Source organism: Balaenoptera musculus, chromosome X, assembly GCF_009873245.2.
Source record: "Balaenoptera musculus isolate JJ_BM4_2016_0621 chromosome X, mBalMus1.pri.v3, whole genome shotgun sequence".
In the NCBI taxonomy this organism is placed as follows: Eukaryota; Metazoa; Chordata; class Mammalia; order Artiodactyla; family Balaenopteridae; genus Balaenoptera; species Balaenoptera musculus.
This window is the reverse complement of record NC_045806.1, coordinates 63,793,387-63,865,475: the sequence shown is the minus strand read 5'-3', so window position 1 is coordinate 63,865,475 and position 72,089 is coordinate 63,793,387. Positions and strand designations below refer to the sequence as shown.

At 35.7% G+C, this 72,089-nt stretch overlaps 1 protein-coding gene across 2 annotated transcripts; it reads left to right on the top strand.

The window, feature by feature from the left end:
• The first annotated feature begins 40,157 nt into the window (after nucleotides 1-40,157).
• ITM2A (integral membrane protein 2A) lies at nucleotides 40,158-46,164 on the top strand. 2 transcript variants are annotated; one of them, XM_036839925.1, is made up of 6 exons: nucleotides 40,158-40,413; nucleotides 43,876-44,007; nucleotides 44,283-44,480; nucleotides 44,718-44,828; nucleotides 45,074-45,224; nucleotides 45,374-46,164. In XM_036839925.1, the coding sequence occupies exons 1-6, from the start codon at nucleotides 40,303-40,305 to the stop codon at nucleotides 45,460-45,462; spliced, it is 792 nt and encodes a 263-aa protein (XP_036695820.1). In that variant the 5' UTR covers nucleotides 40,158-40,302; the 3' UTR covers nucleotides 45,463-46,164. The 2 variants fall into 2 exon arrangements, with proteins under 2 accessions (XP_036695820.1, XP_036695821.1); XM_036839926.1 differs by lacking the exon at nucleotides 44,718-44,828 and having other exon boundaries at nucleotides 45,374-45,599.
• The last annotated feature ends 25,925 nt before the right edge of the window (nucleotides 46,165-72,089 follow it).

Genomic DNA, 72,089 nt, shown 5'->3' with positions numbered 1-72,089 from the left:
GACAGGGTGTTGGTGCTCTGATTGGGTGTCAGGCCTTAGCCTCTGAGGTGGGAGAGCTGATTTCAGGACATTGGAACAACAGAGACCTCCCAGCCCCATGTAATATCAATTGGTGAGAGCTCATCCAGAGATCTCTCTCAATGCTAAGACCCAGCTCCACTCAATGACGAGCAGCTCCAGTGCTGGACACCCCATGCCAAACAACTAGCAAGACAGGAACACAACCCCACCCATTAGAGAGAGGCTGCTTAAAATCATAATAAGTTCACAGACACCCCAAAACACAGAACCAGCTGTGGTACTGCCCACCAGAAAGACAAGATCCAGCCTCATCCACCAGAACATAGGCACCAGTACCCTCCAACACGAAGCCTACACAACTCACTGAAACAACCTTACCCAGTGGGGAAAGACACCAAAAGCAATGGGAACTACAAACCTGCAACCTGCAAAAAGGAAACCCCAAACACAGTAAGTTAAGCAATATGACAAGACAGAGAAATACGCAGCAGATGAAGCAGCAAGGTAAAAACTCACAAGAACAAACAATTGGAGAGTAAATGGGCAGCCTACTGGGAAAAAAATTCAGAGTAATGCTAGTAAAGATGATCCAAAATTTGGAAATAGAATGGAGAAAATACAAGAAATGTTTAACAAGGAACTAGAAGAACTAAAGTGCAAGCAAACAATGATGAAAAACACAATAAATGAAATTTAAAATTCTCTACAAGGAAACAACAGCAGAATAACTGAGCAGAATAATGGATATGTGACCTGGAAGAAAAAATAGTGGAAAAAACTACCATAGAGCAAAATAAAAAAGAATGAAAATAATTGAGGACAGTCTCAGAGACCTCTGGGACAACATTAAATGCACCAATATTCGAATTGTAGGGATCCCAGAAGAAGAAGAGAAAAACAAAGGTACTGAGAAAATATTTGAAGACGTTATACTTGAAAACATCCCTGATATGGGAAAGGAAATACTCAATTAAGTCCAGGAGGCTCAGAGAGCCTCATACAGGGTAAATCAATGGAGAAACGTGTTAAAACACGTATTAATCAAACTATCAAAAATTAAATACAAAGAAAAAATATTAAAAGCAGCAAGGGAAAAGCAACAAAAAACGTACAAGAGAATCCCCAAAAGGTGAACAGGTGAACATTCAGCAGAAACCCTGCAAGCCAGAAGGGAGTGGTAGGACATATTTAAAGTGATGAAAGGGAAAAACCTACAACCAAGATTACTCTACCCAGCAATGATCTCATTCATATTTGACAGAGAAAATAAAAACATTAGAGACAGGCAAAAGCTAAGAGAATTGAGCACCACCAAACCAGCATTACAAAAAATGCTAAAGGAACTTCTCTAGGCAGGAAACACAAAAGAAGGAAAAGACCTACAATAACAAACCCAGAATAATTATGAAAATGCTAATAGGAACATATATATCAATAATTATCTTAAATGTAAATGAATTAAATGCTCCAACCAAAAAAAACATAGATTAGCTGGATAGATACAAAGCCAAGACCCATATACATGCTGTCTACAAGACACCCACTTCAGACCTAGGGACACATACAGACTGGAAGTGAGGGGATGGAAAAAGATATTCTATGCAAATGGAAATCAAAAGAAAGCTGGAGTAGCAATTCTCATATCAGACACAATAGACTTAAAATAAAGACTATTACAAGAGACAAAGAAGGACACTACCTAATGATCAAGGGATCAATCCATGAAGATGATATAACAATTGTAAATATTTATTCACCCAAATAAGAGCACCTCGAAACATAAGGCAAATGCTAACAGCCATAAAAGGGGAAAATGACAGTAACATGATCAGAGCAGGGGACTTTAACACCCCACTTTCACCAAAGGACAGATCATCCAAAATAAAAGTAAATAAGGAAACACAAACTTTAAATGATACATTGAACAAGATGGACTTAATTGGTATTTACAGGACCTTCCATCCAAAAACATCAAAATACACTTTCGTCTCAAGTGCTCATGGAACATTCTCCAGGATAGATCATATCTTGGGTCACAAATCAAGCCTTGGTAAATTTAAGAAAGTTGAAATTGTGTCACGTATCTTTTCCAACAACAATGCTATGAGACTAGATATCAATTACAGGAAAAAACTGTAAAAAATACAAACACATGGAGGCTAAACAATACAGTACTAAATAGCCAAGAGATCACCAAAGAAATCAAAGAGGAAATCAAAAAATACCTAGAAACAAATGACAATTAAAACATGACTATCCAAATCCTATGGGATGCAGCAAAAGCAATTCTAAGAGGGAATTTTATAGCAATATAATCTTACCTCAAGAAACAAGAAACAACTCAAATAAACAACCAAACATTACACCTAAAGCAATTAGAGAAAGAAGAAGAAGAACAACAAAAAATACAAAGTTAGCAGAAGGAAAGAAACCATAAAGATCAGATCAGAAAGAAATGAAGGAAACAATAGCAAAGATCAATAAAACTTAAAGCTGGTTCCTGGAGAAGGTAAACAAAATTGATAAACCATTAGCAAGACTCATCAAGAAAAAAAAATGGGAGAAGACTCAAATCAGTAGAATTAGAAATGAAAAAGGAGAAGTAACAACTGACACTGCAGAAATACAAAGGATCATGAGAGATTACTACAAGCAACTCTATGCCAATAAAATGGACAACCTGGAAACTCTATGCCAATAAGATGGACAACCTGGACAAATTCTTAGAAATGCACAACCTGCCGAGACTGAACCAGGAAGAAATGGAAAATATAAAGGAACCAATCACAAGCACTGAAATTGAGACTGTGATTAAAAGTCTTCCAACAATCAAAAGCCCAGGACCAGAGGGCTTCACAGGCAAATTCTATCAAACATTTAGAGAAGAGCTAACACCTATCCTTCTCAAACTCTTCCAAAATGTAGCAGAGGGAGGAACACTCCCAAAATCATTCCATGAGGCCACCATCACCCTGATAACAAAACCAGATGAAGATGTCACAAAGAAAGAAAACTACAGTCCAATATCACTGATGAACATAGATGCAAAAATCCTCAACAAAATACTAGCAAACATAATCCAACAGCACATTAAAAGGATCATACATCATGGTCAAGTTGGGTTTATCCCAGGAATGCAAGCATTCTTCAATATACACAAGTCAATCAATGTAATACACCATATTAACACACTGAAGGATAAAAACCATATGATCATCTCAATGGATGCAGGGAAAGCTTTTGACAAAATTCAACACCGATTTAAGATAAAAACGTCCAGAAAGTAGGCATAGAGGGAACTTACCTGAACATAATAAAGGCCATATATGACAAACCCATAGCCAACATCCTTCTCAATGGTGAAAAACTGAAAGCATTTCCTCCAAGATCAGGATCAAGACAAGGTTAGCCACTCTCACCACTATTATTCAACATAGTTTTGGAGGTTTTAACCACAGCAATCAGAGAAGAAAAAGAAATAAAAGGAAGCCAAATCAGTAAAGAAGAAGTAAAGCTGTCACTCTTTGCAGATGACATGATATTATACATAGAGAATCCTAAAGATGCTACCAGAAACCTGCTAGAGCTAATCAATGAATTTGGTAAAGTAGCAGGATACAAAATTAATGCACAGAAATCTCTTGCACTCCTCTACACTAACGACGAAATTTCTGAAAGAGAACTTAAGGAAACACTCCCATTTACCATTGCAACAAAAAGAATAAAATACCTAGAAATAAACCTACCTAAGGAGACAAAAACCTGTATGCAGAAAACTATAAGACACTGATGAAAGTAACTAAAGATGATACAAACAGATTGAGATATATACCATGTTCTTGGATTGGAAGAATCAACATTGTGAAAATCACTATAATACCCAAAGCAATCTACACATTCAATGCAATCCCTATCAAGCTACCAATGGTCCTTTTCAAAGAACTATAATGAAAAATTTCACAATTTGTATGGAAACACAAAAGACCCTGAATAGCCAATGCAATCCTGAGAAAGAAAAACAGAGCTGGAGGAATCAGCCTCCCTGACTTCAGACTATACTACAAAGCTATAGTCATCAAGACAGTAGGGTACTGGAACAAAAACAAAAATATAGAACAATGGGACAGGATAGAAAACCCAGAGATAAACCCATGCACATATGGTCACCTTATCTTTGATAAAGGAGGCAAGAATACACAATAGAGAAAAGACAGCCTCTTCATTCAGTGGTGCTGGGGAAACTGGACAGCTACATGTAATAGAATGAAATTAGAACACTCCCTAACACCATACACAAAAATAAACTCAACATGGATTAAAGACCTAAATGTAAGGTCAGACACTGTAAAGCTCTTAGAGGAAAACATAGGCAGAACACTCTATGACATAAATCACAGCAAGATCCTTTTTGAACCACCTCCTAGGGAAATGGAAATAAAAACAAAAATAAACAAATGGGACCTAATGAAACTTAAAAGCTTTTGCACAGCAAAGGAAACCATAAACAAGACCAAAAGACAACCCTCAGAATGAAAGAAAATACTTGCAAATGAAGCAGCTGACAAAGGATTAATCTCCAAAATATACAAGCAACTCATGCAGCTCAATATCAAAAAAATCAAACAACCCAATCCACAACTGAGCAGAAGACCTAAATAGACATTTCTCCTAAGAAGATATACAGATTGCCAACCAACACATGAAAGGATGCTCAACATCACTAATCATTAGAGAAATGTAAATCAAAGCTACAATGAGGTATCACCTCACACCGGTAAGAATGATCATCATCAAAAAATGTACAACCAATAAATGCTGGAGAGGGTGTGGAGAAAAGGGAACCCTCTTGCACTGTTGGTGGGAATGTATATTGATACAGCCACTATGGAGAACAGTATGGAAGTTCCTTTAAAACTAAAAACAGAACTACCATATGACCCAGTAATCTCACTACTGGGCATATACCCTGAGAAAACCATAATTCAAAAAGAGTCATGTACCATAATGTTCATTGCAGCACTATTTACAATAGCCAGGACATGGAAGCAACCTAAATGTCCATCGAGAGATGAATGGATAAAGAAGATGTGGCACATATATACAATGGAATATTACTCAGCCATAAAAGGAAATGAAATTGAGTTATTTGTAGTGAGGTGGATGGACCTAGAGTCTGTCATACAGAGTGAAGTAAGTCAGAAAGAGAGAAACAAATACCATATGCTAACACATATATATGGAATCTAAAAAAAAGAATGGTTCTGATGAAACTAGGGGCAGTACAGGAATAAAGACGCAGACGTAGAGAGTGGACTTGAGGACACGGAGAGGGGGAAGGGTAAGCTGGGATGAAGTGAAAGAGTGCAATTGACATATATACACTACCAAATGTAAAATAGATAGCTAGTGGGAAACAGCTGCATAGCACAGGGAGGTCAGTTCTGTGCTTTTTGATCACCTAGAGGGCTGAGATGGGGAGGGTGGAAGGGAGATGCACGAGGGAGGGGATATGGTGATATATGTATACGTATAGCTGATTCACTTTGTTATAACGCAGAAACTAACACACTATTGTAAATCAATTATACTCCAATAAAGATGTTAAAAAATAAACAAATAAATAAATACCACCTTCAAATCATCTTCAAACTATGATTTTTCTTTTTTTTGATTCTCATTTATTCATTCTATCATATGTATATATATTTGTTTGTTCATTTAAACGTCTAGTCAGTCAGTCAGTCAGTGAATCAGTTGTCTTCTTGTTCTAATTGACTGTTCATCCCAAATTCTCTCTTGGATCAAGTCTTTAAGTTCCTGCCAGAATCTGTTAAGCATTGGTTACAAATTCGAAGTGTCATGCCAGGGCAGCCAACCGCAACATAAAAAACTGGAGAATCCTAACCAATCTAGCATACCTGGTCATCTCACTTCATACTAAGAAAGAGAAATACATTTGATAATATATTGGATATTTTGCCCCAGACTTTCATGTAAGATTATGGTGATCAATACCATAATAATGGTTAATATTCTCAGTGCTCTCCCCATTCCCCACCTCCAGAAAGTTTTTAAAATATTTTCCAACTTAAGTAAGTAGCTAATCTAAGCAAGTTCAAATCAAAACTTTATTTCATTACACTGATGGAGGAGGAAGGAAATTGAACAGCCATTTAAAGTTTTAAAAGCAAGAGTTAGAATCTAAAATGAGCTAATGGAAACAGAAATATATGGATGTTCATCTCAGGAAACCCTATACGACTCTGTTCCCAGTTTGGATAAGAGTGAAAAAGATGAGTGATATGTGTGGAAAACAAGTTTAAATAATATGAAAAGCTGTATTGGAATTAATGTTTGGATACATGCCCTATCTTCAATTGTTCTTTTTGTGTAGAGAGGTATATGAAACATACTTGGCTCTTATTTTTAAAATTGCAATTAATTAAAACTATTATTTTGGATAAGGTTAAACTAACCACCAATTTGAATACTATTTTTCATTATTAGCCTTGGTCATGACTAATAAAGGACTTTATAAATATACATTTTTTAGAAGCTATCTTATTTTAAGACAGTATTTAAGGTGCTGAGTGAATTATGCTTTAAACGTGCACATTTTTGCTTGGTTTCTATAAATTCGTAATTATGCCACTATCTGAAGGTCCATTGCAACCTAATAATTAAGAGAGTCTCTAGAATACCTTTGTTATTAGCTCTCTATTCAGTCAAGATGAGAGCAAATTGTCTCATGTTCTCCACTACTACCAACTCCATCCATATACATACACAAACATTCCACTCTACTGACCTCTCCCATGTGCCTTTGCTCCTGTGTCATCACATTATATTTTTAAAAGATTGAGGAGAGGAAGAAAGTAAAGAGAATCACAAAACCTGGTGTTTCAGTAATTACTTATTTTCATGATTTCATTGGGGTAAGGGCTCTTGTTTAAAATGTCCCAGTAATTTAATTTTAGTATGTGCTAAAATTTGAGTATATAGTACTTTAATTTTAGTATGAATTCTAGAGAGTTCACTGTCACTAAATTGATCCTTTCTATCTTAGCCTCACTTCCATATAATTTGGAAAGAGAAGTGGAGAATTTTTAAAGATGTAGATTGCAAATATTTAGTTCAGAGTTAATGCTAACATTAAAGAGACTGGGTATGACTTGAAATGTAATCATTTGCTTAAAATAATATAATATCTAAGCCATAGTGAAGATGACTGGCATGAATATCTCACTAGTTACCTAAGACAAAAGAAACATGTAAATGTCTTAGTTTATAGATAATTATGTGATAGAGTAGATGGGTTTTAAATGATTTTTCTCTGGCTGAAATCTTCTTTTCTTTTTTACTTTTACATTGTTTCACCAAAGAGCTTTTTATGATATTGTGACATTGTACACATTCAGGAAACATTTAATCTAAGAATCATTATTTCTATAAGCGCAACTGGTAATTCTACATATGAATATATTAGGTAATAGAGTAGGATTAGAAATATATATAGAGAGAGGATGAGTGTGTACCAAACAGAAAATGCTCTACTGTTTGTTTTTATTGTTTCTAGAGCCCATAGTATAAGCACATGCGTGAGAATTGTGAGTACATGCTACCTTACAAAATGTGAAATTCAACATAAAAATTGGAGGAAAATACCGGAATGAAATTCTACCAAAGAGCATTAAAATAGCTTGTTTAATTGAAGTAAGAGAAGGGATGGGAGGGTAAACTTCAGTCTAATTTACTTATGTTAACGTTTATATAATTCATTTATTTGGAACAATCTGTAAGTAAGACGGAGCAAATGCCCTCTCTCCCCATCCTATTTGCATCCTGACTCAAAAACATGGCAATTCTCCAATAAAGATAGTACACATGAAGCTATAATCCCCTACTGAAATCTCCATTTTCCTTCTTTAGAATGTACTGACAAACCATATCAATTGATTGCTGCTTGGTTAATTTTAAATGATTAACCTACTCAAACTTTTGATATCTGAAATTTTCTAAAAGTAGATTGAATATTTATTTTAATAACACTGAATTCACTGAAATATGCATGCTCAGGAATTAGAAAACCAGATTACTAGTCTTTACAATCAAACCTAATGTCTTTTTAGAAGTAAATAAAGTTTGATGAAGTTACTCAGAATTTCACAGCTCTTTCTCAGATGCCTGTTTTCTTTGATTATACACAGTGTACTTGCCATCATTCTGTTATCTACCACTATCTCTGTGCAGTAGATTTTAAAACCAGACGACAGATTTAAAGATATATTTCAAGTAAAATTTACTGCACACCAAATTAGCAACAAGTTTTCTGAAGTTTCCTGGTGCCTGAGCCATGTAAGTCACTTCCTCTCATCACCTTCACTGAATGCTCTCACCTACTTCCTGCACTAAACACCACAACAGAAAAGAATACATATATAGCACAATAGTGTCTCTGTTTTGAAATTTAGATAACTTAGGTTATAAAATTCCCATCCTCAATTCAACAGGTTTTTGTGAAAAATAAGGTGAGTTCATATGTATTTCCAGATTCTTTGGTTTAGATCATTCCAAAATTTATGTCAAACATATGCTCATAATATATGTATACATAGATATATACATTTGCATACCAACTCACAACAATGATTAAACTCTTAAAGATACCTGGATAGTAAAATCCTTGAAACCTGGATATTTTACAAATCATCTAACAAATACTAAGTCATCAAACAGCCCAGAAATTGGACTATGTAATCTTTGAAGTGACTTTCAACTCAGCAAGCCTATCATTCTCTATCCTACTCCTGAGATAAGTGGCCACTTATAAGGCTGTTCTATGTTCACCTTATCTTAAATAGCTTCCTCACCATACCCCACTCTATTCCCCTACTATGCTTTATTTTTTATCATGTAACTTATCACAACTGACAGTATATTATGCAACTATTTGTCTGCTTATATTCCATGGCATGAGCCTGTACTGTATCTGTCACCTTTACCACTGAATATCTAGCACCAGAAATATGCCTGGAACACAGTAAGTACTTGAGAAGGATCTGTTGAATTAATAAATGTATGTGTAGTTGTCCCAGCTAAATCATAACTAATGCTAAAATCAGAAAAAATGTAAATTAGTCCTTTACATTCTCAAACTGAAAGGCATATGGTTAAGATAGTGGCACTCATAAAAACTAAAATGGGGTGGGGGGGATGAGGAGAGGCCAGTTTTAGAATAACAGAAATTAATGATATGGAAGAAATATAATTCCTAAATACAGTGAGTGGAATTTGGATCTTGAGCCAAACAGACAATAGTAAAAGGACATATTTAGACAATCAGGGATATGTAAATAAGGACTGGATATTAAATGATAACTATTGATATATTGTTATATTTTTAGTTATGATGATGGAATTTTAATGCAAATATCCTTATTTATCTTCTCTGGAAAACAAACTGAGGCATTTAGGGGAGAAATAACATTATGTCAGAAATCGTTTAAAAGTACTCCAACTTTTAAAAAGGAACACTTTTGAACTCATTCTATGAGGGCACCACCATCCTGATACCAAGAAAAAAGAAAATTACACGCCAATATCACTGATTAATATAGATGCAAAAATCCTCAACAAAATACTAGCAAACTTAATCCAACAAAATATTAAAAGGATTGTACAACATAATCAAGTGGGATTTATCCCAGGGATACAACAATTCTTCAGTATACATAAATCAGTCAATGTGATACCACATTAACAAACTGAAGAATAAAAACCATATGATCTTCTCAATAGATGCAGAAAAAGCTATCAATAAAATTCAACACCGATTTATGATAAAAACTATCCAGAAAGTGGGCATAGAGGGAATATACCTCAACATAATAAGGGCCATATATGACAAACACAGAGCAAACATCATTCTCAACAGTGAAAAACTGAAAGCATATCCTCTAAGATCAGGAACAAGGCAGAAATGTCCATTGTCACCACTTTTATTCAGCATAGTTCTAGAAGTGCTAGCCACAGGAATCAGAGAAGAGAAAGAAATAAAAGGAATCTAAATTGGAAATGAAGAAGTAAAATTGTCACTGTTTGCAGATGACATGACACTATACATAGAAAATCCTAAAGATGCTACCAAAAAACTACTAGAGCTCATCAATGAATTTGGTAAAGTTGTTAAGTTACAGTATTAATACACAGAAATCTTTTGCATTCCTATACAATAACAATGAAAGATCAGAAAGAGAAATTAAGGAAGCAATCCCATTTACCATTGCATCAAAAAGAATGAAATACCTAGGAATAAACCTACATAAAGAGGCAAAAGACCTGTACTCAGAAAACTTCTGGACACTGATGAAAGAAATAAAAGATGACACAAACAGATGGAGAGATATACCATGTTCTTGGATTAGAAGAATCAATAATGTGAAAAAGACTATACATCCCAAGTCAATCTATAGGTTCAATGCAATCCCTGTCAAACTAACAATAGCATTTTTCACAGAATTAGAACAAAAAATTTTACAATTTGTATGGAAACGCAAAAGACCCTGAATAGCCAAAACAAGCTTGAGAAAGAAAAACAGAGCTGGAGAAATCAGGCACCCTGACTTCAGACAGTACAACAAACTACAGTCATCAAAACAGTATGGTTCTGGCACAAAAACAGAAATATAGATCAATGGAACAGGTTAGAAAGCCCAGAGGTAAACCCACGCACCTATTGTCACCTAATCTATGACAAAGAAGGCAAGAATATACAATGGAGAAAAGACAGTCTCTTCAATAAGTGGTGCTGGGAAAACTGGACAGCTACATATAAAAGAATAAAGTTAGAACACTCCCTAACACCATACACAAAAATAAACTCAAAATGGATTAAAGACCTAACTGTAAGGTCAGACACTGTAAAACTCTTAGAGGAAAACATAGGCAGAACACTCTTTGAGATAAATTGCTGCAAGACCTTTATTCACCCACCTCCTAGAGTAATGAAAATAAAAACAAAAATAAACAAATGACCCCTAATTAAACTTCAAAGTTTTGCACAGCAAAGGAAACCATAAACAAAACAAAAAGACAACCCTCAAATGACCAAAACGCACATTATTAGAGAAATGCAAGTCAAAACTATAATGAGGTATCACCTCACACTGGTCAGAATGGTCATCATCAAAAATTCTACAAACAATAAATGCTGGAGATGGTGTGGAGAAAAGGGAACCTTCTTACACTATTGGTGGGAATGTAAATTGGTGCACCCACTATGGAGAAATGTATGGAGGTTCCTTAAAAAACTAAAAATAACTAAAATATTATCCAGCAATCCCACTCCTGGGCGTATATTCAAAGAAAACCATAATTCAGAAAGATACATGCACCCTTATGTTATGTTCACTGCAGCACTATTTACAATAGCCAGGACATGGAAGCAACCTAAATGTCCATCCATGGATGAATGGATAAAGAAGATATTGTACATATATACAATGGAACATTACTCAGCCAAAAATAAAATAAATGAAATAATGCCATTTGCAGCAACATCGATGGACCTAGATGTTGCCATACTGAGTGAAGTAAGTCAGACAAAGACAAATATCATATGATATCACTTATATGTGGAATCTAAAAAAAAATATTACAAATGAGCTTATTTACAAAACAGAAGTAGAGTCACAGATGTAGATAACGAACTTATGTTACCAATGGGGCAGGAAGGGGGAGGGATAAATTGAGAGACTGGGATTGACATATATACACTACTATATATAAAATAGATAACTAATAAAAACCTACTGTATAGCAAAGGGAACTCTACTCAGTACTCTGTAGTGACCTATATGGGAAAGGAATCTGAAAAAGTGGATATATGTATATGTATAACTGATTCATTTTGCTGTACAGCAGAAACTAACACAACATTGTAAATCAGCCATACTCCAATAAAAATTAATTTAAAAACTAAAATTATTCCGAAGTTAAAAAAAGTACTCCAACTTTTAAAAAGAGTTAAGGGAATAGATCAAACAAATATGGCAAAACATTGATGGTTTTTAAGTTGGATAATGGGTTCATGGAATCCTCTTGTACACCTGACCTGCAATTTTTCCTTCTTAAAAAGTTAATAGGAAAAATGTGATGGTGGCATAGAAGAAAATATATATTATCTGAATAAATTGAGTGTATTCTGGAGAAAGAAGTTCAGTTATTACTTCCTTGTCTTTTCCATTCTCTTTCAGTTGTTACTTTTGGAAAAAAATCAAGGAACAATATTTGAATTCCAATGCTCCTGTGGCTAAGTGTATCCAAAGGAATGTAGAGGATTGAGGAGTCTGTAGATAATTGGAACCAGTCTTGGTAAAGTAAGGCCACAAAACCTTCTTCTTCATTAACTGACTAATTTTTGTTTGCTCTTATCTGAAATTGTAGATAATTGACTTGATGAGTACTCAACATGCCTTGTAGTTACTGCCATGAAGAGCAAACTCTTCTGGTATAATTTTAACTGGGTCCTCTCTATATCAAGTGAGTAATATAAATTTCTTCCTTTTGAAAATTTTAGTTTATTAACTTTCAATGAATTGGGAAGTATACTTTACCAGTATTTTCTACTAAAGGAAAAAAGAGGAGATGGAAGATGACTTGGCTTTCTAAACATGAAGTCTCCACAGTCATGAGACAGTTTATACAGTCTATACATCCAAATGAATGTTTTGTCTTCTAAGTAGTTACCCTTGGAGACAATATAATATTTTTGGAGTTCACATTCTTTTGGAATTGCTCTCAGTGTCTAGGTAAAATATTTCTCATGATCAAGGGGTCACACGTTAATCATGATTTTGATTTCCGAAAATAAATAGAAGTTATTCAGTGTTACGCCCTGTGAATAAGATGGATGGACAAGCCTGCTAATTGAGATCTTGGTGAAAGACAAATGCTACCATAAATAAATGAGGCTCATTATATTCTGTGGCATGTAAATTGAGTCTGGGATTACACTCAGGACTAGGCTGTTAGCAAATGTGTAGCATCACTTAATAATTAAGGATGAGGTGAATTGAACAAAAAAATAGGAGGGAAAATAAATACATTTCCACATTCCTCTTGACCCCAATTCTACAATATCACCTCCTCATATCTGAATATCTATCTACTAGTGTGGATGAGTATGGCTGAGGAAGACAATTCAGAACAACAGTCATTTCTACACCCAGTACCACAGGAAAGGATGCTCCTTTGATTTATTGTTACTGCAGCAGTTCTGCCTTGTGGGTTGCAGGATCTGCTGTTGCACACAGGCTCTGTCGAAAAGAAGCCAAAAGAAGCCATATATATATATATATATATATATATATATATATATATATATACACACACACACACACACACACACACACACACATGAGTATATATATATTCATGTAACACAAGGATCCAAAACATATGGGACACAGCAAAAGCAGTTAAAAGAGGAAAGTTTATAGCAATACAAGTCAAACTCAGGAACCAAGAAAAATCTCAGATAAGTAACCTCACCTTACACCTAAAGGAACTAGAAAGAGAAGAACAAAAAAAACCAATATCAATGGAATAAAATTAAACATAAAGATCAGAGCAGAAATAAATGATACAGAGACTAAAAAAAAAACAATATATCAATGAGACTAAGAGCTAGTTCTTTGCAACGAAAAACAAAATTCATAAACCCTTAGCCAAAAGAGAGAGGGCCCAAATCAATAAAATCAGAAATGAAAAAGCAGAGATTACAAATGGCACGACAGAAAGACAAAGGATCAAAAGATATTGTAACAATGATACACTAATAAAATAGACCACCTAGAAGAAATGGAAAAATTCCTAGACATGTACAATCTCTCAAGACTAAATTAGTAAGAAATAGAAAATATGAACAGATAAATTACCAGTAATGAAATTGGATCAGTAATAAATAAAACACCCTCAACAAACAAAAGTCCAGGACCAGTTGGTTTCACAGGTGAATTCTACATAACATTTAGAGATGTTATCCTTCTCAAAGTGCAGAGAAAGGAATGCTTCTGAAGTCATTCTACAAGGCTAGCATCACCCTGATATCAGAACCAGACAAAATATCACAAAACAAAGGAAATTACAGGCCAACATCACTGATGGACATAGATGAGAAAATTCTCAAAAAATATTAGCAAACTGATTTCAGCAATACATTAAAATTATCATACACCATGATCAAGTGGGATTTGTCCCAGGGATGCAAGGGTGGCTCAGTATCCACAAATCAATCAATGTGATACACCACATTAACAAATTAAAGAATAAAAATCATATGATCATTTCAAAGATGCAGAAAAAGCTTTTGACAAAGTTCAACATCCATTTATCATAAAAACTCGCAACAAAGGGGGTATAGAGGGAGCACACATCAACAAAATAAAGACAATAATATGACAAGCTAACCTCATACTCAATGGTGAAAAGCTGAAAGGATTTTCTCTAAGATCAGGAACAAGACACTTAGGTCCACGCTAACTATTTTTATTCAACATAGTATTAGAAGTTCTAGCTACAAAACATTAGACAAGAAAAAGAAATAAAAGAAACCTAAATTGAAAAGGAAGAATTAAAACTGTCGCTGTTTGCAAATGATATGATTCTTTACATAGAAGATCCTAAAGACACACCAAAAAACGACTAGAAGTCATCTGTGAATTTGGTAAATTTGTAGGATACAAAATTAATATACAGAATTTTGTTGTCTTTCTATACACTAACAGTGAACTTTGGAAAGAGAAATTAAGAAAAAAAAATCCATCTACAATTGTGTCAAAAATAATAAAATAACCAAGAGCAAATATATCTAAGGAGGTAAAAATACCTGTATTCAGAAAATTGTAAGACATTGATGAAAGAAATTGAAGATGACATAAACAGATGGAACGATATACTGTGCTCATGGATTTGAAGAATAAATATTCTTGAAAATGACCATACCACTCAAGGAAATCTACAGTGTCAATGCAATCCCTATCAAAATACCAATGGCATTTTTCACAGAACTAGAACAAATAATTCTAAAATTTGTGTGGAAACACAAATGATCTTGAATAGCCAAAACAATCTTGAAAATGAAGAATAAAGCTGGAGATATCACACTCCCTGGTTTCAAATTATAATACAAAGTTAAAGTAATCAGAACAGTATTGTACTGGCACAAAAAAAAGACACATAGATCAATGGAACAGAACAGAGAGCCCAGAAAGGAACCCACACTTTATGAGCAATTAATCTATGACAAGGGAGGTGAGAATATACAATGGGGGAAAGACAGCCTCTTCAATAAATGTTTGGATAACAAGACATCTGCATGAAGAAGAATCAAACTGGACTATTTTTTCACTCCATGCACAAAAATAAATTCAAAATGGACTAAAGACGTACATGTAAGACCTGAAAGCTTAACACTTCTAGAAAGAAACATAGGTACTAAGCTCTTTCACATTGGTCTTAGCAATATTTTTTGATATGTCTCCTCAGGCAAGGGAAACAAAAGCAAAAATAAACAAATGGAACTACATCAAACTAAAAAGCATTTGCAAAAAGAAGGAAACTATCAACAAAATGAAAAGGCAGCCTACTGAGTGGAAGAAGATATTTGTAAATGATATATCAGATAAAGAGTTAATACCCAACATATACAAAGAATTCATACAACTCAGCATCATAAAAACAAACAATGTGATTAAAAAATGTGCAGAGGATCTGAATAGACATTTTCCAAAGAAGACATACAGATGGCCAACAGGCATGTGAAAAGATGCTTAACATCACTAATCTTCAGGAAAATGAAAATCAAAACTACAATAAGATATCACCTACCACCTGTTAGAATGGCTATTATCAAAAAGACAACAAATAACAAGGGTTGGCTAGGATCTGAAGAAAAGGGAACCCTCACGCACTGTTGGTGAGAATATAAATTGGTATAGCCAGTATGGAAAACCATATGGAGATTCCTCAAAAAAATAAATATAGAACACTATATGATCCAGCAATTTCACTCCTGGGTATTTATCCAATGAAAATAAAAACACTAATTCAAAGAGATATACACACCCCTATGTTCACTGCAGCATTAGTTATAATAGCCAGGATATGAACACAACCTAAGTACGTATCAATAGATGAATGGATAGAGAATATGTGGTATCTATGTATATAAAATGGGATATTACTCAGCCATCAAAAAGAATGAAATCTTGACATTTGCAACCCCCTGGTTGGACCTAGAGGGTACTACGCTAAGTGAAATAAGTCAGATACAGAAAGACAGAACTGTATGATTCCACTTATATGTGGAATCTAAAAAACAAAACAAATGAATAAACATAACAAAACAAAAACTGAGTTATAGATACACAGAACAAACAGGTGGTTGCCAGAGGGGAAAGGGGTTGGGAGGAGGAAAAATATAGGTGAGGGAGATTAAGAAGTACAAACTTCCAGTTGTAAAATAAATAAGTCATAGGTATTACACATACAGTGTGAGGAATATAGTGAATAACTATGTAATATCTTTGTATGGTGACATGTAGTTAGTAGACTTATCATGGTGATCATTTTGAAATGTATAGAAATATCAAATCACTATGTTGTGTAACAGGAAGTAACATAGTGTAGGTCAACTATAATTCAAAAACAAACAAACAAATAAACAAAGTCATAGAAAAAGTGATCAGATTTGTAGTTACCAGAGGTGGGGGTAGGAGAAGGGGAAATTAGTTGAAGTCAGTCAAAAGGTACAAACTCTCAGTTATAAAATAAGTAAGTACTAAGGATGTAATGTATGACATGATAAATATAATTAACACTGCTTCATGTCATATATGAAAGTTGTCAGAGTAAATCCTGAGTTCTCATGACAAGGAAAAGTATTTTTTTCTATTTGTTTAATATTTTATCCATATGAGATGATGAATGTTCACTAAACTTATTGTGATAATCATTTCATGATGTATGTAGGTCAAATCATTATGCTGTACACCTTAAACTTATACAGTGCTCTATGTCAATTATATCTCAATAAAACTGGAAGAACAAATACATATATATTTATATATAATTGACATACAATAAAGTTCACCATTTTAAAGGGTGTTAGTGTTCAGTGACATTCAGTGTTAGTTAGTAAATTTACAGAGTTATGCAACTATCATCATTATCTAATTCCAGAAGATTTCATCACCCCCTAAAGAAACTCCATGTAAATTAGCACTCAATCCTCTTTACTTCCTCACCCCTGACCCTGACAACCATTAATCTAAGTCTTGTCTCTATGGTTTTTCCTATTCTGGACATTTCATATACATTGTATTGTATAATGTGCAACAATTTGTTAAGTGACTACTTTCACTTAACATAAAATTTTCATTCATACTTTAGTATGCCTCAGTACTTCATTCATTTTTATTGTTGTTCCTTTATGTGGATATACCACATTTTGTTTATCCACTCATCAACTGATAGGCATTTGAGTTGGTTTCATTCTTTTATTTTTGGCTGTGCTGGGTCTTCGGTTCGTGCGAGGGCTTTCTCTAGTTGCGGCAAGTGGGGGCCACTCTTCGTCGCAGTGCGGGAACCGCTCTTCATCGCGGTGCGCGGGCCTTTCACTATCGCGGCCCCTCCCGTTGCGGGGCACAGGCTCCAGACGCGCAGGCTCAGTAGTTGTGGCTCACGGGCCCAGCCGCTCCGTGGCATGTGGGATCTTCCCAGACCAGGGCTCGAACCCGTGTCCCCTGCATTAGCAGGCAGATTCTCAACCACTGCGCCACCAGGGAAGCCCTGGTTTCATTCTTTAACTCTTATGAATAATACTGCTATAAACACCTGTATATAAGCTTTACTGAGGGGACACACATTTTCATTTATCTTGGGCATATAATTAGGAGTGGAATTTCTTGGTCATATGCTAACTCTATGCTTAACTTTCTGAAGAACTACCAAACTCTTTTCCAAAGTGCCTATTTTCCCATTTTACATTCCTACCAGTAGTGCAATAAGTTTCTGGTTTCTCCATTCTCATCAACATTTGTCAGTGCCTGCCTTTATGATTAGAGACATCCTAGTGGATATGTGGTTTTGATTTGCTTTTCTCTTATAACTAATGATGTTGAGCCTCTTTTCATGTGCTTATCGGTATATCCTCCTTAGAGAAAGCCTATCAAAACACTTTTTCCATGTCCATAAGTTTAATTGGTTTTTTATTGTTGAGTGTGAGAGTTCTTCATATACTCTGGATACAAGTTCCATGTCAGACATATGTTTTACAAATATTTTCTCCCACTTTGTAGATTGTCTTTTGACTTTCTTTGTGGGCCTTTACATCACAAAAGATTTCAATTTTGATGAAGCCCAATTTATTTTTTCTTTTATCACTTATGTTTTTTGTATCCTATCTAAGAAACCATTGCCTAACCTGAGGTCAAGAAGATTTATTCCTATGCTGTATTCTAAGAATTTTATAGTTTGTCTCTTATATGTAGGCCTTTATCCATTTTGAGTTAATTTTTGTGCTAATTTTTGTGCATGGTATGTGATATGGTAAATTTATACTTTTGCATATGGATATACAGTTATCTCAGCACCATTTGTTGAAATGATTATTCTTTCCCCTCATTGTATATCCTCAGCACATTTGACTTTATCAATTGATCATAAATGTAAGGATTTTTCTGGACTTTCAATTCTGTTCCATTAATCTATATGTCTATCCTTATGCCAGTACCACACATTCTTTATTATTATGGCTTTGCAGTAAATTTTGAAATTGAGAAATGTGAGTCCTCTGACTTTGTTCTTTTTCAAGATTACTTTTGGAATTTTTAGTCTCTTGCATTTCCATATTAATTTTAGGATCATCTTATCAATTACTGCACAAAAACCAGCTGGGATTTTGGTAGGGATTACAGTGAATCACTAGATCAATTTGAGCAGTATTGTCATATTAACAGTATTAAGTCTTCCAATCTATTAACATGGAATATCTTTATGTTTATTTAGATCTTTAATTTCCTTAAATGTTTTTGATAATGTATTATTGATAATATAATCCGTAAAGTGGATAGTGCTTTGCAGTTTACAGAGATCTATCACACACATTGTCTCAATGTTGACAGCAACCTGGTAGTAGGACAAAGAGAGGGGTGTAACTTGCCAAACCCTATATGGGAATTTCATAAAAGCACAAAACTTAGATCCCTTGACTAACTTCTCTGCTCTTACCCTACACCATACCACCAATCTCAAGAACTCTATCAGTCTCTAAGCACCCTTGTTCATTTAAATTTCCCCTTATCTCACCCTCCACCCCATCAATGGACACTAAAGTTGTGATCTTTTGAGAACTTTGCTTATTTAAAACTTGAGACCATAAAGTATTTAAAAGTGAATTTAGTTTTATTGTATAAAGTTGTAGTTGAATTTCATGGAGTGATAATACGATTGAGGCTGAGACTGAGTTCGAAGGGAAATACACTTGATGTCTTATGATGGTATTCACTTGATGTCTTATGATGGTATTCAAATGTCAAGCAATTGTATTGCTTTCTGTGCTTCCATGTAGCAGTGGTCCCAGAATTCAGTCACATTAAGGCTATCCATGTTCACAGTTGAAGTCTCCAGGGTCTAGGACAGCTATATTAATATGGGATGGCAATAACAAAGGATTTTTATTATATGATTACTTATATTAAATAAATATTATTATATTTATTATTACAAAAAGCGACTCTGGTCATGATTTTGAAATCTTTGACGTCTTACAATTCCTATTTCTTTTTCAGGTACCCTGCTAAAGCATTAAGTCCTGAAGAGTTTAGTTCAGTTTGATTATTCCAAATGATCCTTAAAAACTTCCATACAGATGTGTCTATATTAGCATCTCTTTTTATGGTAAATGATCTCTTTCTGCACTGTGAATATTTCCTGGAAAATCACCAGCTCTTTCTGTGATTTCTGAACAGTAAATCACCACAGGGAAGAGGAGTAGATGTTAAAGTATTTACTGTTAATTCAAATACTAACAATAGTCAAGTGGAAGAAAATTCTTCATTTAGGTTAAACAGGATGGTGGAAGGGGAAATGTCACTGAGCCTAGTAAAGAAGAAACTTTATCAGAATGCAGCCAAATTAGATGAGACAAAAATATGCAGTTTGTCTGATTTGCCATGGTTCATCAACATAAACATGCTACACAGCAGAGACCAGAAAATTCAGACCCCACCACACATGCTCTACAGAAAATATCAAGTGGTTCAGCTGGACCAGTTCTATATACAACAGTTGGTAGATACTTTCCATTGAGAGACTATGAAATACTACCCTCATATTCTTCAGGGCACCCCAGTGGGGTACTTAGTAATAGGAATGAGCATGACAAAAAACGTGGGCTTCAGAGGAAAGGGTGGGTTGATAAAAAGGAAACTGTATTTAAGGGGATGTTAACAAAGTTGTGCTTACCTCACTATTTTGCCAGAGACAATTCCATTCATTCATTCATTCATTTTGGAACATTTATTCAATAACCATTTTTGAGCACTCCTTTTATGTAGGGCACTAAGAAAGATGCAAAGAAAAACAAAAGTCCTACACTCAATGACTTTAAATTTAATGGGGAAGATGGAAGTGTTCACAATTAACTCTAATGACAAAGGAAAGTGTTAATGAACTATATGTCTCATTTATAAAATAAGGGGGCTAGACTAGACCATATCATCTCTAAAGTCCTTTTTAACTTTAAAATTCTGGCTTTATGATTCTAAATATTAAAACAAGAGAACAACATGTTACAACAGCATAGAAGAGGGAAAGGGCAATATTAATCATGATGAGAGAAATTCAGGAATTTCATGAGAAAGGTGCCATTTGATGTAGACTTTTAGAGGTAAATGTCTGCTAGGAAGAGAAGGTAGGAGAGGGAGATTTCCAATGTAGAGAAATAGCATAAGCAAAGGCTTTATGTCAGAAAAGTATTTTACTTTCTTTGGTAAAAAAACAAAACTTATCTAATTATTAGTCATAAATTAATAATAATATCTGAGGTTTAAAATGAATCTTATTTTAGTTTGACACAGTACTCCTTAGATGTGCTGAGATTAATTTCTATTTTATCAACTTTGCTATTTACACTTTTTAAATGAATATTCTTGTTTAGAGTTCTGTTAATTGTTTCCACAACACTGTTTCACAGTTGGAGTATTTACATATTTTACTCTATTTACATTCCAAGATAGTCACCTGGTCTTAAATACAAATGCTGAACTGAATGTGCATTATTTAAATGACTCTGCCTATTGAACAAAGAATACAAAAATTCTAAAGTTCATGAAAAATATCTCTTGGAGATGTAGAGGCACTAACAAAATATTTTAGTATTTGAAGAAAATTGAGAATTTAATCTGATTGAGATCCTTATGGATAACTCTTACTGACTGCCTATGCTACATGTACAATTTCTTGTGCTAGGCCTTGAAAAGGAGGTCTCTGATTTTAGAGAGTCCAACAATGGGACTAAGATCCAAAAGCACAAATAAACATGCCCAGCAGAATATCAGAAACAGCCACAAAAAAAGATGCAGAAAATAAAACTTCATGAAATCTCACAACTTAAAAATTAAGGTTCTGTATGACCTTCACAGACTCTCAGTGGAATAAGTACCAGGAATTCTGGTCACTTTGCATGACAAATCCTTTAGGATTTTGGTACTTAGAGATGCTCTCTCTCTCTCTCTCTCTCTCTCTCTCCCCACCCCATCCTCCTTCCTTCCCTTCCTCCCTCCTTTATTCTTCCTTTCTTTCTTCTCTCTATTTCTCTTCTTCTTTTCTTTCAGTTTATTTCTTTTCTTTCCTTTTTAATATTTCCTTACTGAAACTGCACTCACTCATCTATACACGATCTTTAGAGCTCTTTACATTTCTATTAATACTTCTGCTCATTACCTTCCCTTCCATCTTCACCATCCTTTTGAGGCCAACATAAGTGTTTGCTACTCAGATACATTTTTCACATCATCCCTTTAATTCCATTTACAAGTTCCACTAATTTCAAAATTTTAAGTTAATTTGGTCCAGCATAGTGTCTGGTGTATATTGGGTTTGACTGGTTTTTATTTCATCTGACATTTATATACATGATGAGGAAAGATAGTCTCTGCAAGGAGAATTACCTTTGGGTGTATTGCATTTTATTTTAATGAATCTCTCCCTAATCTTGCCACAGATTCTAAACTTGAATTCATTAAAATGATTCTAAAAGACTTGGGTCAGAACTTCAGGCTCATTAAAAATATAAACATATTTATTTTGTCTCTCCCTTCCCCTGCTGCTTCTTCAAGTTTGGATGTGTAATACACACACACACACTTTTTAAATTTTTTTTAACATCTTTATTGGAGTATAATTGCTTTACAATGGTGTGTTAGTTTCTGCTTTATAACAAAGTGAATCAGCTATACATATACATATATCCCCATATCTCCTCCCTCTCACACATATTTTTTGTCAAAAAATTTTCTTAAAACAAGGAACATAAAACATCAGTGTGTGTGTGTGTGTGTGTGTGTGTGTGTGCTTTTTCTCCAGAAAGTCATAAAGAACTGGTACCCTTTCATCTTGATTTGTGAATAAGTTTTGTCTGTTATGGCTTCATATTTCATGGTGTTGAGTTTCTTCATGCACAAGGTAGGCACTTTATCTGAGGTTACGCATTCTCTATCTCTAAGAGATGCGTATCAGTCTACAGTTTTTGTGTTTCTTCATTTGTTGCCACAAATCTCACAAAACTGAAAGCATATCCAGTGTTGCCACTGCCAATTCATTGTAGTATTTCCATGTTTGACAGAATAGGTTTAAAAGAAAGGAACTACAATGGCCTCTTGGATTCTTAAACACTGTATCAAACCCTGACTTTCCAGATTATCTTTCATTTAGAAGATCACATACGTTTAGCATGGGCAATCTTCACTTTGCAAAAGAGATAATTCTCAAAAGATCCTTAAAGTGAATTTCCATACTTGTTTCATGGCTAAAGATTAGACAACTGCTAACTTTGAAATTTTTACCTAGCCCAAATCAATTAATGAGGAGGTCATAGCCAAGTATACCACATTTCCCAAATTAAACCAAGACACATCTTACAATTAGGGAGACGATTTGTAATTTGTTTCACACTAGAAAATTTAGAGTGTATAGATAGTAATCCTGGCTATTATAAGCATCTAGTATAGTGACTTCTCTCTCTTCTTTTCCTTAAAATATGATTACCCTATAAAATCCAAAGTAAACAATTTTATGAGAACCTCTTATCAAGGCAGCACTGTGCTAGGTACTGTTGGACACACAAAAATTACAACAACTGACTCTTTTAATGGTGCGTTACAGTTAACAAAACTTTCATGTGTATATAACAACATTGGCTTCTCCTAATAACTTACAGAAAAAAGCAGGGGGTAAGTTTCTATCTTATAGAAGCCAAAAGAAATGAACTGACATATCTAAAGTTACATAGCAAATATATGGACTCAAGTATAGGTCTTTGAACTCACAAGCCAGTTCTCTTTCCGCTCTGCCCATAGCATAAAACAGGATCTCTGAATTTAAGGAGTTTATAATCTAGGTTGAGAACAGTTATATAACAATAGACTAAAATAATATTACAACACAACAGTAGAAAAGCTGCCAAAGGAAGTAGATTAGAAAGTAACTTTGAAGGCTGAGAATTAATAAAAACAATCCCAAAGGAAAATGCTGGCATACTGAATTCCACATAAATGTAATACTCCTGTAAATTAAAAAAATAGCTTAAACATTTTTAAAGTAAATAATGGACCAAGAAAATATGGCAGCAAATATGACAGACAAAAGACTACTCTTTATATAAAGAGCTTATAGAAATTAAAACAAAGACATTAAAGTCCAAATAGTTGAATAAGCAAAGAATGTAAACAGACAATATATAAAAGAGGATATAGTAGCAAATCTACATGTGAAAACTATCCAACCTTGCTACTACAAATGTTTAAAGAAAAAGAAAAAAAAACAAAAAGAGATACTATTTTGAATATTACATAGCTTTATAATTAATAATATACAAAATTAGTGTGTATATAAAACTGGTGCTATCTAAAATTGCTGGTGGCATAAGAGCCGTCCCAATGTGCATCTCTTTTCCTCAAAAACCTCATTTCTGGACATTTATTCTAAAGAAATAATCCACATGGAGGGAAATTTTTATGCATAAAATATCAATCAAGACATTATTTATAATAACAACAGAATAGGGAAAGCAACCCAGGTACCTAACAAAAAAAAGCATGCATGAGTAAAATATGATGCATGCATGTTATAGCTTGTTATAAAACTATTAAAATAATCTGTCTGAAGATGGTACCAAAATGGGAAAAATGCCTATAAAACATTGTCAATTGAAGAAAAGCATGTTCTCAGCTATGAATATATACACACAACATGACTGAAACATAATATAAGAGTAACAATATTAGAAAATTTGCTGATCGCTTTGTGCCAGGCTGAGTTCTTATTCTGTTTCACATATGATATCCCATTTAATAATCATAACAACCCTGGGAAGTAAGTACTGTTGTTTTTCCAATTTTCCAGATTGGGAAATTGAGACTTAGATATGTTGACTATCTCAAGGTCACAAAGCTCATAAATGATGATACACAGGACAGAAAACCTATGCTCCCCAAAGTTTTCCAGTTGGGGAACTGGGATTATGGGTCAGCTTCTCCACCCTATCATCCTCCTCATTTCTCAAGTATTTCTTTAATGTCATATTTTTTCTATAATTTTTTAGATAATTTATCTGTAATAAAAATTACAAATAAATGATTTAATAAGAAATAAAGGGAGCTGAAGATACAGGACCAAGTGTCAGTCTCCCAAGGCAATAGAAAGAAAAGTAAAAATAAGCAAATGTGACCTAATAAAACTTATAAGCTTTTGCACAGCAAAGGAAACCATAAACAAAATGAAAAGTCAACCTACAGACTGGGAGAAAATATTTGCAAATGATGTGACTGACAAGGGCTTAATTTCCAAAATATAAAAACAACTCATACCACTGAATAACAAAAAAAACCCAAACAACCCAATCGAAAATGGGTAGAAAACCTAAACAGACATTTCTTCAAAGAAGACATACAGATGGCCAATAGGCACATGAAAAGATGTTCATCATCACCAGTTATTAGAGAAATGCAAATCAAAACTACAATGACATACTACTGCACACTGTCAGAATGGCCATCATTAAAAAGTCCACAAATAATAAATGTTGGGGAGGGTATGGAGAAAAGGGAAACTTCTTACACTGTTGGTGGGAATGTAAATTGGTGCAGCCACTATGGATAACAGTATGGAAGTTCCTCAAAAAACTGAAAATAGAGTTACCATATGATCCAGCAATCCCATGCCTTGGCATATACCATGTAAAACTATAATTCAAAAAGATACATGCACCCCTGTGTTCATAGCAGCACTATTTACAATAGGCAAGATATGGAAACAACCAAAATGTCCATCGACAGATGAATGGATAAAGAAGAAGTGGTATATATATATAACGGAATATTACTCAGCCATCAAAAAGAATGAAATAATGCCATTTGCAGCAACATGGATTGACTTAGAAAATACTAAGGGAAGTAAGTCAGAAAGAGAAAGACAAATACCATACGATATCACTTATATGTGGAATCTAAAATATGACACAAATGAACATATCTAGGAAACAGAAACAGACTCACAGGCATAGAGAACATACTTGTGGTCGCCAAGGGGGAAGGGAATGGGGGAGGAAAGGATTGGGAGGTTGGGATTAGCAGATGCAAACTATTATATATAAGATGGATAAACAGCAAGGTCCTACTGTATATCACAGGGTACTATATTCAATATCCTGTGATAAACCATAATTAAAAAGAATACAAAAAGAATATATATATATATATATATATATATATATATATATGTATAACTGAATAACTTTGCTGTACAGTAGAAATTAACACAACATAGTACTGGGCTGGCCGAAAAGTTCATTCGGGTTTAACCTCAGAAAGACCCGAACGAACTTTTTGGCCAACCCTATAAATCAACTATACTTCAATTAAATATATTTTAAAAAAAGATTCATAACCATGTGAATAATTAGGAATTATTATATAATATAAATAATTAGGAATTATTATTATAAAAAGGAATTCAAAGAGAGAGATCCCTTCAGGCTTGGTGGCTTAGGAAGGCTTTAAGAAAAAGATGAGATTTGACTGGGAAGTAGAGACATAGCTGGTGGTTGCAGAGGTTAAGGGAATAATGTTGGGTATTCCCGAAGGTGATACAAAGACTGAAAAAAAAAAAAGCTTGGTTGTAGCAGTGAAGACGAAGCTATGTTTAAGGGATAGTCTATTGACCTGTTTGACTGAAGGAAAGAGTGTGTATGAGGTAGCTAAAGCAAGGGCCAGAGCGTGAGGGGATATTAATTTTAAGACAAGGGTTTTGCCTTATTCCCAGAAGCAACAGAGAGCCACTGAAGATGTTTTCATTTTCTTTCTTTCTTCCTTCCTTTCTTTCTTTCCCTTTCTTTCTTTCTTTCTTTCTCTCTCTCTCTCTTTCTTTCTCTCTCTCTCTCTTTCTTCCTTCCTTTCTTTCTTTCTTTCTTTCTTCCTTTCTTTCTTTCTTTCTTTCTTCCTTTCTTTCTTTTTCTTTAAAACAAGCTCTGTTTCTGAAAGACTGATATTATGTCAGAGCCAAAAATGGACAGGAGCAGGCAGAGAGAACACTCAAGAAGCCTTCATAGTAAACCAAGGGTGAGCTGTTAAGCAGCTGCAGGGAGGATGGCAGTGCTGTGAATGGAAAGGAACAGATGCAAGAGATATTGTCTGAGAAGACTTGGCAGAATACGGTGTCTGATTGGATATGGGGGTGAGGAAGAGGAAAATCATTGTTCAATGTCTCAGCACTCCATTCCACAAACTCACAAGTGCTGAATTCTCTTGGCTCCTACTTTCTGTTTAAATGATTTTGAATATTTTTTCCTCCCAAGCATTTCACAATGCCTTCTGAGATAATCAGAGACCCACTAGGGTGTGGCAAAACTGGTCACCATTCTAATCAAAAGATTATTGCTCCTAGCTCTCCAGTTAATGTCTACCATCTTTCAGCTAATCTCTAGCATATGCAGCAGCTACTGAGACTTTGGCATCAAGGAAAAAAAGTAAGTTATACCACAGAAGTATAGATGTATAAGCCCATCTCCTCATTTTGTAGAGGATAAAACTGACATAGTGAGAGGGGTCCTGACTGGAGGCTTTGCTGCCTGAGTTTGTCCCCAGTATTCTGTTTAGCAAAACTTTTTTCACAGCAGTATTTTCCTCCAAAGTTTCTAAGTTACCCAGATCTGATTAGGAGTGACAGTCTTCAGTGTGAATAGAGGGTGACAGTTTCCTTAATACATAGCATGGAACCTGGTCAAGGTTTGTCTTTTGTGATAAATGATGTCCTGGTTTCTACTAGAAACATTATCGCATAATATATTAGTTTTATGTCAAAGTTCTGAAGTTTTTATAATCTTTCCTTTCAATGTGCTAGGGTCCTTGTCATAGGGTCTTTTAAAAATATGACCATAGGGCATTTAAAGGAGTGACATACTGATTTATAAAACCTTCTACATGGATCAGGCATGGAAACCAAAAACATGTAAACTAAAAACATTTACTTCTGTGAAAAATTCTGCTACAACTCAATAATAAATAAGTGCACAATGACTGAACATTCAAAGAACAGCTTTGAATTCATATGTCTAATTTATGAGATCAATGAATTAGTGTCATGGTAATGAAGCTATACAATTTACCCTCAAGCCAGGGCTAACAGGATCCAGGTTGCTTCCACGTGGTCACTATGCAGCCAGGATGTCCTAACATAGGTAGGGAGGCAGCAGGTTCTATGGGGATAAGGGGAGCCAAGGAGTGTAGAAGGGTGAATGGAGGGCACCCAGCAGGAGATGAGGGGAATGAAACCCAGATGTTTTCTAGTGAGCATTGCAGACAGATTAATATAAAATAGACACTGGATGATGTTTGCAGCACCTGTGCTCATTTTGACTGTAAGTAAATCATCACAATGGGACATTGGATCTGCCTGAAGACCAGACTGTAGATTCCAATGACTATCCCAAACACCTGTTCATTTCTTGTCACCAGCCAGCCTCTGGACAAGTTTGTGTGTGTCTGTGTTTCCAGCTATGCATATCAGTCATGCTGAACCAAATGGTATTAAAAATAAAACATAAAACCTTTCATATATATTATAGACTTCAGTGGTGCCAAATTCTGATGGAATAAAGAAAATGAAAAACTAACAACAAAATATGTACCTAGAGGAAGTTCTGGGAAAGAAGACATGGTTATAAACAGAGGAAATGATATAGCACTGGCAAAGGCATTTATTATTATTTTTTGTTTGAAAAGGGTTTTTGTGGATAAGGGATATAAGCTTAATCATCAGTAACAGCTGGGTCAGAGGAGATACCCAGGAGGGAGCAGACTATAGGAGAAAGAGCTGAGGAAACACGGACTACCAGTTCCCCTCTCTTGCTGACTACGAACTTTGGGCAAGACACCTCTTCACTGGGTAGCCAGAGAGGAAGCTGAACCAAGTTTTTAAGGTCATTTCCAGATCTGATATTTTATAATTATATGAAGTCTCATTCTTTTTCTGCTTGTTTTTGAAAGAACAAATCCTTCAAACATGGTTATTGTGGTAGTGCCTTTCCTGAGGGCCTTAGTGGGTGTATATTTGTAACAATAATCTTATTTTTATGTAGACATTTAGTCATGTCAGGACATTCAATTCGGGGCTTGGGTTCTTCTTTTTTGCAGTTGGGAACCTATGGAACTTCCGACTATAGTTTTCAATCCAAATCTGTTTCTTCTATCCCCAAAATACACCCCTTTAAAGAAGATTATATTGATGAATATCAGGCATCCAGTAAGGAGCAGAAGGATGGTAAAGAAACATAGGCTCGTAGATTTTCTAAAAGAAAGTACATACTGGAAAACTGAAAATTCCACATTGCTAAGTAAACATACTCTTTACAGGTTTAGGGCCATAAAATTGTAAGTAGGTTTAGCTCTGCTGACTCTTGTCATAATGGAAAGAGCAGCCTATAAAGACTAGAGGGCCCAGGTCTGTCACTCAACATGCCAATCAATGTTCAGAGAGAAGAAACATCAAGCATAAGTCACACAAGCAAATATAGAAGCCTGTAGTTCTGATGAAGAACTCCTCATCACAACTGCCAAAGTTGCTTAAAATGCAAATGGGGACTGGGAAGGAGGCCTGAAGTCCTGTTAGTGCCCTCTGCGATTTAAATAAGGCTTGTGTATACATGATGAAAGCCTACTCTATGCACTCCCCAGGCAGTCAGTGTGTGGAAGGGGAAAAAAGCCAAGGAGAAGCAAGCCTGGAAAGAAAAGGGGAGCACATGATGGTTCTTCCTTAGGATATGCCTAGAGAGAGAAGGAGGAAGAAGGGGAAACTGGGATTTCATTATGCCCTGAGGCCAACGGTTTTTCCCTAACAGACATGACTAATTTTCTAATGAATGTCAGTGAATAATCAGGATTTGCTAGGTTCGGTGTAGGGGAAGGGTGGGAGGGTCTGTCTAATGGTAAATATATATACAGGGGAAAAGCCACTAACTTTCTGATAAAAGTATTTTTTCCTAAATGAGTCACAAAGCAAAGGAGATAAGTTTATTTTTGTATTTGGCACAGAGGATTCAAGGTCAAAAGAAAAACAAGGATGTTATGTTTTAATGGGACAAAACTTAATAGAGTGAAAAGTTTCTTAGTTCCTTGGTCCTTCCTTTAAACAATCGTCTACCAGGAGGTTCCAGTTAATTCTCTGAAGTTTTTTAAAGATCAATTTAGTAGCTGGAATCTAGTGAAATAGCATCAAGGCAAGCTTGCTGTTAGCCATGCTCTGATCTTTTTCCCCAGTTCTTATAACCCTTACATCCCAGAATTGGGCCTCTTTCATTCATCCATCCCTGTCAATACTCTAGTTCTTCATATTTGGGGGTATTAACTTATGACATAATGGAAAGTGCAACACATGAAAACTAAGAGACCAAGGCCTGTTATTTAATATCCCAGTGCAGATTGAACAAACATAAGTTACACAAGTAGCTAGTCTTTATGAACTGCTCCCAGGCTCCCAGACTTCTCAGATGTTGACCTCTAATTTCTACTACATGTTCTGACTCCCACTGTCTACTTTGGAATCTTCCTAAATCCACTGTCCTACTCCAGCAAGTTTGTCCATCCAAGAGAAGATTCTGAAAATACTACAAGGTGCTTTTCTTCCAATTAATAAGTAAAATATCACAAAAGTAATCTATCAGTCAAACCATAATCTTGTTACCAGTTGAATATTGGCCTGTACAAAGTCATAGAATTTATACTAAAAGGATAGTATCTGCTTACAGAAGAAACCCTTAAATCTGGGCTCTCTGTATCATCTGCACTCCTACTAGCAGACCTCAGCCATTCACTTCCAAATTAAGTTATTCAACTTATACAAAGATCTTATTGTAATATTAATGTAGTTAAATCTCTACTAAAAAAGTCTGTCTCAGCCTTCATACCACCTATTTTGGGTAGAAATGCTCTTATGTCAAGCTGTATGATCTATCTTAGAGAAAGCATTCTGAGTCCTTAGGGGGTTTTGTCCCCACCCTATACCTTGTCACTCGACCTGTTTTCCCACTTGTCTTAGAGTTGAGGGAGGAGATTCCACATTAGGCAAATTAATTTGAGTCACAAAAAAGAGCAAATTTATATTTTCTGGGTTATGATATTAAACACGAGCAGAAGATGTTACCAGTGCTATCTATAGATATTCAAAATGTTGCCACTTTTAGAAACAAAACTTGATATCTTCTGAATTTAAAGCCAAATTGAGCACTTTGTGGTTTTATTCTAGTTGTTATTAGTAAAGCACTAGTTCTTCTTTCAAAAACAAAACAAAACAAAGAAAGACTTGATCAAAAGTTCACATTGTTAAAGGCTTTTATAAAATAATTCAAGAAAACAATACTTTTAAAAATGGACTGGTACAGGGACTTCCCTGGTTGTCCAGTGGGTAGGACTCTGTGCTCCCAATGCAGGAGTCCCAGGTTCGATCCCTGGTCCGGGAACTAGATTCCACATGCATGCTGCAACTGAGAGTTCACATGCCACAACAAAGAAGTCCACCTGCCTCAACTAAGAAGCCCGCATGCCACAAGTAAGAAGTCTGCATGCCACAATGAAGATCCTGCATGCCACAACTAAGTCCCGGAGCAGCCTAAATAAATAAACAAATAAATAATTCTGTAACAATATATGGTGATGGATGTTAACTAGACTTTGTGATCATTTTGCAATACATAAAAATATTGAGTCATTATGTTGCACACCTGAAACAAATATAATGTTGTATGCCAGTTATATCTTAATAAAAATTATAACATGAGATAAAATTTTAAAAGGAACCCAGTGAGGTAGGTGTTAGGGACCAACATTTATTTACCAGTGCTCCCGCTTCCATGTGGAGAGGCAGAATTCCCTAGAAAAGAACTCAGTTTTTCGCCCACACTCACCCCCATTTCCTCCTTCCCATGGGAGCAGTGACTCCTCTACTGGTGAATCAAAGAGAAGGGGTACATTTCTTCCTTCTTGATATCTTAGAACTATAGGTAGAGTATATTCTGTCTTCTCTGGGACAGGTGTGCCCTGTGGAGTAGACCTGCCTGGGTCTCAATTCAATGCAGGAGGAAGGATATAATAGCAAATCCATTTGGTCTACCAAAATCATTCCCATTCTCCAAGCAACTTTATTCGTTGTTAAAAAAAAAAAGGTTGAGGGGAAGGCAGATAAGCTCTGCGATGATGAATATAGTTCTTTTTGTAGGGGCAAATGAAAAAAGGGACTTAAAACTAACGTCATTCTATACACAAGAAATTTATTATTTTTTCATTGCAGAAGAATTTAAAGGTCGTTATAGATGATAGCATTCTTTATATTTCTGTATTTTCTACACAGCACAGAATTGGGCACAGAAAAGTAGATCACTGTAGATTTGTTAATTGGTAAATTGAAACTATGAGGCAGTATAGGAAGTATAAAGCTCCCTTAATTTTCCACCTACTTTCTCCCTCTTTCTTCTCAAAGAGAAACAATTATCAACAACTAATGTAATCAGTAAGTCTGGTTTGGAAACTGACTAGGTATTTGGTCAGACTTACGCTGGATACTGTGGAGATACAAAACAGGGGACCCAGCCCCTCCCCTTTAGAAATATAGTATAGTTAGGCAGATGAAACACAGTCGCGTACTGTGGCAGGAGAAAACAGGAGAAAGAGATTATACAAAGTTAGTGTTGGTGGAGGTCAAAGACTGTGAGAAGAACTGTGCTCCAGGAAAGCACCACGGAGGAAGTGAGACTTAATGAGTGAACAGATTTCTGCTGTGTACTTATCCCCAGGAAGATGATTATGTGTAAGACTTCCTGAGGGTGCTACATGGTTCCAAGGCAAGGTGCACTATACATCATACATTGTCTCATCAAGTTTTAAAAATACATATATACAGGTGGAATCACATGAGCATCAACTGGAGCCACCTCCGAAGGAGAAAAGTCCATGTGGGAATCCTAAGGGGTATATATGTAGAGAGGCAGAGCTGGTCCCATCTACTTTGCTGGATGATGTTTACAATTTTACTGCTTGCCTATGAACCTCAGATCCAGGTAAATTCAACAATTTTATTTAGCCTCCTCTTTGTAACAGTCAAAGGACTGAACACTGTCAAGTATTCAAAGGTGAGTTAGAGGCTGATTGAGGTGAAAAATAGATATATATGGAATTGACTATAGAACAAAACATTATTTATAATGGTATGACATACAAACATTTTATTCTTTCTTAACAAAAGTGAGTCTCTGAATCACTGCCAGTTACGCAGAAGCACAGGGACTTCATTTGTCCCTTATAAATAGTTCTGCCCTTCTTCCACCAGGCAGGCAATCCAGAAGTACAAACCCCACAGACACATAGAAAACATAAAAATGAAGATACCAGTATGGACTAAGAAACAAGAGCAATGTTAATACTGTTCTAGTTTAAGGTACAGTGTGTGATGGGAAGAACTTTACTATCATTTGCTGTATACCACCAATACACAACGTATATAGATGTGCTGTGGAGGGTTCTAGGTAAAACTTCTTTGGATGCATAAGATGGTAGTGTGATTCAGAGAAAGTAGTCTCAAGAGAATATGTTCATTAAAACACACATGCACACACAGAGAGAGAAAGAGAGAGAGAGAGAGAAAACCTTATGTGCTTAGTTGATTTGTTGGGAGACATTTTTGGCTTCTTTGAATTTCCTATATAAACAATTATAATTACCTTTATTTTGAATTGCTGGGGAGAGATTTCTACCTGCATTTGGATGCAGATTTGGAGTTCAAATGTTTTTCTTGCAGAGTTGTCTTTGAAGAAATTGCTTTTTTGGTGACAGAGTCATATTCTGGTCACAGTCTCAGCACATTCATCATAGTATTTGTTGGATGTTCTTGTTAGTTATCACTTCCTCATCCAGGTTCACAATCCCATAGGATATACTCACTTCCTGCGTGAATTCATTCTTGGGTCGCTTCTAAATATACATGAATTTTCTTTTGTGTGCATGCCTCATTGTTGTTCAATAACAATTCTTGGCATTGATTGAGAACTGATTTTTTCTCAAGGTCTTCATAAATAAAACAGCAAATAAGATACCAATGTCACTCGACTAAAATTTCCAGCCCAAAAAGGTGCTGAAAAGACCGAGTAAGAGTACTCCAGGATGGGATACCCTTTAGCTACCTTGCAATGTTTAGAGAAGTGGAGAATTTAGCATTTCACAGTCCCTGTAAATAAAAGATCTTCTTAAAGCTTAAAGGTCAAGGGGTAAGATCACAGTGGATGAAAGAAAACATTCTCCTTATTCATAATAAATGTTAGCATTTGTATAATTATCTATTTCTATTTATAAATGCCAGTATTCTATTTTGCCGCATTTAGTAGAATCTTTTAAATTTAAAATTCCAATACCAAATATGAGGAAAGAAGCCAGTTGTTCTGAGTTAACTACAACACAAACAGAACATAGGAGACTAGACCTCTTCCTTCCGAGACTGTGTGGACAATATTTTTATGTAGGATTCTTCTCAATGTGGTAAAGGCAATTACAAATTTCAGTTGCTAAAACAAACAAACAAAAATTCTGAGAAGATAATTCCCCTAACTTGAAAGTCAGAAGTATAATTGATGTGTCACACACTACATTCCTCCTTTATGCAAGACTTCCCTTTTGCACTAGTACAGAAACATGGCAACCACACTAAAGTGTAAGCAGCACTTTTTGTGGACCTTGAGTTTGGGTTAGGATATTGTCAACCAGATTTTCCAATCATGATCTGACTTAATTTTTTAGGACTGACTGTGCCATTGACCTGATGAGAATCTAATTTAGAGCATTGCTTTGTTGTGTATGCTCTTCTGACCTCATTATTAACAAGATGCCATCATACTTTAGAATAATTAAAGGCTTTGGAATATGAATACATTGAGGTTATCTAAAAATTAGTGAAGTGAAAATCAAAAACAAAGTTACATTTCAAGAACAATCGAGGTGAATCCTGTCATAAAACCACTTGGGATTTTGTGTTCTTTAAGAATAAACTAGGAACAGAATATGTTGACCCACCAAGAAAACTAAATATGAAGGTAAAAATAGTATCTGGTTTAACAATCATTAATAAAAATACAAATGATTGTGCTTTCATTGAATAAGAACATAACTCTAAAGCCACAAAGACATTTTAGTATCACTCAGTAATATATTATGGAACAACTGAAGCAACTAGACATTCTTACAAGCATTCCTAGGGCTAAACTTTAATGTCTCTCTTATAGTATTCAGGACTGGAACTCATGTAAAGTTTGATCACATAAGGCATGTTCAGATATTGATTCATAACTCTATTTTAAAAATTTCCCGGGTAGTCTGCAATGAGATAAGAATTTTTACACAATTTAGAGAAGGTGCATTGAAAATGCAATTATTTTCACTAGATTTTTCAGTTGCCTTAAATGAGAAGAAAAGTGGCTTTTATAAATGAGGGTGGACCACAATTTCCTCTTAACCCCAAAGATATGACTAAATCATTGTGAAAAGATGATGAAATTTATTTCTTATATGTAAGAAAACATTGAATTTTCCCATTATCATAACTTACTAGCCTACAAAGCAACCTTAAATGGAGTCAAGAAACAAGAGTCTACTCCAGAAAGTGAGTGTCTATGTTACTTTTGGTGTGGAGCCCTAGCTATGCTCCCCAAGCTGAGCTTGCAGGGAAACTGTGGACCTAGAAATTGTCCGGCTCTTTAAAGATTTAAACCAAACTCCTGAAATTATATACAGAAGCAGATGGCTGACCAGCTTCCCCTGTAGTTGTTTCTCTGCTGACAAAAGCAACTGCACAACTCAGGAGAAATAAGCTTTAAAATGAGTAGAGTATAGCCATGTACCCATGGCCAGCAAAGTTGCACAAGGGTTTCAAATGTTTTTAGTCCTGAACAAAATCTTAGGTAGGAATCTCTGCTTGCAGTATGGGCAGGGGATTCATGCTTCATTTCCATAGAGAATATGCTAATTATTTTCTCTGCTTTCAAGCCAGCTCCCTTGTTGATTTTCTCATTTATTTTAGTGGCAGCGGGACAATATAAGGTTGAGTATAAACACTGGAATCAGACCACCTGAGTTAGAGTTTGACCTTGGGCAAGTCATCTAACTTCTGGAAATTCAGTTTCTTCATCAATGAAGTGGGGAATGTAATAGTATTTCACAGCACTGTGGTAAAGATTAAATAACATAATCAATTTAATGTGCTTAGTACAGAAATCTAGCATTTGATGCATTCCACAAATGTTTGGTATTGTTACCAACGGCACCACCATTTTCCAAATCTTGGATTCCCAATCATCCAGAACAGAATTATTTTTTCTAATTTTTTCTCCCTCATATGATTTATTCCAGCACCAGACTTTGTAAAATATGGCTCCTAAACATCTATGGAAGTTGTCCCTTTATTTTCAATATTGCAGTCATCAATGTATTCCACCTCCTCTCACATAGACTATGGGAGTGCCTCCTAACTCATATCCCAATACATCTTGTTGTCATATTAATTTTCCTAAATAGAATGCCGGGTGTGAAGCCATTGCAGTAGAGCTTGGAATTTAAGCTTTCTTGGTAGCACTAGCTGTGGATGGAAGTGCTCTGCTGGACTGTAGAATTGCTATATCCCACTCCACAGCATGGGACCAACATTCCCGCTACAAAAACTGGAGAGCTCATAATAAATGGTATTGTCATGTGTGCAGTGGTGACATAACTTACAAGGGCAAAGTTGTATCTGCTTAGTCACCACTGTATTCCCATGGCTGATTACAGAAGAAGGCAGTATACCCTTGGTAAATATTTGATGAACAAATAAATGAGTTAATAAATTAAATGGTATCACAGATGCCACTAGTAGCCTTATTTTTGTGTGGTTGAATTTTGGGTCATTCAAAGAGAGTTGACAACGTTGCTTGGCATTCAATTGTTTGCCATATTCCATTTAGCTCAAGTTGTGATAACTTAGTCATCATTTGGCATGTGAGAATAAGGAATTCATTTATAGACTTAAATGGTGTGGATTCTGACAAGATTAGCAACATTAGCTGGTAGTATTTGTTTTATGTATTTGGGCACTCCTATATTAGGTGCATATATATTGATGAGTGTAAAATCCTCTTCTTATATTGATCCTTTTCCCATTATATAGTGACCTTCTTTATCTTTCTTTATGGCTTTTGTTTTAAAGTCTACTTTGATATGAGTATTGCCACTCTCACTTTCTTCTCTTTTCTGTTTGCATGAAATATCTTTTTCCATCCCCTCACTTTCCAATCTATGTGTGTTCTTTGCCCTAAGGTGGGTCTCTTGTAGGCAGCATATTGTAAGCTCTTGTTTTTTTATCCAGTCTGCCTCTCTATGTCTTTTGATTGGAGCATTCAGCCCATTGACATTTGGGGAGGAGGGAGGGAGAGGGATGGACTGAGAGTTTAGGGTTAGTAGATGCAAGCTATTACATTTAGAATAGATAAACAACAAGGTCCTACTGTACAGCACAGGGAACTATATCTAACCTCCTGGGATAAACCATAATGGAAAAGAATATTAAAAATAATGTATATATGTGTATAAATGAGTCACTTTGAAGTACAGCATAAATTAACACAACATTGTAAATCAACTATACTTCAATTAAAAAATAGAGAAAAACAACAACAACAAAAACTTTAGCTGGAATTGGTATGGCAGCCAGATGCCCACAGTTCCAAAGACAAGAAAGTGAGAGAAATTGATTTTGAGAAACAAGAAGTTATTGCTGGGAAGGAACAAGTACAAGAAAAAGATTAATCAATGAGAACCACTTTTTATTAGATGGAAATATGTTCACTATACTGGTTGCAGCCCAATGAGCAAGTAGCAGGTTACATTTTGAAATTTAAAAAAAAACATGCAGGAAGTATTTACCTTTCATAAATGGGCACTAACTATGGGTGTTATTGCTATTCTATGATTCTAACACAAGCATTACGTATTTATATTGAAAGGATAACAGCAATATCTGCTAATTTGAGACCATGCCTACAGCACATATGTCCAACAGCAGCAAAGGCCCTTAGAGATGTATGGGTGACATTCCTAAAATACAGCATGGCATTAAGAAACAGAAGATGGCCAAAGTTTTAAAAATTCAACAGAGAAGTTAAATGCTAATTTATGTGACTATTCATAGAAGTCTGACCTTTTCCAAGATGATCTATATTCAGAGACTGTGGGGTCTTAAGCAGCTCTAGAAGTTAAAGAATAGTTGAAGGATAAAAAAAATAGATCATCTTTATAACCTTGAAACCTGGCTATGTTACATACTAAAATAAGAATTGTAGCATAACCAACCACTTCACTATTCTATCCTTTTCATAATTTAAAATGTGTTTCCTCCTGCATTATCCTAAATGATCCTCACAGCAGCAGGATGAAAATATTTTACCATTCTACTGAGGAGAAAGTGAGGCCCAAGGAGATGAAGTGACTTGTTCAATGTCACAAACCTAGCAATTAATCATATACTCCATTGGTTGTTATGAGAGTTTGGGTCTATTCATTTGAAAAATAGAAATAATCTTTGCCCCTTCTGTGTGACCACATTTCAGGAAAGATACACTAAAATAATACATTATTATTCCATCCAGCACGTTGCACTTGGTAGGTAGATGTGTCAGAGCAACCACGGGTTCAACTATCTGTGTGTTATGGATCACAGGGCCAGACGAGCACAGACTCTAGGCTGAGTTGTCACAAAGGTGATGGCAAACAGAAAGTAACTGTAAAGAGAAACATCTTAGGAAGTTGAGATTTCCTCAGCCTACACTAAAGGTTGCCTCATAAATGTTAAATTATAATGGCTACACTTGAGCAAAAAGTAAGTAAAAGAACATAAAACGCCAACGTTTCTAAGCAAACTCATACATCTGGCCCTGTATAAGGCACAGGCTCCCCACTGTTCCCCTCCATCTACCTTCCCATCTGCAGCTTATCCAAGAAAATGAAGGCCGTTTTCACAAAGTTGCCGCAGTGGAGACAAGCTATGCACTTCAGAGCCAAGGAAACCTCAGTGGGAAAAACTACAACCTGGAATTTCTAGGACAGAGGGGTGGTGACTCTCAACATATTCAAGTCATTTTAATAAGTATATGAGTAGACGGGGGATTCTCTAGCACAAGCTGGATTTTTGGGGGTAAGTGTTATTATCTTCACAAAACAGACCCCTCTACTGTCTTTGGCAGCAGGACTATTTATAAACTCTTTACCACTACTACCCCTAGTCACCAACCTCCACAGCATGAATTTCTTATGGAAAGGTACTCTATCATTGTCACCAACCAGGGAGAACTGACTTTTAAGAAACGGTATGATTACACTGGCTGCTCATGTAAATGTTCCAAAAATGGTTTCTAACTCAGCCCCTTTGAGATTATTGTTTTTTTGTTGTTTTTTTTTTCACTAGAGCTGGGTTAGCATCTGGCTAAATTTTCTATCTCCAACCACACTTCCACCTCCCTAAACACATAGGTACACACACATCCCTGCTTTTCTCGCTGTGGATTTCACAGCTGGTGGCTGAAAAGAAACAAGTTCTGGGCTGAGACCTTGGTCTGGATTCTCTGGCCTGAGAGAGTGAAAGATCTGAAATATTTCAGGGATTTTCTATGAGCTTTCCATACTCCTCTGTCTCGTGTCCTACCTGCAAAATGGGCTTTGAGGAGGCAGGTGTCCTGTATTTCTGATTTAGCATTGTTCTGGGATAGGAAATTAAAATTACAAAACAAACAGATGTCAAGGAATGAAAAAATATGTTGAGAGAACGAACCAAGTAACTCTAAACGTGCTTCTGAGTGCTTTTTAAAAGGAAGGTATTATTGTAAAGGTACAGAAAAGTCCTGGAACTGTGCTTTCGGGTCCTGGGTGGGTGCAGAGAGGAGGAAGCTTGAACTGGTGCCAAGTTACAGTTCCCTGCCCCGCGGGAGGCCAGGTCCAAGTTTGGGAAAATAGAATCAGGGACAGGGGCTATTGTGGCCTGAACAGAGGCAGAAAGACACGACACAGCAGGCTTCCTTCCTGTCTTGCTCTTATCTGAGGGAGCAGAGAGCGAGGTGGGAGCACGCCTGGAGTGCAGGTGAGGAGTTTTCAGTCCCAGTCCACTGGCTCCACCCAGTTTCTCTCCTCCCACTGGCAACTCCCACCCCCATTCCAGCACTTGGACCCCCTCCCGCTCCTCCCTCGGCCCCTGCTTGGGCCCGCCCACGGCCTCCCACCCAGCTTGGGACTGCGTCATAAGTATACCCAGACCTGGGCTTGCAGTAGTGTAAAAGCAGACGAGGAGAAAGAAGGTGCAGCTAGGGCTAGCGCGATCTTCTCCTCTTCCAACCTGCAGCCCAGGACACTGATTCGAGCAGCGCCTTACCGCGCAGCCCGAAGATTCACCATGGTGAAAATCGCCTTCAACACACCCACAGCGGTGCAAAAAGAGGAGGCGCAGCAAGACGTGGAGGCCCTAGTAAGCCGTACGGTCCGAGCTCAGATCCTGACTGGCAAGGTAGCAATTCCCATTCCACCCCTGACTGCCTGCTAGGGTCAGGAAGGTGGGGTGGGGGTGGTTTGGGGGGAAGGAAGGGGAAAGTTGGGAAAGGACAAAATGAAAGCTGCTGCGGAGTTCCTGTGTTTCCGGCGGTGCTCTCTGCGCTGTCTGTTGGGTTTGCCCGGTCACCCCGATTCTGTCCATTCGCACCACCTTCCGCTTGCGGCTCCCCACGTCCCTTAGCATCTCCGTGCGTCGCGCCACGTTCCGTGGGTCCCAGCTCACGTTGTACATCGCGGAGGGATGTTCGAGGGAGTTTGAGGAGAACTCTTGGGACCAGATGTCACCTTCTCCTGGGGAACATGTGGGTAGCTAGAGATCAAAGAGAGGCACGTCACCCGGTCAGGTCCAGGGGCACACACATCTTCCACAGGGGCGGAGCGGACAAGCAGGGTGAGCAAGGACACGAGATTTAACTCTTCTTTCTTTCCTTTCGACGTGTATGAAGTTCTATGAATCTTAAGGCTTTCTAGGATCCCTGAGTGTTTGTGGAGTTGGGGCGGGGGGCAAAGGGCAACTTTGACTCGATGTGGTATGTGTTGGGGCAAGTGTGTGTCTGTGCCCGCCCGTGTATATTTTCAGTTTCTCCCTGGTCACAGGCGGTGTTAAGCATTCGGTAAAGGAGCTGTCAAAACTGAAGTTGGTCTTAATTAGATTTTGAGATGTTCACTGTGCCCTCTTACTGCAATTGCAAGAGCCTTGTATGTTTTCAGAGTGGCATTTCCTAAAGAAAACACTCTTCTTCCGTAAAAGAAATTTTGAGGGTTTTTGTTTTTCTCTTTTGTTTTTCTTTTTAGTACAGTACTTCCTTTTTGAGTGATATCGCCTCTGCCCACCCTCCCCCACAGAAAGATCTGAAGCAAGTCCGACCTTGTAATTTAATCTTCTAGCACTGCCAGGAATTGGGGGAATTTTCCCCCAAAAAATGTTAGCCATTGTTCATTTAGTCCAATTTCTATCTCCTTTAAACATCTAACACGTTTTCAGTGTTTGTAAACTACTCCTCATTTTCCTCAGTAAAATTTCAATGTTAAAAGGCACAATCGTATTTTTTTTTTCTTGTTATACAAAATCTGTGCATTGTTGGAGCTTGCAAATCTGCCCTAACTTGTCTTGTTCTCTCTATAAAGTTTAAACTTTTGTGTTCAGAGTGGAGATTTGAAAAGATCTCTGAGTGAAATGAGAATCCATGTAGTAAAACTGATTATGCCCACAATTTGAAAAGCTAATGAGCTTTTGCAGAATTTTTATCATGGAAACTTTCAATAGTTAACCCAGCAATCAAACTAGCTGTTGTATATTACACATTTCAGAACTCAAAAACACCCCCTTGCATTTTTGAGGTTTTGATTAAATGATAGAAGTTCAAATATGTAATTGTCCTACTTACTTTGTAAGGGAAATATGGCCAGATTTTTGGGGGGAGGTCTAATTAGATGCCAGTAGTTAAATATAGCCACACAATAATCCTTTTTTTCCCTCATCACCACAAACTCCATGACTTGTTGAATTCAGTTAATATGCAAGCAATACTTCTACCAGGCCTGAGGTGTTATGAGGAATAAACAAAAATAAGCATACGACAGGATCCTGACCTGGCCACCATAAGACACTGATTTAATAGTACTTGGCACATTATATTGTCATGTATTGATCAGCTCATCAGAAATTGAACACAACAAAATAGTATGTCGGAGGTTGTGTACAATGACTTTAAAATACAGTTCAGAGGGAAATGAGCTGTGGTAAGTGACAGCCCCTACCACACTGAAGTTTGGCAAATTTCAATGAAAAAAAAAATCCTTATTCCTAGTTCATCATCCATCCATGGGCACTTAGATTTTTTCCATATCTTGCCTACTATGGTGGGAAATTGACACTCTAATACTTAGATCTTGCTTAATAATAAAATCCCTGAAATATTGGAAGGAAAAATGAAATTGCAGTGCAGATTGCTCTTCTCGTATCTCAATGACAAGAAAAAATAAATAAATTAATTCCTTTGAGAATTTCGAACTAAGTCATTTTTGTGACTTTTAGGAAAGTCACTTCATTTTTCTGGGCCTCAATTTAATCATCCAAAGTATAATTTCTAAGCCCTTAGCTCTAGATTACAGGGATTCACAATCATAATTTATAGCCTTTGTAGTGTTAATATTAGGTTATTTTTTAAATAAAAATTATTTTAAATTTCTGGAAATTATTGGGACAAGGAAAACCTTCAAGACTTATAGAGTATTAATGGAGGGTTTGAACTTAAGTAAACGTAGCTAAGAAAATGTGAATACCAAATTTCTTTGAATTTTAAAGAGAAATCATTTTTTGAAGCCATTTGTGAAATGATTGCCTCTCCTTAGAATCTATGTATTTGCTTTCACCAAATTAATTAAAGTTTAATTAGCACTAAGTAGTTATGGAAAACAGCTAATGGCCTGAAAGACTTAAAACAATTCTATTTACATACCAGTCTGAATGATTTACCCTCTGATTATCAGAGAATAGACTTGCTGACTTCATTCATTATACCCTTCAGTAATACTGCTGCTTAGGGCATATTGTGACATAAAAGAATGAGATTGGAGGGCCCCTTGGTCCACTGCCCTGAGAAGAGTACAGAGTTAATTGATTACTTGTTTGCTTTGGAGTCCCTTGTTCCAATTACTAAACAAATTATGGATTTAACAGAATTTTACAGTCACTGTTACACTCAAAGCTTTGTGCCTAGCTATGACTGTACTTTAAATCTAGTGTTTTGCCCAGAACTTAAAAAACGTTATTTCATTCAAGCAATACACATCCATAGACTATTGGGTGATATTAGGAAGCCTAATTTCTCATTAAAATTAAGAATATTATGAAATAGATCTAATCTTCAATATTTTAATTTCTAAAATAGGGGGAAATGGTATATACCTACTTTATAGAACTCCTTCCTATAAAAGTTAATTTTCAAAAAACAGCTTTTTGAAAATCAGTTAATAAACCAAAGGGTATTAATTCACCTCTAATTTGGCAAACAAGTTGATGTACAAAAAATACTAAAGAAACAGTTGTATTCCAGAAAGTTAGTGATTATATCACTGTACAAGTCCAAAAAGTAATGGCTTCCATTTATTTAAAGAGGATAACTTATTGCATAAATGAATGGTTATTTTCAGCTGATTTTAGAAGTGTATACTTTGAAATAACTTTATATCTATATTTGGATTTGGAAATGCCAGAAAAAGGTTATTATAAATTGGAGATTTTCACATCTATTAAACATCAGAAAGTGTCTTGAAATTATTTTAGGCTAGGGTGAATTAACATCTTTTTAAAACATCTTGGGTTTCAAGGGAGATAAATTGTACACAAAAGCAACTATGTGTCTAAAAGCACAATCTGTTTTTTTTGTTTTTGATCTTGCTTTTTAATAAATAGGAACTCCGAGTTGCCGCCAAGGAAAAAGAGGGCTCCTCTGGGAGATGTATGCTTACTCTCTTAGGCCTTTCATTCATCTTGGCAGGACTTATTGTTGGTGGAGCCTGCATTTACAAGTACTTCATGCCCAAGGTAATATTAATGAAAGTTATTATTTTTGGATTACTAATTGCTATACATTTAGCGAAGACAAATAATTCTGTGATGGTCCCCAGATAAATGAAGATTTAGGGAAAGTTTTCAAATTAACTTTTGGTATAAAATTGATTTGTCTTCATGGTGATAATTGTAATCAATAATCCTCAGCTTGATAAACAGGACAACGAACTGATATGAGTTTGAGAAATGATTCAAATGTCATGGTAGTGAGTGTTAGAAAGTTTTGATTCTCCCTTTTTGTCTTTTAGAGTACCATCTACCGTGGAGAGATGTGCTTCTTTGATTCTGAGGACCCTGCAAATTCCCTCCAAGGAGGAGAGCCCTACTTCCTGCCTGTGACGGAAGAGGCTGACATTCGTGAGGATGACAACATCGCAATTATTGATGTGCCTGTCCCCAGTTTCTCTGATAGTGACCCTGCAGCAATTATTCACGACTTTGAAAAGGTGGGTTTCTCATTCTTATAGGTATTTCTGAATTTTCTTTTTTTTCGTAAGTTTATTGGTATTAAATCTGTTCATAAATATACAACTTTTTGCAGCAAAGCCTTTTTCATTCCTTTGCTATTGAGTATACATTAGTTGATTTTGAAAGGTTGTAACTACTTGTTCTAATGGTCATTGGAAAATCTGCAACATTGATACTCTCTGTATCATACCTAACATTTTCCCCCTCCCCAACAGGGCATGACTGCTTACCTGGATTTGCTGCTGGGGAGCTGCTATCTGATGCCCCTCAATACCTCCATTGTTATGCCTCCAAAGAATCTAGTGGAGCTCTTTGGCAAACTGGCAGTATGTATTTTGGATGTCAACTTTTTATATAAGCAATTACAAATAATTGCTTCCTCATTTTAAAAATTAATTCTTTGAGCCAAAACATTCCATTTCACTAAAATAATTTTCAAATAAAAAATATTCTGTGAACGTAAAACTGCTCTAAAAATAAAGTCTATTTAAAAAGTATATCTGCTATAGGTGAGAAATTAAATAGCGTTTTTAAGAATTTCTCTTTCAATCTTTTAAAAAAATTTTTTTAGAGTGGCAAATACCTGCCTCACACCTACGTGGTTCGTGAAGACCTGGTTGCTGTGGAGGAGATTCGTGATGTTAGTAACCTTGGTATATTTATTTATCAACTTTGCAACAACCGCAAGTCCTTCCGCCTTCGCAGAAGAGACCTCTTGCTGGGTAGGCAATTTATTTCTTCCTTCACCCTGTGTTGTTGAGACAGTGAAGGAGAGTAGGGGTGGAGTATGGGAAAAGTAGAGAGCAAATCTAGATATATTTTTATTTACACAAAAATGAAAAAGCCACTTTTATTGTGCATTTCCTCACAGGTTTCAACAAACGTGCCATTGATAAGTGCTGGAAGATTAGACACTTCCCCAACGAATTTATTGTTGAGACCAAGATCTGTCAAGAGTAAGAGGCAACAGAAAATGAGTACACTTAGTAACAGGAAGTCGGAGATTTATAATATGACTTCAACATTAAAGTGTGTGGGATACTCAAGATATTTACTCATGCATTTACTCTATGGCTTATATTAAAAAGAAAAAAAAAACCTACTAACAACTGCAAGCTCTTGTCAATTTTTAATTTAATTGGCATTGCTTGTTGTTTGAAACTGAAATGAAATAATTCTAATGTCTTTCTTTTGAATTTATAGGGTTTAGATTTCTGAAAGCAGCATGAATGTGTCAGCTAACACCCTGACAATGAATTCCATCGTGTGTGTGTGTGTGTGTGTGTGTGTGTGTGTGTTTAAGTAAGCTCTTTAATCATATGGTAGAACATGTTCTAAATTTAAAATATTTAAAATTGTTTTTGACTTTTTTGTGTAAAACATGTCAAATTGCTTAACATTGTTAAGTTTCATTTTGTTTTCCATTTTGTGCAATTTTCCTGAATTTAGAAATTAAATCTTTGCATTTCTGTCAGGTGCTCTGTAATAGGTCTGATTTATATGTAAAAAACTTTCATAAGGAAGTCATTTTCACTAATGCAATGATTCTTTCTCACTGAAAACTGTATTGTGAATTCCACAAAACTGTGTAAGTGCTGAATGCTATAAGGAATTTAGGTTGTATGAATTCTACAACCATATAATAAATTTTACCATATTCAACCACTGGTTTTCATTTGAGGGATACTTCATATGAACAATTTACATTACTTATTTAGCTTTGGTGTACCTGCAATAAATCTACAATTATGAGCCTAGCTTTGCCTTTACTCCCACCTCTACACATTTATATTTTATAATCTCATATTTTACCCCTCTTTTGATATTATATCAATTACTCTTTTATAAAGACCCCATAATTAGCTTACGTGTAAATTCAACTATTTGTTAAAAGCCTTCAGGACCACAGCAATTTCAAACCTTTAATGTGCTTCCTTTTTCATAAAAATTTAAACAGTCATATACAGCTACAATAGGTCACTAAGAACTAACCTTGGATAAGATGTTGATGACTTTTAATAACTTCACATACTGTGATCTCTACTCTAAGAGTATAAACTCCATACAAAGGGCGCCAGTACTTTAGACACTTTCTCTTGTGTTAGGTTAAAAATTGTTCCTGATATCACTGATCACCTGCTGGTAGTGATTGTTGATTAATTTTGGTAGCTAAAACTGTACCCAGTCAAATCCATAGCCTTAAATACTCTATTTAAAAAAAAAAGAAAATACATTAACTAAATATTTTTCAAGAATTTAGAAATAAAGCAATAACACAAACCTTTAAAATGGAAAAAAACATGCAATAATTAGAAAATAATAACAGCAGCTGAAAAATTCAAGAACTGGTTCCTAATAGAGAATGAGAATATTCAGAAGGAATTCGATAAAATTATACACCCACTCCTTGTATAAAAGTATAAAAATTAGGAAAAGGGAGATATGGTTTATACATTTTTATCTTAAATAGCATGATGACTAAAGATGATATTCAAGAAAGGATGCTGGTTATTGTAGCTATTCAATGTTGTTTTAGACATTGAGGTCAATGCATAATATGTGAAACAAATAACAAGTATCAATTTTTAAAAGGTGATGAAATTATGTTTATTACCCCATGGGATTTTACATATAACACATTAGTGGATTAATTGAAAACTTTGAAAATCAGTAAGAAGATTCTGTATAATATAAACAAATGCCAATGGCTTTTCTTTATATCACCAACAACCAATTAAAAAAGTAATACAAACAGGTGAAAAATATTTTATTCATAATAGCAAAAGGGACATAAAATAGCACAGAACAAGAAATTTATGGATTTATTATGAAGAAAACCATAAAACATAATTAAGAGATACAAAAGAGTTGAGTGAATGGAAAGGGAAGAAAGAGGATTACAAATAAATAAATTGTTTCCCAGTTAAATTTATTGGTTTAACCCCATTCCAATCAAAATTCCCAAAGAATGGCTTTTGGAACTTGACAAAATTATCTGAAGGTTCGTCTGGAAGTATAGATAGGTGAGAATAGTGAAAAAGAAAAACAGAAATAAAAGAGTAATTGGAGGCAGGATTTTCTTACCTGAATAACTATTAAACCACAGCCAAATTTACAAACAGTTTAAAGGTGACATTCACACAAGTTAGAGAATACAATGCCAAGAGATCCTAGTGTGTAAAAGAACAGGATCCTAAAGGAAGTTCCATGCTGTGAGATACACTGTTTATCACATTGTGTTGGTAAAATGGCTAATGAAAAAATAAAACAAAAGTCCTAGTTGCTACAGTCCCCCAGATGGAACTTCTCCTAAATTTTCACTACCAAGAAATATTTTGAAAAATAGAAAGACCTCAGAAACACTAAAAGTATAACTGAAGGAAAACTTGATTTTGGAATCTGTGAGGAATTAATATGTGACAGACACTAGTTGTTCCATCATTTGTCCACTCAGAACCCATGATTTGTATCAACCAGAGAAGCAGGCAGTTATTTATCTAAGAGTTGATCTATGAACCCTCCACGTGTCCTCAAGTCCATTCTCTACACCTGTGTCTTTATTCCTGTCCTGCCCCTAGGTTCTTCATAACCTCTTTTTTTTTAGATTCCATATATATGTGTTAGCATACGGTATTTGTTTTTCTCTTTCTGACTTACTTCATTCTGTATGACAGACTCTATGTCCATGCACCTCACTAGAAATAACTCAATTTCATTTCTTTTTATGTCTGAGTAATATTCCATTGTATATATGTGCCACATCTTCTTTATCCATTCATCTGTCGATGGACATTTAGGTTGCTTCCATGTCCTGGCTATTGTAAATAGAGCTGAAATGAACATTTTGGTACATGACTCTTTTTGAATTATGGTTTTCTCAGGGTATATGCCCAGTAGTGGGATTGCTGGGTCGTATGGTAGTTCTATTTTTAGTTTTTTAAGGAACCTCCATACTGTTCTCCATAGTGGCTGTATCAATTTACATTCCCACCAACAGTGCACGAGCTTTCCTTTTTCTCCACACCCTCTCCAGTATTTATTGTTTGTAGATTTTTTGATGATGGCCATTCTGACCGGTGTGAGATGATATCTCTCTGTAGTTTTGATTTACATTTCTCTAATGATTAATGAGGTTGAGCATTCTTTCATGTGTTTGTTGGCAATCTATATATCTTATCTGGAGAAATGTCTCTTTAGGTCTTCTGCCCATTTCTGGGTCGGGTTGTTTTTTTTTTTTTTTATTGAGCTGCATGAGCTGCTTGTAAATTTTGGAGATTAATCCTTTGTCAGTTGCTTCATTTGCAAATATTTTCTCCCATTCTGAGGGTTGTCTTTTGGTCTTGTTTATGGTTTCCTTTGCTGTGCAAAAGCTTTTAAGTTTCATTAGGTCCCATTTGTTTATTTTTGTTTTATTTCCATTTCTCTAGGAGGTGGGTCAAAAAGGATCTTGCTGTGATTTGTGTCATAGAGCGTTCTGCCTATGTTTTCCTCTAAGAGTTTGATAGTGTCTGGCCTTAAATTTAGGTCTTTAATCCATTTTGAGTTTATGTTTGTGTATGGTGTTAGGAAGTGTTCTAATTTCATACTTTTACATGTACCTGTCCAGTTTTCCCAGCACCACTTATTGAAGAGGCTGTCTTTTCCCCACTGTATATTCTTGCCTCCTTTATCAAAGATAAGCTGACCATATGTGCGTGGGCTTATCTCTGGGCTTTCTATCCTGTTCCATTGATCTATATTTCTGTTTTTGTGCCAATACCATACTGTCTTGATGACTATAGCTTTGTAGTATAGTCTGAAGTCAGGGAGGCTGATTCCCCCAGCTCCGTTTTTCTTGTTCAAGATTACTTTGGCTATTCGGGGTCTTTTGTGTTTCCATACAAATTGTGAATTTTTTTGTTCTAGTTCTGTGAAAAATGCCAGTGGTAGTTTCACAGGGATGGCATTGAATCTGTAGATTGCTTTGGGTAGTATAGCCATTTTCACAATGTTGATTCTTCCAGTCCAAGAGCATGGTATATTTCTCCATCTATTTGTATCATTTTTAATTTCTTTCATCAGTGCCTTATAATTTTCTGCCTACAGGTCTTTTGTCTCCTTAGGTAGGTTTATTCCTAGATATTTATTGTTTTGTTGCAATGGTAAATGGGAGTGTTTTCTTAAATTCACTTTCAGATTTTTCATCATTAGTGTATAGGAATGCAAGAGATTTCTGTGCATTAATTTTGTATCCTGCTACTTTACCAAATTCATTGATTAGCTCTAGTAGTTTTCTGGTTGCATCTTTAGGATTCTGTATGTATAGTATCATGTCATCTGCAAACAGTGACAGCTTTACTTCTTCTTTTCCAATTTGATTTCTTTTTTATTATTTTTTCTTCTCTTATGGCTGTGGCTAAAACTTCCAAATCTATGTTGAATAATTGTGGTGAGAGTGGGCAACCTTGCCTTGTTCCTGATCTCACTGGAAATGGTTTCAGTTTTTCACCATTGAGAACGATGTTTGCTGTGGGTTTGTAATTTATGGCCTTTATTGTGTTGAGGTAAGTTCGCTCTTTGCCTACTTTCTGGAGGGTTTTTCTCATAAATGGGTGTTGAATTTTGTTCAAAAGCTTTCTCTGCATCTATTAAGATGATCATATGGTTTTTCTCCTTCAGTTTGTTAATATGGTGTATCACATTCATTGATGTGCCTGTTTTGAAGAATCCTTGCATTCCTGGGATAAACCCCACTTGATCATGGTGTATGATCCTTTTAATGTGCTGTTGGATTCTGTTTGCTAGTATTTTGTTGAGGATTTTTGCATCTATGTTCATCAGTGATATTGGCCTATAGTATCCTTTCTTTGCTATATCTTTGTTTGGTTTTGGTATCAGGGTGATGGTGGCCTCATTGAATGAGTTTGGGAGTGTTCCTCCCTCTGCTATATTTTGGAAGAGTTTGAGAAGGATAGGTGTTAGCTCTTCTCTAAATGTTTGATAGATTTCGCCTGTGAAGCCTTCTGGTCCTGGGTTTTGTTTGTTGGAAGATTTTTAATCACAGTTACAATTCCAGTGCTTGTGATTGGTCTGTTCATATTTTCTATTTCTTCCTGGTTCAGTCTCAGAGGGTTGTGCATTTCTAAGAATTTGTCCATTTCTTCCAGGTTGTCCATTTTATTGGCATAGTGTTGCTTGTAGTAATCTCTCATGATCCTTTGTATTTCTGCAGTGTCAGTTGTTACTTCTCCTTTTTCATTTCTAATTCTATTGATTTGTGTCTTCTCCCTTTTCTTTCTTGTTGAGTCTGGCTAATGGTTTATCAATTTAGTTTATCTTCTCAAAGAACCAGCTTTTACCTTTATTGATCTTTGCTATCGTTTCCTTCATTTCTTTTTCATTGATTTGTGATCTGATCTTTATGATTTCTTTCCTTCTGCTAATACTGGGGGTTTTTTGTTGTTGTTTTTCTTCTTCTTTTTCTAATTGCTTTAGGTGCAAAGTTAGGTTGTGTATTTGAGATGTTTCTTGTTTCTTTAGGTAGGACTGTATTGCTATAAACTTCCCTCTTAGAACTGTTCTGCTGCATCCCATAGGTTTTGGGTCGTCGTGTTTTCATTGTCATTTTTTTCTAGGTACTTTTTGATTTCCTCTTTGATTTCTTCAGTGATCTCTTGATTATTAAGTAGTGTATTATTTAGCCTCCATGTGTTTGTATTTTTTACAGATTTTTTTCCTGTAATTGATATCTAGTCTCATAGCTTTATGGTCAGAAAAGATACTTGATACGATTTTAATTTTCTTAAATTTATGAACTCTTGATTTGTGACCCAAGATATGATCTATCCTGGAGAATATTCCATGAGCACTTGAGAAGAAAGTGTATTCTGTTGTTTTTGGATGGAATGTCCTATAAATATCAATTAAGTCCATTTTGTTTAATGTATCATTTAAAGCTTGTGTTTCCTTATTTACTTTCATTTTGGATGATCTGTCCATTGGTAAAAGTGTGGTGTTAAAGTCCCCTACTATGACTGTGTTACTGTCAACTTCCCCTTTCATGGCTGTTAGTGTTTGCTTATGTATTGAGGTGCTCCTATGTTGGGTGCATAAATATTCACCATTGTTATATCTTCTTTTTGGATTGATCCCTTGATCATTATGTAGTGTCCTTCTTTGTCTCTTGTAATAGTCTTTGTTTTAAAGTCTATTTTTTCTGATATGAGAATTGCTACTCCAGCTTTCTTTTGATTTCCATTTGCATGGAAAATCTTTTTCCATCCCCTCACTTTCAGTCTGTATGTGTCCCTAGGTCTTAAGTGGGTCTCTTGTAGACAGCGTATATATGGGTCTTTTTTTTTGTATCCATTTAGTCAGTCTGTCTTTTGGTTGGAGCATTTAATCTATTTACATTTAAGGTAATTATCGATATGTATGTTCCTATTACCATTTTCTTAACTGTTTTGGGTTTGTTATTGTAGGTGTTTTCCTTCTCTTGTGTTTCCTGCCTAGAGAAGTTCCTATAACATATTTGTAAAGCTGGTTTGGTTGTGCTGAATTCTCTTAGCTTTTGCTTGTCTGTAAGGTTTTTAATTTCTCCATCAAATCTGAATGATATCCTTGCTGGGTAGAGTGATCTTGGTTGTAGGTTTTTCCGTTTCTTCACTTTAAATATGTCCTGCCACTCCCTTCTGGCTTGCAGAGTTTCTGCTGAAAGATCAGCTGTTAACCTTAAGGGGATTCCCTTGTGTGTTATTTGTTGTTTTTCCTTTGCTGCTTTTAATATTTTTTCTTTGTATTTAATTTTTGATAGTTTGATTAATATGTATCTTGGCGTGTTTCTCCTTGGATTTATCCTGTATGGGACTCTCTGTGCTTCCTGGACTTGATTAACTATTTCCTTTCCCATATTAGGGAATTTTTCAACTATAATCTCTTCAAATATTTTCTCAGTCCCTTTCTTTTTCTCTTCTTCTTCTGGGATCCCTATAATTCAAATGTTGGTGCATTTAGTGTTGTCCCAGTGGTCTCTGAGACTGTCCTCAGTTCTTTTCATTCTTTGTTCTTTATTCTGCTCTGCAGTAGTTATTTCCACTATTTTATCTTCCAGGTCACTTATCCGTTCTTCTGCCTCAGTTATTCTGCTATTGATCCCTTGTAGAGAATTTTTAGTTTCATTTATTGTGTTGTTCATTACTGTTTGTTTGCTCTTTAGTTCTTCTAGGTCCTTGTTAAACGTTTCTTGTGTTTTCTCCATTCTATTTCCAAGATTTTGGATCATCTTTACTATCATTATTCTGAATTCTTTTTCAAGTAGGCTGCCTATTTCCTCTTCATTTGTTAGTTCTAGTGGGTTTTTGACTCGCTCCTTCATCTGCTGTGTGTTTCTCTGTCTTCTCATTTTGCTTACCTTACTATGTTTGGGTTCTCCTTTTCACAGGCTGCAGGTTCATAGTTCCTGTTGTTTTTGGTGTCTGACCCAAGTTGCTAAGGTTGGTTCAGTGGGTTGTGTGGGCTTTCTGGTGGAGGGGACTAGTGCCTGTGTTCTGGTGGTTGAAGCTGGATCTTGTCTTTCTGGTTTGCAGGTCCACATCTGGTGGTGTGTTTTGGGATACCTGTGGCCTTCTTATGATTTTAGGCAGCCTCTCTGCTAATGGATGCAGTTGTGTTCCTGCCTTGCTAGTTGTGTGGCATAGGGTGTCCAGCACTGTAACTTGCTGGTCGTTGAGTGGAGCTGGGTCTTGGCCATAAGATGGAGATCTCTGGGAGATTTTTGCCATTTGATATTACGTGGAGCTGGGAGGTCTCTTGTGGACCAGTGTCCTGAACTTGGCTCTCCCACCTCAGAGGCTCAGCCCTGACTCCTGGCAGTTATACAGATGAAAACCATATCAGGACACTTCCTCCAGTGGTAAACAATTCTGAAGTTGGTCAGAGGTGCGGAATCTTCTCACATGCAGCCAGCAGACCCCTTGCAAGTAGCGTCCTCACTGCATAGATGGTGGACCATCTGCCCGGGTGGAAATTCCAATGGCAGTTATTGGTGACACATCCTCTTCTTTAGAAAGTAGCAGCCTGACCACTCCTTTTGTTCATTTGTGCTTTGTCTAATTTCACTTGCTCCTAGGGTTCCGCATGCAGAGGCATCACACCCGGCACATCAGACCCGATTCCCTAGTGCAAAATGGCTGGGCCGACACCTCAGCTCGTGGGGCCGGTGCTGACTCAACAATGTAGAGCCTGAGCTCCAGCCAACCCAGCCCTTGAGAGCTCCACCAGATAATATTAATTTTCTGATGAGAAGTTTGAGATTCATAGCCCCTTGGTGTTCCATAGTAATGCATTTAGTCTCTACCAGGCCTGTTAAAAAGACGGGTGATATTTCAAATTGAAAGTAGTTCTCAGAAGACAGCATAGCCTTACACCAGAATCTTAGGAGTTGACACTGTGATTTTCCTATAGTATCTTTGCCACAGAAACTTTCAATATCATTGTGTCTGCTGGGTTTTAAGGCCCAAGTGGCATAGCAACTTAAACTGGGGCCTAGATATACTTTACAGTTTTTTCTTGTTCTAGAGCATACTGCAGACTGACAACTTTATGCATTACCTAGTAAATTAGTTGAAGCAGGAAGCCCAAATATGGTGTATGTTTCCCCCAAAACTCTAAAAGATCTACCAATCATTGTATCTCTTTCTTCATGTTGGATAGTTCAAGGAACAATAATAGTTTCCCACTTTAGAGAAGATATCCTGATAGGTCTAAGGCCACTGGATCCCTAGAAAATACCAAAGATGAGACAGGTCTCTGACAGGCATGTGTCTTACTATGGCACCTTTAATGGTTGCTATTTTCCTTTCACCAGGTCTACTTAGCATAATGTCATTAATGTAATGGACCAGCATGATGATTTATGGAGGATATCAACACAATCAGAGTCATTCCTGATGAAATTTTAACAGAGAGCAGAGGAGATTATATAGGCCTAATACAAGAAAGTGAAGGCCACATGAAGGCAAACTGCTTCTGATTTACCTTACAGAAAAAAATGAGGGAGGAGTAAGGGATTTGGTATAGAAATGACTGCCTATTAACTGCCAGTATCTGTGTTGATTTGCTTCAACAAAGACATCACATTCATAGCTAAAGCTGGAATTAGCCTCATACCTTGAATAAATTTGCAGTAATCCCCAGCCATTCTCTAAGACACACTTGGCTTTTCCCCCAGTCAAATCAAATTAGATGGCAATGTGGCAGGAAATACCGTTTTTGTATCTTTGATAATAGTACTAAACTCTGTACTTCCTTGCCCTTTTGGTTTACACTCTTGATAAGGTATAAGGATAATTGGGGTATGAAGAATTCTAGTGATTCCATTGTGCCCTTTCCTGCGATAACTCTCACTCCATGAATCGGGGAACCAATAAGGATCGGAGGTTATACTAGTTGTCCAATAACTTCCAGAAAATCTGGGTATTTCCTCTTTATCCAGCCATCCTGGTAAATGGACATGGATACCTCTGGACAAAGATTGAGTGAATAATAATAAAGTATACAACTGTGGTTACATTTCAGGGATTCTCATAAAATGCATCCAGCCTCTCTAAACCAAAGGTTTCCAATTCTGTGAATAGTCCCAGGAATGGAAACTTAGTACAAGGCTAAAAACCCCAGGATGACCATTCAAGTTAGGTTGCGGCCCAAAAATCCAATTTTTTTCTGCTTAAATGCATCAATCATCACTTTAATAGGTTGTCCATTTCATGCGTAAGGATGGCATGACTAATTAGCCATTACCAGAGGATGTTGAGAAACAAAATACATTGATAAGTGTTCTAGCCCTGTGGTTTTGGTTTATCTAATATATCAATTGCTTTCACCTTGTCTGTGATAGTTAAAAGAAGCCACTTGGGCTTGACCACACCAGTACTCATTATTTTTTTTTTAAATTAATTAATTAATTTATTTTTGGCTGTGCTGGGTCTTCGTTTCCGTGCGAGGGCCTTCTCCAGCTGCAGCAAGTGGGGGCCACTCCTCATCGCGGTGCGTGGGCCTCCTACTGTTGCGGCCTCTCCCATTGCAGGGCACAGGCTCCAGATGTGCAGGCTCAGCAGTTGTGGCTCAAGGGACTAGTCGCTCCGCGACATGTGGGATCCTCCCAGACCAGGGCTCAAACCCACGTCCCCTGCATTGGCAGGCAGACTCCCAACCACTGCGCCACCAGGGAAGCCCAATACTAATTATTCTTAATGCCTTGGTGGGGGATATGATTAGAGTATTGCACATAATATATCCATTCCAACATTTCAATCTCCTTGAGTCTTTAGAGTTCTTCTTCTGTAGTATGCCAGGAAAGTTCTGGCATTTCAACTTAATTGACTATAAACCATCATTAAGTTTCATTTTAACTGACCTACAAGATAATTAGCACCATTCTTCAGTGCTCAAATTGATATATTGGGTCACCAAATCTAGATGAATGCATGCATACCAATAAATTTGGCCTGATTAAGTTGTGTATTTCATTTTTCTTGGTCTATTCCATAGAATAAATTCTCATGTATGCTCCTATATTACTTTTTTTTATTAGTTTTTATTGGAGTATGGTTGGCTTACGATGTTGTGTTAGCCTCCACTGCACCACAAAATGAATTAGCCATATGCATACAGATATGCCCTCTCATTTGGACTTCCCTCCCATTTAGGTTACCACAGTGCATTAGGTAGAGTTCCCTGTGCTAAGCAGTATGTTCCCATCAGTTGTCTATTTCCCATCAGTTTATCAATAATATATATGTGTCAATACCATTCTCTCAGTTCATCCCACCCTCCCCTCAGTTTCCCCCTTGGTATCCATATGTTTGTTCTCTATGTCTATGTCTATTTCTGCTTTGAAAATAAGATCATCTATACAATTTTTCTGGATTCCACATATATGTGTTATTATATGATATTTGTTTTTCTCTTTCTGACTTACTTCACTCTGTATGACACTCTCTAGGTCCACCCACATCTCTACAAATGACACAATTTCATTCCTTTTTATGGCTGAGTAATATTCCATTGTATATATGTAGCACAACTTCTTTATCCATTCCTCTGTCGATGGACATTTCGGTTGCTTCTATGTCCTGGCTAATGTAAATATTGCTCCTATGAACATTGGGGTGCATGTGTTCTTTTGAATTATGGTTTTCTCTGGGTATATACCCAGTAGTGGGATTGTTGGGTCATATGGTACTCCTATTTTTAGTTTTTTAAGGAACCTCCATACTGTTTTCCACAGTAGCTGTATCAATTTACATTATCACCAAGAGTGTATGAGGGTATCTTTTTTTCTCCACAGCCTCTCCAGCATTTATTGTTTGTAGATTTTTGGATGATGGCCATTCTGACTGGTATGAGGTGATACTTCATTGTAGTTTTGATTTACAATTCTCTAATAACTAACGATGTTGAGCATCTTCTCTTGTGTTTGTTGGCCACCTGTATGTCTCCTTTAAAGAAATGTCTATCTAGGTCTTCTGTCCATTTTTGGATTGGGTTCTTTGTTTTTTGATATTGAGCTCCATGATCTGCTTGTATATATTGGTGACTAATCCTTTGTTAGTTACCTCATTTGCAAATATTTTCTCCAATTCTGAGGGTAGTCTTTCATCTTGTTTATGGTTTCCTTTCCTGTGTAAAATATTTTAAGTTTAATTAGGTCCAAATTGTTTATTTTTATTTTAATTTTCACTACTTTAGGAGGTAGGTCAAAAAAGAGGTTGCTGTGTTTCATGTCAAAGAGTGTCCTGCCTATGTTTTCCACTAAAAGTTTTATAGTGTCTGTTCTTACATTTAGGTCTTTAATCCATTTAGAGTTTATTTTTGTGTATGGTGTTAGGGAACGTTCTAATTTCATTCCTTTACATGTAGCTGTCCAGTTTTCCCAGCACCACTTATTGAAAAGGCCTCAAAAGTCTTCTTTTCTCCATTGTATATTCTTGCCTCCTTTATCAAAGATAAGGTGACCATATGTGTGTGGGTTCAGCTCTGGGCTTTCTATCCTGTTCCATTGATCTATATCTCTGTTTTTGTGCCAGAACCATACTGCTTTGATTAATGTAGCTTTGTAGTATAGTCTGAAGCCAGGGAGCCTGATTCCTCCAGCTCTGTTTTTCTTTCTCAAGATTGCTTTGGCTATTTGGAGTTTTCTGTGTTTCCATACAAATTGTGAACTTTTTTGCTCTAGTTCTGTGAAAAGTGCCATTGGTAGTTTGATAGGGATTGCATTGAATCTATAGATTGCTTTGGGTAGTATAGCCATTTTCACAATGTTGATTCTTCCAATCCAAGAACATGGTATATCTTTCCATCTGTTTGTATCATCTTTAATTTCTTTCATCAGTGTCTTACAGTTTTCTGCATACAGGTCGTTTGTCTCCTTAGGTAGGCTTATTCCCAGGTATGTTATTCTTTTTGTTGCAGTGGTAAATGGGAGTGTTTCCTTAATTTCCCTTTCAGATATTTCACCATTAGTGTATAGGAATGCAAGAGATTTCTGTGTATTAATTTTGTATCCTTCTACTTTACCAATTCATTGATTAGCTCTAGTAGTTTTCTGGTAGCATATTTAGGAGTCTCTATGTGTAATATCATGTCATCTGCCAACAGTGACAGCTTTATTTCTTCTTTTCAAATTTGGATTCCTTTTATTTCTTTTTCTTCTCTGATTGCTGTGGCTAAAACTTCCAAAACTATGTTGAATAATAGTGGTGAGAGTGGGCAACCTTGTCTTTTTCCTGATCTTAGTGGAAATGGTTTCAGTTTTTCACAATTCAGAATGATGTTGGCTGTGGGTTTGTCATTTATGTTGCCTATTATGTTCAGGTAAGTTCCCTCTATGCCTACATTCTGGAGGGTTTTTATCATAAATGGGTGTTCAATTTTCTTGAAAGCTTTTTCTGCATCTATTGAGATGATCATATGGTTTTTCTCCTTCAATTTGTTAATATGGTTTATCACATTGATTGATTTGTGGCTATTGAAGAATCCTTGCATTACTGGGGTAAACCCCACTTGACCATGGTGTATGATCCTTTTAATTTGCTGTTGGATTCTGTTTGCCAGTATTTTGTGGAGGATTTTTGCGCCTATGTTCCTCAATGATATTGGCCTGTAGTTTTCTTTGTTTGTGACATCTTTGTCTGGTTTTGGTATCAGGATGATGTTGGCCTCGTGGAATGAGTTTGTGAGTGTTCCTCCCTCTTCTGTATTTTGGAAGAGTTTGAGAAGGATAGGTGTTAGCTCTTCTCTAATGGTTTGACAGAATTCTCCTGTGAAGCCATCTGGTCCTGGGCTTTTGTTTGTTGGAAGATTTTTAATCACAGTTTCAATTTCAGTGCTTGGGATTGGTCTGTTTATATTTTCTATTTCTTCTTGGTTCAGTCTCGGAACATTGTGCTTTTCTAAGAATTTGTCCATTTCTTCCAGGTTGTCCATTTTATTGGCATAGAGTTGCTTGTAGTAATTTCTCATGATCGTTTGTATTTCTGCAGTGTCAGTTGTTACTTCTCCTTTTTCACTTCTAATTCTTTTGATTTGAGTCTTCTCCCTTTTTTCCTTGTTGAGTCTAGCTAATGGTTTATCAATTTAGTTTATCTTCTCAAAGAACCAGCTTTTAGTTTTACTAATCTTTGTTATCATTTCCTTCATTTCTTTTTCATTTATTTCTGATTTAATCTTTATGGTTTTTTTCCTTCTGCCAACTTTGAGGCTTTTTGTTCTTCTTTCTCTAATTGCTTTAGGTATAATATTAGGTTGTTCATTTCAGATTTTTCTTGTTTCTTGAAGTAGGATTGTATTGCTATAAACTTCCTTCTTAGAACTGCTTTTGCTGCATCCCATAAGTTTTGGGTTGTTGTGCTTTCATTGTCATATGTTTCTAGGTATTTTTGATTTCCTCTTTGATTTCTTCAGTGATATCTTGGTTATTTAGTAGTGTATTGCAGCCTCCATGTGCTTGTATTTTTTACAGTTTTTTTCCTGTAATTGTTTTCTAGTCTCATAGCATTGTGGTCAGAAAGATACTTGATACGATTTCAATTTTCTTAAATTTACCAAGGCTTGATTTGTGACCCAAAATATGATCTATCCTGGAGAATGTTCCATAAGCACTTGAGAAGAAAGTGTATTTTGTTGTTTTGGTTGGAATGTCTTGTAAATAACAATTAAATCCATCTTATTTAATGTATCATTTAAAGCTTGTGTTTCCTTTTTTATTTTCATTTTGGATAATCTGTCCTTTGGTGAAAGTGGGGTGTTAAGTCCCCTACTATGATTATGTTACTGTTGATTTCCCCTTTTATGGCTGTTAGCATTTGCCTTATGTATTGAGGTGCTCCTATATTTGGTGCATAAATATTTACAATTGTTATATCTTCTTGGATCGATCCCTTGATCATTATATAGTGTCCTTCTTTGTCTCTTGTAATAGTCTTTATTTTAAAGTCTATTTTGTCTGATACGAGAATTGCTACTCCAGCTTTCTTTTGATTTCCATTTCCAGGGAATATCTTTGTCCATCCCCTCACTTACAGTCTGTATGTGTCCCTAGGTCTGAAGTGGGTCTCTTGTAGACAGCATATATACAGGTCTTGTTTTTGTGTCCATTCAGCCAGTCTATGTGTTTTGGTTGGAGCATTTAATCCATTTACATTTAAGGTAGTTATCAATATGTATGTTCCTGTTACCCTTTTCTTCATTGTTTGGGGTTTGTTATTGTAGGTCTTTTCCTTCTCTTGTGTTTTCTGCCTAAAGAAGTTCCTTTAGCATTTGTTTTAAACCTGGTTTGGTGGTGCTGAATTCTAACTTTTGCTTGTCTATAAAGGTTTTAATTTCTGCACCGAATCTGAATGAGATCCATGCTGCCTAGAGTAACCTTGGTTGTAGGTTTTTCCATTTGATCACTTTAAATATGTTCTGCCACTCCCTTCTGGCTTGCAGAGTTTCTGCTGAAAGATCAGCTGTTAACCTTATGGGGATTCCCTTGCGTGTTATTTGTTGTTTTTCCCTTTCTGCTTTTAATATTTTTTCTTTGTATTTAATTTTTGATAGTTTGATTAACATGTGTCTTGGCGTGTTTCTCCTTAGATTTATCTTGTATAGGCTTCTCTGAGCTTCCTGGACTTGATTAACTATTCCCTTTCCCATATTATGGAAGTTTTCAACTATAATCTCTTCAAATACTTTCTCAGTCCCTTTCTTTTTCTCTTCTCCTTCTGGGACCCCTATGATTCAAATGTTGGTGTGTTTAGTGTTGTCCCAGTGGTCTTTGAGACTGCCCTCAATTCTTTTCATTCGTTTTTCTTTATTTTGCTCTGTTGTAGTTATTTCCACTATTGTATTTTCCAGGTCACTTATATGTTTTTCTGCCTCAGTTATTCTATTTTTGATTCCTTCTAGAGAATTTTTAATTTCATTTATTGTGTTGTCGATCATTGTTTGTTTGCTCTTTAATTCTTCTAGGTCCTTGTTAATGTTTCTTGTATTTTCTCTATTCTAATTCCAAGATTTTTGATAATCTTTACTATCATTACTCTGAATTCTTTTTCATGTATACTGCCTCTTTTCTCTTCATTTGTTTGGTCTGGCGGGTTTTTACCTTGCTCCTTTATCTGCTGTGTGTTTCTCTGTCTTCTCATTTTGCTTAACTTACTGTGTTTGGGGTCTCCTTTTCACAGGCTGCAGGTTCGTAGGTCCAGTTGTTTTTGTAGTCTGCCCCCAGTGGGTAAAGGTGGTTCATTTGGTTGTGTAGGCTTCCTGGTGGAGGGAACTGGTGCCTGTGTTTTGTTGAATGAAGCTGGATATTGTCTTTCTTGTGGGTAGGACCACATCCAGTGGTGTGTTTTGGGGTGTTTGTGACCTTATTATGATTTTAGGCAGCCACTTTGTTAATGGGTGGGATTGTGTTCTGCCTTGCTAGTTGTTTGGCCTAGGGTGTCCAGCACTGTAGCTTTGTGGTTGTTGAGTGGAGCTGCGTCTTAGCATTGAGATGGATATCTCTGGGAGAGCTTTCCCCGTTTGATATTACATGGAGCTGGGAGGTCTCTGGTGGACCAATGTCCTGAACTCGGCTGTCCCACCTCAGAGGCATAGGCCTTGACACCTGGCTGGAGCACCAAGACCCTGTCAGCTATACGGCCAGGTACATGGGGTGTTTCTTGCCTTTTGGGAAATCTGAGGTCTTCTGCCAGTGTTCAGTTAGTGTTCTGTAGAAGTTGTTCCACATGCAGATGTATTTCTAATGTATTTGTTGGGAGGAAGGTGATTTCTACTTCTTACTCCTCCTCCATCTTGAAGGTCTCCCATTATTCACTATTTACAAGAAGGAATAGACTAATATTTTAACTCAAGAAATTTTGCAAAGGCACCTAATTTAGCCGAAAGAGAGTATTAGAAGTAATTTTTTAAATGTAATAAAAACAAAAAGATTAAAATGTTTTATTAAATTTAAATATTTATTCTTAAAAATGTCAATTAAATAGACAAGGCTTTTGACAAAGCTATTCAAGAGAGTAGCAAAAGCTGTTCATTCAATTTTTAAATGGAAGGTGGGCAAAAGTAGCTAATGTCACAAAAATTAGAAAGCTGGTTTATCCACAGATACAAAAAAAAAATTTGTTTATTTACAAGAGACTATTATGCAAAGCTCTTAACTTACTCTAACAGTCAGAGTCCAGGGAAAAACAGATATCATACTTAAGTGCTTTAACTGAAGAAAGTTTAGTGAAAAGGTTATTTACAGGCATATAAGCAGGATGAAGGAAATCAATAGGGAGTGTTGAAATACCCAAGGACAAACAACAGAATGAAACTTTTAGCCTATAAGGAACAAGGGAGAGATGGTGTTAGCAGAGCCAGTTAGAGATATAAATATGGAAAAGAGGATACCCAACAGGAGCAGTTTGCATACAGTTATGCAGCATCTGCCAAACTGTAGCTTCATTCTCTCACATAGTGTAAGTTTTCAACATTCATACATGTTGAAGGACTTATCAGTACTTCATTTGTTATTATTGCCAAATAATATTATATTGTATAGATATATCACATTTTGTTTATCCAATCATCAGCTGTTGAAAATTTATGTGGTTTCCACTTTAGAGCTATTATAAATAATGCTGCAGTGGACATTTACATACAAGTTTCGGTGTAGGCATATGTTTTCATTTCCCTGTAGATACCTGGGAGTGGAATTGCCGGGTCGTATGGTAACTCTACATTGAATTTTCTGAGGAACTGCCAGGATATTTTCTAAAGTGGCTGCACCAACCAATTCACTTTTCAACTCTGAGAACCAAAACTGAATAAGATGTTAAAGTTTCTCAAGGCTTGGCCCTGAACATTTTCTCACCTCAGCACTGGAATGCTTTTATAAAATTTAAATTTGAATGATTTGAGGTGGTTCTTGCACATTCCATTTGAATAAGAGACCTCACTACTCCCTCCAACTCTTAAAGTGGTTATATATCAGTAAGAAAAATACAACTTGTCTATTAAAGTTGAGTAAAGGAATAGAACCAACAAAATATAGAAGGAAAAAAAAAACCCAAATAGCTTATAAGCCAGTAATTAAAGGGATGCAAATTAGAATGTGACTATTTTTCACCCACCAACTAATAAACAATAAGACACAATGTCAGTGAAGATATAGCAATGATAGCAATTATGTTTTGAGTGCTTTCTTTAGGCCAGGTACTTTACATTCATTATTTTATTTAATTCTAATAAAAATCATATGAAGCAGGTGCTTTTATTAATCCTATTTTATATTTCAGAAAACTGAGAATTAAAGATGTCAAGCACAGATAGTAACTTGTTGGGTTGGTGTCTGGACCCAGATAGTCTGACACACACCTCTCTGCATATATAATTTACTTCCTAAAAATTGTGTCCCCTGTTCCTTCCTATTTGACTACCTAGTGAGAGGATGTCTAGCAAAACAATTCAAAGAAGTAATATCAGAGGGGATTAATAAGTGCAATAAGAGGTTGGTTTGTCTTATACAAGTTCTTCATTGGAGAATAAAGAGGAACCAAGTCTAATCCAACATAGGAATTGGGAGCCATATTTCCCTCCCATGAACTACAGAACTCCAGGCTTTCATTATGCCGGATAATGTCAAAATGAAACTAGGACCCTGAGGTGGAGAAAAGGCTGGAGTGGAAAAGATGGAGGAATTGGAAGCTTCGAGTTCCCAGCAGAGGTTTTGTTGTCCAACTGCAATACAACAGAGAAAATACACATTTATTTTGTACTACCCAATCGCTTTTTCCCCTAAATTCATTATTATTGAAAGTTTCAAACATATACAAAGATAGAATAATATAATTAATCAATATTTATTCATGACTCAGTTTAGTCATGGCCAATGCCAATTTATCTACACATTCTTTCCAATTATTTTAAAGAAAATCCCATCTGCAAATAGTTTAGTATGTATCTTGAAAGAATAAAGGTTATATTTAACAAATCACAATATCTTTATACAACTAAAAAGAACCTATTAAAGAGTGCTTTGATACCATCAAATATTCTGTGTTCACAATACCTGAATTGCCTGCAGGTTTTTTTTTTAAATATTGTGGTAAAATGCGCATCATGTAAAATTTACCATTGTAACCATTTTTGAGTGTACAATTCAGTAACATTAAGTATATTCACCATGTTGTGAAATCACCACTACCAATTTCTAGAACTTTTTCATAATCCCAGATAAAATATCTGTACCAAATAAACAATAATTCTCCATTCCTCTCTTGCCCAAGCCCCTGCTAACCACTGTTTTACTTTATTTATGAATTTGTCTCTTCTAGGTATTTGATATAAATGGAATCATACAATATTTGTCCTTTTGTGCCTGGCTTATTTCAATTAGCATAATATTTTCAAGGTTCATCCATGTTGTAACATATGTAAGAATTTCATTTTTCAAGGTTGAATAATATTCCGTTGTATGTATGTACCCATTGAATGTGTACATCACTGCATGTATATACCATGTATGCATGATCTGTTCATCTGTTGATGGGCATACAAGATGTTTCCAACTTTTAGCTATTGTAAATGATACTGTTGTTATGAACGTTGGTATACATGTAGCTATTTTAGTTCCTGCTTTTGATTCTTTTGAGTATATACAATGGAATTGGTAAATCATATGATAATTCTATGTTTAACTTTTGGAAGAATCACCAAACTGTTTTTCACAGTGGCTGTAAAATTTTACATTCCTAACAGCTACACACAAGTGTTCTAATTTCTCTACATCTTTACCAACACTCGTTAATTTTCACTATTTTAATGAGTGTGAGGTTGTGTCTCATTGTAGTTTTTTTTTTTTTTTTTTTTTTAAAGCACTTTTCTTTTTTATAGCTACTTTATTTATTTATTTTATTTTATTTTTGGCTGTGTTGGGTCTTCGGTTCATGCGAGGGCTTTCTCTAGTTGAGGCAAGTGGGGGCCACTCTTCATCGCGGTGCGGGGACCGCTCTTCATCGCGGTGCGCGGGCCTTTCACTATCGCGGCCCCTCCCGTTGCGGGGCACAGGCTCCAGACGCGCAGGCTCAGTAGTTGTGGCTCACGGGCCCAGCTGCTCCGTGGCATGTGGGATCTTCCCAGACCAGGGCTCGAACCCGTGTCCCCTGCATTAGCAGGCAGATTCTCAACCACTGCGCCACCAGGGAAGCCCTCATTGTAGTTTTGACTTACATTTCTCCAGTGGGTAGTGATGTTGAGCAGCATCTTATGTGCTTATTGGTCATTTGTATACTTTCTTTGGAGAAGCGTCAAGTTCTTTGCCAATATTTTTGATGGTGTGTGGTGTTGTCGTTGAGTTGTAGGAGTTCTTTACACATTCTGGATGTTAATGCCTTATCGGATATATAATTGGAAAATATTTTCTTCCATTTCATAAGTTGCCTTTTCACTTTCTTGAAAGTGTTTTTCAATGCACATTTTAAAAAATTTGATGAAGTCTAATTTATTTATTGTTTCTCTGGTTGCCTATGAACTTGGTAGCATATCCAAAAAATGATTGCCAAATCCAATATAAAGAATATTCCCCCCATGTTTTCTTCTAAGAGTTTTACAGTTTTGGCTCTTACATTTAGGTCTTTGATCTATTTTAAATTTATTTTTGCAAATGATGTAAGATACAGGATCAAATTCATTTTATGCATGTGGACATCCATTTTTTCCACATTTGTTGAAAAGACTATCTTTTTCTTATCGAATGATCTTGGCACCCTTTTTGAAAATCAAGTGATCATATATGTGAGGGTTTAGTTCAGAGTTCTATATTCTTTTTCACTTGTCTATATGTATGTCCTAATACCAGACTATACTGATTGCTATACTTTTATAGTAAGATTTAAAATCAGAAAGTGTGTGTCTTAAATATGACATGAAACCATAAAACTCCTAGAAGAGAACATAGGAAAGACATTCTCTGACATAAATTGTACCAATAATTTCTTAGGTCGGTCTCCCAAGGCAATAGAAATAAAAGCAAAAATAAACAAATGGGAACTAATCAAACTTACAAGCTTCTGTATAGCAAAGGAAACCATAAGCAAAACAAAAAGACAACCTATGGACTGGGAGAAAATATTTGCAAAAGATGCAACTGACAAGAGCTTAATTTCCAAAATATACAAGTAGCTCATACAACTCCACAGCAACAACAAAAAAGCAAATAACCCATCTGAAAAAATGAGCAGAAGACCTAAATAAACATTTCACCAAAGAAGATATACAATAGGCACATGAAAATATGCTCATCACCACCAATTATTAGAGAAATGCAAATCAAAATTACAATGATGTACCACCTCACACTGGTCATAATGGCCATCATTAAAATGTCTACAAATAACAAATGCTGGAGAGGGTGTGGAGAAAAGGGAACCCTCCTACACTGTTGGTGGGAATGTAAGTTGGTGCAGCCACTATGGAAAACAGTATGGAGGTTCCTCAAGAAACTAAAAATAGAGTTACCATGTGATCCAGTAATCCCACTCCTGGGCATATATCTGGACAAAACTATAATTTGTAAAGATACATGCACCCCTATGTTCATAGCCGCACTATTCATAATAGCCAAGACATGAAAACAACCTAAATGTCCATCAACAGATAAATGGATAAAGAAGATATGGTACATATTTACAATAGAATATTATGCAGACATAAAAATGAATGAAATAATTCCATTTGCAGCAACATGGGAGGACTAAGTAATGTAAGTAAAAAAGAGAAAGACAAATACCATATGATATCACCTACATGTGGAATCTAAAATATGACACAGATGAACCTATCTATGAAACAGAAACAGACTCACAGACATAGAGAACATACGTTGCCAAGGGAGAGGGGGGATGGGGGAGGGATGGACTGGGAGTTTGGGGTTAGCAGATACAAACTATTATATTATATATAGAATGCATAAATAACAAGGTATAACACAGGGAACTGTATTCAATATCCTGTGATAAACCATAATGGAAAAGAATATTAAAAAAATGTATATATATGTATACCTGAATCACTTTGCTGTACAGCAGAAATTAACACAACATTGTAAATCAACTATAAATCAATAAAAGTAAATAAATAAAAGTAAAAATTAAAAAAGAAAGTCTGAATCTTCCACTTTTGGTCTTCTTTTTTAAGATTGTTTTGACTATTTGGGATCCCTTTTAATTCAACAAAAATTTAAGGATGGGTTTTGACATTTCTGCAAAAACACCACTGGTTTCAACCACAGTGTTCATTGCAGCATTATTTACAATAGCCAGTACATGGAAGCAACCTAAGTGTCCATCGACAGATGAATGGATAAAGAAGATGTGACACATATATACAATGGGATATTACTCAGCCATAAAAGAAACAAAATTGAGTTATTTGTAGTGAGGTGGATGGACATAGAGTCTGTCATACAGAGTGAAGTAAGTGAGAAAGAGAAAAACAAATACCGTATGCTAACACATATATATGGAATCTAAAAAAAAAAAAAAAAAAAAGGTTATGAAGAACCTAGGGACAGGACAGGAATAAAGACACAGATGTAGAGAATGGACTTGAGGACACGTGGAGGGGAAAGGGTAAGCTGGGAAGAAGTGAGAGAGTGGCATGGACTTATATATACTACCAAATGTAAAATAGATAGCTAGTGGGAAGCAGCCACATAGCACAGGGAGATCAGCTCAGTGCTTTGTGACCACCTAGAGGGGTGGGATAGGGAGGGTGTGAGAGAGACGCCAGAGGGAAGAGATATGGGGATATATGTATATGTATAGTTGATTCACTTTGTTATAAAGCAGAAACTAACAAACACTCTATTGTAAAGCAAATTATACTTCAATAAAGATGTAAGAAAATAATAATAAAAATAAAAAATTAAAAAGGGAGTGGTGGTGAGAAAAGACATCTTTGGAAATTAAGTCTGCTTAATATGGCTTAAAAGAATTAAAGGTAATAAAATAAAATAAAAAAAGAAACACCACTGGGATTTTGATACGGATTGTATTAAATCTATAGATTGTTTGGGGTAGTATCTTAACAATAGTAGTAAGTCTTCCAATCCATGAATATGGGCTGTCTTTCCAGTTATTTATTTCTTATAAATAAATAAATGAATATTTATAATTACAACTTATACTTTTTAATTTATTTGAGCAAAATGTTGCAGTTTTCAGTGTAAAAGTTTTTACCTTCTTGGTTAATTTATTTCTAAGTATTTACTTCTCTGTAATGCTATTGTAAATGGAATCATTTGCTCAATTTTATCTTTGGATTGTTCGCTGGCTACTGCATAGAAATACTACTGATTTTCATGGTTGATTTTGTACCCTGTAACTTTGTTCAATTCATTTATTAGCTCTAAAAATTTTGTGTGTGTGTGTGAAATCTTCAGGGTTTTCTACACATAAGATTGTGTCACCTTCAAGCAGAAATAATTTTGTCTCTTCTTTTGCAATTTGGACACCATTTATTTACTTATTTAGCTTACATACTCTTGCTAGAACATGAAACATTATTATTGGGATACCACTGCTTCAAGACCAAGACTGTTGTGGCACCAGGAAAGAGAATGTGTAGGAACAAATAAAGAAATGCCACAAAACTTGCTTACCCTTTTGAAGATAGCTTTTTCTTGACTGGACATTCACTTTTTGCTGTAAACCTTTGACTATTTCTTAGAGCTTCAATAAAGATGTTTCAGTCTGTTACTGATTTTGCTTTTGTTATTTCTATGGGGGGATGAGAGTTTGGAGCTTCTTAGTCTGCCATTTTGCTGCTCTCTGCTTTCCAAAATTAAGTTTGTGTTAAGATGACCACATTACGCAAGGCAATCTACAGAGTCAATGCAATTCCAATCAAAATACCAATGGCATTTTTCACAGAACTAGAACTAATAATTCTAAAATTTGTATGGAAACACAAAACACTCCAAATAGTCAAAACAAACTTGAGAAAGAAGAACAAAGTTAGAGGTATCTCCTCCCTGATTTCAAACTATACTACAAAACTACAATAATCAAACAGTATGGTATTGGCACAAAAACAGACACATAGATCAATGGAACAGAATAGAGAGCCCAGGAATAAACCAACATTTTATGGGCAATTCAGCTATGACAAAGGAGGTAAGAATACACAGTGGGAAAAAGACAGCCTCTTCAATAAATCATTTTGGGAAAACTGGACAGCTACATGCAAAAGAATCAAACTGGACTACTCTCTCACTCTGTATATAAAAATATATTCAAAATTGATTAAAGACTTAAATTTAAGGTCTGAAACTATAACACTCCTTCTTTAAGAAAACATAAGGAGTAAGTTTTTGACATAGGTCCTAGTAATATATTTTTTGGATATACCTCTTCAGTCAAGGGAAACAAAATAAAAAAATAAACAAATTGGATTACATCAAACTAAAAAGCTTTTGCACTGAGAAGGAAACTTTCAACAACACAAAAATGCCACCTACTGAATGGGAGAAGATATTTGCAAATGATGTATCCAAAAGAGGTTAATATCCAAAATATACAAAGAACTCATACAACTCAACGTCAAAATCAAACAACCCAATAAAAAAATGGGCAGAGAGTCTGGGCAGACATTTTTTAAAGAAGACGTACATATGGCCAGCAGGCACATGAAAAGATGCTCAACATTACTCATCATCCTGGAAATGTAAATCAAAACCACAATGAAATATCACCTCACACCTGTCAGAATGTCTATCATTAAAAAGGTGAGAAATAAGTGTTAGCAAAGAATTGGAGAAAATAGAACACTCATGTACTGTTGGTGGGAATGTGTGTTGGTGCTGCTGTTATGAAAAACAGTGTGGATATTCCTCAAAGAAATAAAAATGGAACTATCATACAACAGAGCAATTCCACTCCTAGGTATTTATCTGAAGAACATGAAAACAGTAATATGAAAAGATATATGTTCATTGCAACATTATTTACAATAACCAAGATATGGAGGCAACCTAAATGTACATCAATATATTAATGGATAATGAAGATGTGATATATAAACAATGGAATACTAGCCATAAAAAATGAATTAAATCTTGTAATTTGCAACAACATGGTGGGCCTAGAGGGTATTATGCTAAGTCAAATGAGTCAGAAAAAGAAAGACAAATACCCTATCATTTCACGTGTATTTGGAATCTAGAAAACAAAACAAATGACCAGATATAACAAAACAGAAATAGAGTCATAAATACAGAGAAAAAAATGGTAGTTGTTAGAGCAGAGGGCTGTGGGGGAGGAGAAAAATAGGGGATGGAGATTAAAAGGTACAAACTTCCAGATGCAAAATAAATGAGTCACAGTTATAAAATATACAGTGTGGGGAATATAGTCAATAATTACATAATATCTTTGTATAGTGATAGATAGTAACTAGTTTTATGGTGGCAATCATTTTGAAATGTATAAAAATATCGATTCACTATGTTGTGTAACAGGAATTAACATAGCAAAAAAAAAAGATAATATAAAGGCATGAAAAACAAGATGATTGAGACTTGGACAGTAAAAATAGAGGTTGATGAGATATGAGAGATTATAAAAATATTTAAAATGCAATCACATAATAAAATCAGTATTAGAGGCATAAGAGAGTGTTATCAGCATTTTCCAGAGAATCTTACTCTCTCTTGTAATTTGGAGGAAAACAATAAATGTAAATCTTCAATTAAAAAATATGATAGGTGATAGATCTGGAAGACAGAGATAATAGAGCTCAACATGGGCAATTGATATCCAGAATAGAAGACCAGAAAAAGTGTAAAAGAGAAATAAAGATATAGAGGACAGTATTCATAAACTGAAGATTATCAGATTATACATGCTAAAAAGAGACATTTTGTGCTTCCCTAGTGGCGCAGTTGTTAAGAATCTGCCTGCCAATGCAGGGGACATGGGTTAGATCCCTGGTCCAGGAAGATCCCACATGCTGCAGAGCAACTAAGCCCGTGCACCACAACTACTGAACCTGCTCTCTAGAGCCCACGAGCCACAACTACTGAGCTCATGTGCCACAACTACTGAAGCCTGCATGCCAGAGCCCATGCTCTGCAACAAGAGAAGCCACTGCAATGAGAAGCCCACGCACTGCAATGAAAAGTAGCCCCCACTCGCCACAACCAGAGGAAGGCTGTGTGTGGCAACAAAGACCCAATGCAGCAAAAAATAAAATAAATAAAATAAATAACTTTTAAAAAAATTGAAAAAAAATAGAGACATTTTGTTTCAAAGTTATTATTGAAAATAAATTATATAGTTAATATTATGAGATTATGTATTATAATATAGATATTATTGTACATAATATAATGACTCTTCAAAGGCAGAGAGTTGTACAAATTTCCAGTCAAGAAAAGAACATTGAGCAGAGAAGAAAATACACTTGCCTCAGATTTAAATGCTATGTGATAATGAAGCACTTCTCATTAAATTTGGTGAGAAAGAAAATGGTGACACAACTATCTACTCAGGAAATTTCTCATTCTATTATGAAGAGGTGGGTGCTTTCATTCTCATATAGGTAAGAACTTTGAATGTATGCAACATATTTACCCATTCTCAAATATATAAACAAGCAACAGTAAAACACAAAAAAAAAGGAACACTACTCAAAGATATATACCAGCTTGTGGATTAAGGGAAAAAAAATCAAGAATTGGGAGTTAGAGTATAAGAAATTATCAATATATAATAACTGGCAATGGATATTGGAAAAATATAAAGATAGAATATGACAAATATGGTTCCAAAATAGACTACAAATGTTTAAAAAACTTGAAAAATGAGAAAAAATGTGAAAAATGAATTTGTAATTGAGATATAATTAACATATAACTTTATATTATTTTCGGATGTATAACATAAAGATTACATATATATTGCAAAATGGTCACCAAAATAGGTCTAGTTAACATTCATCTCTACACAGTTAAAATTTTTTTTTTTCTTGTGATGTGATGAGAACTTTTAAGATCTAATCTGTTAGCAACTTTCAAATATAGGATA

Bases quoted from the DNA above. Each gene is read 5' to 3' on its own strand.
- ITM2A (XM_036839925.1), top strand. From the start codon at position 40,303: ATGGTGAAAATCGCCTTCAACACACCCACAGCGGTGCAAAAAGAGGAG. The intron at 44,481-44,717 runs GTGGGTTTCTCA...CCTCCCCAACAG, and splicing joins TTATTCACGACTTTGAAAAG to GGCATGACTGCTTACCTGGA. The intron at 45,225-45,373 runs GTAGGCAATTTA...ATTTCCTCACAG, and splicing joins CAGAAGAGACCTCTTGCTGG to GTTTCAACAAACGTGCCATT.